The 70,603-nt window shown below is 41.1% G+C and overlaps 9 protein-coding genes across 10 annotated transcripts; 4 read left to right on the plus strand and 5 right to left on the minus strand.

The window, feature by feature from the left end:
* Positions 1–13,141: 13,141 nt before the first annotated feature.
* L3040_008781 (uncharacterized protein) lies at positions 13,142–14,367 on the minus strand (the record flags this gene model as incomplete). Its single annotated transcript, XM_007295294.2, has 6 exons — positions 13,142–13,245; positions 13,424–13,523; positions 13,593–13,747; positions 13,798–13,908; positions 13,964–14,049; positions 14,102–14,367. The coding sequence occupies 6 exons, from the start codon at positions 14,365–14,367 to the stop codon at positions 13,142–13,144; spliced, it is 822 nt and encodes a 273-aa protein (XP_007295356.2).
* Positions 14,368–15,302: 935 nt separating this feature from the next.
* On the plus strand, positions 15,303–15,866 carry L3040_008782 (uncharacterized protein; the record flags this gene model as incomplete). The annotated part of the gene is made up of 2 exons (XM_007295295.2): positions 15,303–15,413; positions 15,534–15,866. 2 exons carry the CDS (start codon positions 15,303–15,305, stop codon positions 15,864–15,866), a joined length of 444 nt encoding a protein of 147 aa, XP_007295357.2.
* Positions 15,867–19,989: 4,123 nt separating this feature from the next.
* Positions 19,990–21,803, minus strand: L3040_008783 (uncharacterized protein; the record flags this gene model as incomplete). The annotated part of the gene is made up of 3 exons (XM_066155581.1): positions 19,990–21,011; positions 21,095–21,415; positions 21,473–21,803. 3 exons carry the CDS (start codon positions 21,801–21,803, stop codon positions 19,990–19,992), a joined length of 1,674 nt encoding a protein of 557 aa, XP_066010319.1.
* Positions 21,804–22,746: 943 nt separating this feature from the next.
* L3040_008784 (uncharacterized protein) lies at positions 22,747–23,352 on the plus strand (the record flags this gene model as incomplete). Its single annotated transcript, XM_066155584.1, has 2 exons — positions 22,747–22,806; positions 22,867–23,352. The coding sequence occupies 2 exons, from the start codon at positions 22,747–22,749 to the stop codon at positions 23,350–23,352; spliced, it is 546 nt and encodes a 181-aa protein (XP_066010320.1).
* Positions 23,353–27,682: 4,330 nt separating this feature from the next.
* L3040_008785 (uncharacterized protein) lies at positions 27,683–28,891 on the minus strand (the record flags this gene model as incomplete). The annotated part of the gene is made up of 1 exon (XM_007295298.2): positions 27,683–28,891. The coding sequence occupies one exon, from the start codon at positions 28,889–28,891 to the stop codon at positions 27,683–27,685; it is 1,209 nt and encodes a 402-aa protein (XP_007295360.1).
* Positions 28,892–38,934: 10,043 nt separating this feature from the next.
* Positions 38,935–39,288, minus strand: L3040_008786 (uncharacterized protein; the record flags this gene model as incomplete). The annotated part of the gene is made up of 1 exon (XM_066155588.1): positions 38,935–39,288. The coding sequence occupies one exon, from the start codon at positions 39,286–39,288 to the stop codon at positions 38,935–38,937; it is 354 nt and encodes a 117-aa protein (XP_066010321.1).
* On the plus strand, positions 38,966–39,307 carry L3040_008787 (uncharacterized protein; the record flags this gene model as incomplete). The annotated part of the gene is made up of 3 exons (XM_066155592.1): positions 38,966–39,057; positions 39,106–39,180; positions 39,229–39,307. 3 exons carry the CDS (start codon positions 38,966–38,968, stop codon positions 39,305–39,307), a joined length of 246 nt encoding a protein of 81 aa, XP_066010322.1.
* Positions 39,308–39,938: 631 nt separating this feature from the next.
* On the minus strand, positions 39,939–40,943 carry L3040_008788 (uncharacterized protein; the record flags this gene model as incomplete). 2 transcript variants are annotated; one of them, XM_007295302.2, is made up of 2 exons in its annotated part: positions 39,939–40,161; positions 40,240–40,943. In XM_007295302.2, 2 exons carry the CDS (start codon positions 40,941–40,943, stop codon positions 39,939–39,941), a joined length of 927 nt encoding a protein of 308 aa, XP_007295364.2. The 2 variants fall into 2 exon arrangements, with proteins under 2 accessions (XP_007295364.2, XP_066010323.1); XM_066155598.1 differs by having other exon boundaries at positions 40,240–40,400.
* A 25,823-nt stretch (positions 40,944–66,766) lies between these two features.
* L3040_008789 (uncharacterized protein) lies at positions 66,767–68,937 on the plus strand (the record flags this gene model as incomplete). Its single annotated transcript, XM_066155602.1, has 4 exons — positions 66,767–67,858; positions 68,126–68,745; positions 68,797–68,847; positions 68,922–68,937. 4 exons carry the CDS (start codon positions 66,767–66,769, stop codon positions 68,935–68,937), a joined length of 1,779 nt encoding a protein of 592 aa, XP_066010324.1.
* Between the last annotated feature and the right edge of the window lie 1,666 nt (positions 68,938–70,603).

Here is a 70,603-nt window from a genome sequence, read left to right on the forward strand (position 1 = left end):
TTATCGTAAGCTTTAAAGACGATATAAAGTCTTAGCTACTTGTAATCTAGCTTAGTATCCGCGGACATGTCGATGCTGCGTTTAACGTCGTAAAACAATATTAAGTCTTTCTTTTTAATAAGTTCCGATTTTAAGACTTTAACTCGTTCTTAAGTAGCTTTAACGGTAAGTCGATAGCGTTTCTTTTTTAAGATGATCTCGTCGATATCTTCGTTTCGAAGTTTTAATTATTTAAACTTTATAGCAAGCAAGTTAGCGCGAGATCGAACCTTTTATTATAATAGTAACTTTTAAACTAGTTATCGTGATTTTAAAAGTAGCTTAGCTTTTTGTTCGTAGTTTAAAAAGAAAAGAGTAACTTTAATAAGTGCGTATATCGATATCCGGATCGCAAAGAGCATTTTATTAAATTTGCGAACTTAATCTTTAAATCTTTTATTTATAACTTTCGATAAGCTATTTAAGATGTCTTTGTTTCTTTTTTTAATTATTCTATTTGTTTTTAAATTGTAACTCGAGATTTAAACCTTTTTAATTTCGTATTTAACGGCGAAAGCTTTAGTAATTGCTTTGTTTTCGAGTCTTTTATCGATAATCAGTCTTTCGAATAGTTTATAGCGGTAAACGATATCTTTTTAAAAGAACTTAGTAATAGATTCGGCGTTAGCTAATCGGGGTGGTCGCTTTTTTAGCTATTTAAATAGATCTTCTTTAGTTAGTACGAAGCAAATTATCTTTTTATCGATAATAAATACTCGTAATACGTTTAAGCTAACTTTTAATTATATTTAAGTAAGCTAGGTCGAGTACAAAAGGTTTTCTGTTCGTTTAGCTTTGCGTTTTTAATAAAGCTTATAGCTTTAAACGAAAGCTTTGCAATCTTCGTAGTATTTATTTTAAAAAAAGAGTTTTGATATGCGGTAATAAGTTGATTCGGCTCTTTTATATCCGGATTTTCGGTAAGCGTCGGAAATAGCAGTATAACGTTTTTAAGTTCCGTCGATAACTAGCTTGATCGAGTAAGAATTGTTTACTCGCTTATAAAAGTAATTATCTTTAATTAAGTAGTTAAGTGCTTTGTTTTTAAACTTTTAAAAGTCGTAAGTCTTGATCGAAAGAAAGCGTTTAAGAATAATAAGGAATTGAGCAATAAGCTTAAATTCGAGCGAGTAATCGTGCTTTAAAATTTTCTTTTTAGCTCGTAAATTATAATTCACGAGTCGTTTAATCGAAAATATTAAAAAAATGCTTAGCTCGTTGATAACTTAATCGTTAATATTTTTTTTTTTTTTTTTAAATATTTAAAAGATGCTCTTTTTTTTTCTTAAAAAGACCGTCCGCCGCTGTGTTTTTAATCTTAAAGATATGCTTGATTTTAAAGTCTATTAATCTTATTTACGCAATTCAATTCGTAACGAAGGTTTTAAGTAAATCGCTCGTTGATCCGTTAAGTTGATTAACTAGTACTTTAGCGTTAGTTTTTAAGATAAAGTGAACTTCGTATAGTTCGTTCTTTATCTTTTTCATAGCTTTTAAAGCATCGCGGCATTTTCGCTTAATCGCGTCGTACTTACTCTTCGTAAAGTTCTAAAGACTACTTTCGAACTTAACAAAATATCGCTTCTTATCGAAGTCTTTTTACTATAATATTGCTTTTTATCTTTTAAGATTAGCGTTTACCGTTAAATAGATTTTCTTTTTTTCTTTGTTATTGTCACCAACGGTGACCCAAGATAAATTCCAGGGGTTGTAGTGGTTAGTCATCCAATCACGTGAGACTATTCTATACCGTTCTGGCAAGATTTCTGAGCGTGCCAAGACTTTTATTCCATGTTAATCTATTGAACTTTTTTCGGAACGGGTCGGCCCGAATTAAATATGAAACACAGCTAAGCTAAATTCAGCTACCGCCATCAATTCTGCCGTACGTAACGCACGTCGCTGCCATATGTAACTTACGTAAGGCTGCCACACGTAACTTACGTCAAGCTGCTACACGTAACTTACGTAAGGCTGCCATACGTAACGCACGTCGCTGCCACACCTAACTTACGTCGCTGCAATACGTAACTTACGTAAGGCTGCCACAGCTAACTTACGTAAGGCTGCCACACCTAACTTACGTCGCTGCAATACGTAACTTACGTAAGGCTGCCACACGTAACTTACGTAATGCTGCCACACGTAACGCACGTCGGTGCAATACGTAACTTACGTAAGGCTGCCACACGTAACTTACGTAAGGCTGCCACACGTAACTTACGTAAGGCTGCCACACGTAACTTACGTAATGCTGCTACACGTAACGCACGTCGGTGCAATACGTAACTTACGTAAGGCTGCCACACGTAACTTACGTAAGGCTACCACAGCTAACTTACGTAAGGCTGCCACACCTAACTTACGTCGCTGCAATACGTAACTTGGGTAAGGCTGCCACACGTAACTTACGTAAGGCTGCCACACGTAACTTACGTAATGCTGCCACACGTAACGCACGTCGGTGCAATACGTAACGCACGTCGCTAGCACTGCCTTACGTAATACGTAAAGCATTGCAGCTAGGCTGCTATACGTAGCTTACGTAAGGCTGCCACACGTAACCTACGTAAGGCTGCCATACGTAACGCACGTCCGACGTCGCTGCCTTACGTAACGCACGTCGCTGCCTTACGTAACGTACGCTGCTGCCTTAAATATAAATAATTTGCAAATGGGTTTGAGGTTTCTTTAATAAACAGGGGGGTTTAAGGGGGTCCCCCCCTTATATTAAATTATTAGGTATAAGTAATTCGCAAAAGGGGCTGAGGTTTGCTTAGTAAAAAAGGGGGGGTTTAAGGGGGTCTCCCCCTTATATTAAATTATTAAATATAAGCAATTCGCAAAAGAGTCTGGGGTTTCCGTAGTAAAAACGGGGGTTTAAAGGGGTCCCCCCCTTATAATAAATTATTAAAATATAAGTAATTCGTAAAAGGGTCTAAGGTCTCCTTTATAAAAAGAAGTATTTAAAAGGGTTTCTTTTTTATAATAAATAATTAGATAAATTATTTCTTGCGCCAAATACCTTTAGATTTATTCAGTTTCTATTATTATTTATTTTATAATTTACTTAAATATATAAAGATTTTTATAAATCGAATAATTAGCTCGTTGGTGACACTACAAAGAACTTGGTCCTTTGCCCTGGTAATCGATCTTAATAAGAGCGAAAGCAGAAAGCAAAGCTTTTTTAAGCAGCTTTATCGCTTTTTATTAAGGCTTTAACTATTCGAATTCGATCTTTTTTCTTATAATCGCGTAGATTAAGACAGCAATCGTAAAGAAGTTTTTAATTTAGATTTTATAATAAACTACGATCTTAATAAAGGCTCGAGCTTCCGATATATCTTCGCACTTGATTTATTTTAATATCTTTTTAATTTTAGCGGTCTAAAAGTAGCGTTTTTCGCTATCCGTAACGAATCTAACGATATTAAAGTTAAGCATATAATATTAAGACTTCGTTCCGACGGTCGTCTTAGCTCTTTTAAACTTTACGAACACTTTATCGATATTTTAAATGTGTTTTAAGACGAATGTGACGACCTTAAGCGATTACCTGAAGGAACTCACGGGAGCGCGGGGGTTCACATGGGAGCTCAAGAGAATCTCAAAGTAATGACTTAGAATCAACAACTACCGAGTGTAGAGGTCGAAGGTAGCTGAGGTCTATATACACGAAGGTAGAAGCGCCAAGGACTCGTGAACCATGGTTCATGGGTCAAAAGCGGGGAATGAGTGAATACGAAGAATACGAAGGAAAAAAGGAGGGAAGTAGCTTGGCGCATGTGAGGGCGTCCAGGAGACCTGGCGTGTCGTCACAACGAATCGTTATATTCCGAGTAAAACTTCTTTATAATTATAAAAAGATCGCGATCTTTTAACTTTTACGTTATTTATATAAAGCAAGCAAACGTTAAGAATGCAATCTATAAGGATTTTATAAATAACTTTAACGAATTGAACGATCGAATTAATAGCTTTTATAAGTATCCGAGTCATTCGAAACAATCCGATAAGCGTTTAAATAGCTATCATGTCTTTAGACTTAACGTTAAAAAAGAATTGATTGTATTTAAAGAAAAAGTCTAAGAGTGTAATTATCGTAAGACCGGCAAATTCGTTCGAAAATTAATTTACGTTCGAAGCAATATTAGCGTCTTTAATCGTAATACGGTTCATTTTAATTACGATAATAATCAGCTTATATTTTCTTTTCTTTTTCTTTATTATAATAAATTATTTGTTTTAATAAAAGCTTTAGCATAATTCGAAGACCTTTTGCTTTATCGTTCTTTTAATATAATAATGATTATCTTTTGCAAAGCTTTCGGTATCGTAAACGTTTTCTTTTGTTAAGCTTCGTAAAGCACCGTTTTAATCTTTTAAAGTGGCATAACTTCTTTTCGGACTTAGCTAAAATAAGTAAAGTCTTAAGCTATCGCTTCTTTTCGATTTAAAAAGCATTAATAAAGCAGCTCTTTTTTTTTAAAGTGACTTGAAAGCTAATCGTAAGTACTTTAAATCGTTCTTTTGTTAATCTTAATCTAACTTTTAAGTTTGAAAACTTGTTAATAAAGTATTTCGAAAAAAGTCTTTTAAGCTTAAAAAGTTTCGCTTTCTTATCTTGCTTAAACTAATCGTCGATCCTTTTAAATATCTTTTTATCCGACACTTTTAAATTTACCGGTTTGACTTTCTCCTCTTTTTTTTTATATATCGTATTAACTTTTATTATATTTGTTTTTAAAGGGTTTTTATCGTTATCGATAATAAATATAAAATTTTTCGATTTGTCGAGTTTAATTATAAATATTTTTAATGTTTTTAATTTTAATAAGCTTTGCTTAATATTAAGTTATATTGTTTTTTTATGATTTTATTGTTTTTATACTGATCTACTCGTGAATTATAATTCACAGGCGGAATTTCTTTTTAAGCTTCTTTTTAGCTTAGCATCTATCTTAGCTTGTATATTAATTATTAATTTCTCGAGTTTTCGACTAAATCCGATTTGTTTCTTGCAATAATAATTTATCTTTAAGTAAATCGATCGTAGTTTTAAAAAAAGGCTTTTATCGTATTATTATCGAAGTAAGAAAAAGAAAGTTAAGATTTTAAAAAGAAAAGTATATTTAAGATAACTTCGTGATTGCTATTATTAATAATAAAGAAATCGGCGTAGTTAATAATTCCGTTAATAATAACTTCGACGTCGTTTATTTACTTATCGAAATTATAAAGATCTTCGAATACGATTATATAAATTAAAGCTCGATCCGTTATAATAAGTAGTTTAGTTATCTTAATTACCTTTTTGTTTATAACATTGACTTTAGATCTATTATCGAAAAAAGATCTGCTTTTAATTATATCGTCGATATTAATAAAAACTTTTAAAGTCTTTATCGCTACTTCGAAGCAATTGCGAGCGATAAGTTGTTTGCGAATTTAAATCGTTAAGAAGTTTAGCTTGCCTTCTTCATTCCGACTTAAACGTCTAATAGTTAAAGCGATTATAAGAATAAGCTTACTTTAAAAGACTTTTACGTTTTTTTTAGTATTAAAAACTATTAAAATATAATGGCTTAATAGCTTGTCGAAGCGAAAGCTGAGTTCGAACAGATCTTCAATTTAAACTTCGATTCTCGATTTTATAATCGCCGCTATTGCTTTTTTTTAAGCTTTAATAGTAACGTAAAAGTTAATAAACTTCTTTCGTTTATAAGTCCTTTTCTTCTTTCTTTTTAACACTCGCTAAGTAATCTTAACTTCTTTTTTTATATCTTTTATAGCTTCGTCGGCTTTAACTAGTTTAAAAGGTTTAAAAGACTTTTTTTCAATTACATTATCGAACAACTTATCTTTTAAGTTTATCTTTATAGCAATACTCGATTCTTAAAAAGCACGAACTTTAAAAGTGCCGTAGTTCTTTTCTTTTTGTTATCGAATATTTTTCTTGATTTTAATAAGCTTAGATCTTTTCGAAAGCGAAAAAAGCTTCTTAGCTTTGTCTTTTGCAATAGCGTTGATTTCGACCGAAGCAACTTTTATATTAGATAAATAATTAAGCGTATTAATCTATCTTATAATATTAATATTTTTAATATCGACTAATCTTTTAAAGATAATAGTAAGCTCTTTTGGCTAATTGGTTGATTGCTAAGCATTTTGATCGAGCTGATACTAAGCTAATTGTTAAATTGGTTGTTAATAAAAGAGCAAGTGTTTATAAGTCTTAAGTCCGCTAGTAAGTCGATTTTCTAAGATATTGTTTTATTCCGTCTTATAAACGTCTAGCACGATAAATTTAAATTAAGTCTTTCTTTATTTCTTTTAAATAATAAAAGCATTAATCTTCTTAAGTCTTAAGCAAAAGCGTTCGTAATTATTAATATAAATACATCTTTTATTAACTATGTTTTTAAAAGCTTTATATTCATTTCGGTATTAATAAAAAGCTTAAGTTGTATCTTTAAAGTTCTCGCAAAAGTTATAATCTTGTATTTAGTTTTCGTATCTTTTACTTCTTTTTCTTTTTCGTTTTTATAGTCCGTAGCCGATAATAATAATATAAACTCTACTTTCGAAGCTGACTTTACTTCGAGTATTTTAAGCGGTATACTTAATAAAAGCTTCGTCGTAGTCTTCGAATCGAACTTAAAGCTAAGATTAAATAAAGCGTCGGAAAGTTAAGTTAGCGATTTGGTTTTCGAAATAATCAATTCGATTATAGATCGCATTAATTTGCAAATTAAAAAACTTTTTAATTATAAAACTTACTTTATCAATTTCTTTTTTTTTATTCGTAAACCGTAGTTCACGAATAAACGGCACTATTATTAAAGCTTTTTTAATAGACTCAAGTACGCTAGCTAGCTCGGTATGCTTTTTAATTAAAGTCCGAATATCTTTAATAAAATTGATTAAAAAAGACTTTTTTCGATTTATAACTTCGATAGTCTTAGCATTTTAATCGATTTTAAAAGCGAATGCAACGAAGTCGTCGAAAGCGGCATAAAAATCTAAATCGAATTCGTCGACTTTATAATGCTTAATCGTTTTGTTTCGGATTTCGACGAGTAATCCGAGAAAGAATAAGCGGCTTTGTTCGGTCTTGCTTAAGAAGTGCATTAAAGTAAGCTTTTCGGAGACTCGAAAGAAAGTGCGATAATAGTTTTTCAAGTTATTAATATTTCGTTTTTGTATAATAAATTCTCGTAAGAAAGCGATCGAGTCTTTAATCTATTAAGTATCGTTTTTACGAAACTCAGCTTTTAAAGCTTTAATAAAAGCAGCTTAATCTTTCTTAGCTTTTTATTCGAGCAAGCTTTTAATAACCTTTTTGCGAAAGTTATCGTAATAACGAAGAAGCTTAACGAACCGATCGTCTTTAAAGATATTAAAGTTATTATAAGTCTTTTCGTACTTCTCGATAAAGTCGGTGATATTAGCACTATTAAATCAAAGAGCTTTTAAAGCACTTAGCAATAATATGCGAGTAGTTATAAAAGCGTAAAGGATAGCAAAGTCGATTATAACTAGCGCAAGGCTTAGTAAAAGAGCAAAAGGAAAAAGAGTAGTATAGATCTTAAAACTGATGTTGATTTTAAAAAGCATTTCCGAAGCAAGTGTTTTCGATAAAAGTAAAGGTTCCGGTTAAAAGTCGAAGTAAGATGAAGATAATTTAAAGCTTATAAAAATACGATTAAAAGATTTAATAAATTTAAAAGATTCTAACGAAAAAAGAGGTGACTCGGCGCCGACTTCGATATTAGAAATCTTAGAAAAGTTTTCAGTATTTTAAAGATCAGATATATATATGTATTAAAAATGATCGAGTTGATAAAAAGTTTTTAAATTGTTTGATTTTGATTCGTGAACCGGGTTTACAAGTTAAATAAATAACTTTCGCAAGATATTCTCGATCCGAAATTAAAAAAAATAAACTTTTTGCAAAAGTAAATTAATAATCAAGATTAAAATTATAAAAAACTTAAGAATCAATTGATTAGCTTCGCTAATAACTCCGGATTATGTTAATTGCTTTAATTCAAAATAAAAGCTAAAGTATAAAAAGGTATTTTTATTAATAAATGAAAATTCTTTCTTATTAATAATAAAAAAGAGTTTTTGTTAAAGAGCCGAAATATTACACTTCGGCTATTGCGGCGTTTCGGTATCCGAACTTATCGAGAATAAGGTTTTGATTGTTTTGAAATTGTAATTATAAAATGTAAAAAAGGCTAAATAATAAACGAAAGTCAACTTGACTGCGAATTAAGCGATTATAATAAGTTGTATAAAAATAAAGACTAAAGGTTTAAATCCTTGCGTAAGTCATTAATATAAAAGCATTCAAAAAGATATGCCGTATAAAAGCCTGGCTTTGAAGCTAGACTTTATAATCTTACAAAAGAAATGCCGAAAAAGATAAGTGGAAAGCTCGTTGATTGTTTTAGCTAAGAGATGTGTGCCCTTTTATAGAAGATAGGTCCGTTTAATATGGCCTTAATGGCCATGGCAGGTACCCTATCAGGCAGGGTGTTTACAGTGTCGGTATACTTATATCGACCTTAACTAGCTAGTAGTTGTTACCAACGGTGACCTAAGATAAATTCTAGTGGTTGTGGTGATTAGTCATCCAATAGTTGTGGTAGTTAGTTATCTAATCACGTAAGACTATTCTATACCGATCTGACAGGATTTCTGAGCGTGCTAAGACTTTTATTCTATATTAATCTATTGAACTTTTTTCGGAAAAGGTCGGCTCGAATTAAATATGAAACACAGCTAAGCTTAATTTAGCTACCGCTATCAATTCTGCCGTACGTAAGGCTGCTACACGTAATCTAAGTAAAGCTGCTATACGTAACCTACGTAAAGCTGCTACACGTAACGCACGTCGCTGCTTTACGTAACGCACGTCGCTAGCACTGCTTTACGTAATACGTAAATCACTGCAGCTAAGCTGCTATACGTAACTTACGTAAGGCTGCTATACGTAACCTACGTAAGACTGCTACACGTAACCTACGTAAAGCTGCTATACGTAACGCACGTCGCTAGCACTGCCTTACGTAATACGTAAAGCACTGCAGCTAAGCTGCTACAGATAGCTTACGTAAAGCTGCCTCACGTAACCTACGTAAGGCTGCTATACGTAAACTACGTAAAGCTGCTACACGTTATTTACGTAAGGCTGCTACACGTAACGCACGTCGCTAGCATTGCCTTACGTAATACGTAAAGCATTGCAGCTAAGCTGCTACATATAGCTTACGTAAGGCTGCTACACGTAACTTACGTAAGGCTGCTATACGTAAACCACGTAAGGCTGCTATACGTTACTTACGTAAGGCTGCTATACGTAACGCACGTCGCTGGCACTGCTTTACGTAATACGTAAAGCACTGCAGCTAAGCTGCTATATGTAGCTTACGTAAGGCTGCCATACGTAACCTACGTAAGGCTGCTATACGTAACCTACGTAAAGCTGCTATACGTAACCTACGTAAGGCTGCTACACGTAACCTACGTAAAGCTGCCTTACGTTACTTACGTAAGGCTACCACACGTAACGCACGTCGCTAGCACTGCCTTACGTAATACGTAAAGCACTGCAGCTAAGCTGCTATATATAGCTTACGTAAGGCTGCCATACGTAACCTACGTAAAGCTGCTATACGTAACGCACGTCGCTAGCATTGCTTTACGTAATACTTAAAGCATTGCAGCTAAGATGCTATACGTAGCTTACGTAAAGCTGCTATACGTAACGCACGTCGCTGCCTTACGTAACGCACGCTGCTGCTTTAAATATAAGTGATTCGCAAAAGAGTTTAAGATTTCTTTATTAAAAAAGAGGGTTTAAAAGGGTCTCCTCTTTATATTAAATTATTAAATATAAGTAATTCGCAAAAAGGTATAAGATTTTTTAGTAAAAAAAAGGGTTTAAGAAGGTCTCCCCCTTATATAAAATTATCAAATATAAGCAATTCGTAAAGTGGTCTAGAGTTTCTTTAGAAAAGGGGGTTCAAACGGATTCCCTTTTTATAATAAATTATTAAATATAATTAATTCGCAAAAGGGTATAAGATTTCTTAGTAAGAAGGGGGGTTTAAGAGGGTCCCCCTTTTATATAAAATTATTAAATATAAGTAATTTGCAAAAGGGTCTGGGACTTCCTTAATAAAAAAGCGGGTTTAAGGGAGTCCCCCCCTTATATTAAATTATTAAATATAAGTAATTTGCAAATGGGTCTGAAGTTTCCTCAATAAAAGGGGGGGTTTAAGGGGGTCCCCCCCTTATATTAAATTATTAAGTATAAGTAATTCGCAAAAGAGGTTGAGGTTTCCTTGGTAAAAAGGGGGGGTTTAAAGGGGTCTCCCCCTTATATTAAATTATTGAATATAAGCAATTTGCAAAAGAGTCTAAGGTTTCCTTAGTAAAAAAGGGGGTTTAAAGGGGTCCCCCCCTTATAATAAATTATAAAATATAAGTAATTCGCAAAAGGGTCTGAGGTTTTCTTAGTAAAAAGGGGGGTTCAAGGGGGTCCTCGTCTTATATTAAATTATTAAAATATGAGTAATTCGTCAAAAGGTCTAAGGTATCCCTTATAAAAAGAAGTATTTAAAGAGGTTTCTTTTTTATAATAAATAATTAGATAAATTATTTCTTGCGCCAATTACTTTTGGATTTATTTAGTTTCTATTATTATTTATTTTATAATTTACTTAAATATATAAAGATTTTTATAAATCGAATAATTAGCTCGTTGGTGACACTACAAAGAACTTGGTCCTTTGCCCTGGTAATAGTTAAAGAAGCTCACTCGTGAACTATAGTTCACGGGTTACTTAGCATGCTTCGCTTAGCATATCACTAGTCAAAGGACCCCCAACTTGACAAGTAAACCTATTAGTTAGCTAATACACGTGATCCCTTTTAATTATATAGAAAGGATCAGCTCCTTTAGGTCTTAAGGAGCAACCAGAATTCAGATACCTTTCAAACCGAGTGTTTTGCAATTGCAAGTACTTTGACGACCGTTACGACCCTTACGAATATATATTCCCCAATCGCTTGGAAGCAATCCAATATTATACGTTACCTCGTGACCTTAAGCTCTCGTCTTGGCAAGACTACTTATGAGACCTTTTCTCCCGCACTCATTCTTTTCTTTTCCTTTTCATCTTTCTTTCTTATTATAGAGCGTACTCTTAGGTAGCAATACAATCATACTGCCTTCGACAGCCGTAACACTATCCTTACCCATATTCTATATATTCAAATAGCCCTAATTAAGAGCGTTAAGCTTCTTTGATCTTAGTTCATTTTTCTGAAAGCTGGCCTCTTTTTAGGAAGCTATTCTTAGCTGCTTCCGATCAAGAAGCTTGCTAGCTAGCTCTTATTATATTAATCAAAGCTCAAGGGCGCTTGTCAGCCAAAACTCATAATTTCACATTTTTTCTTCTTTCCTAAGCAATCGAGTTTAAAGGTAAACCCATCCATTATGAATTATTGTTTCTTTTATCCTTATTATTGAGTTTGCTTAACACAGCTCACTATCACTCTTCTACGATACGGAATGTCTACAATCCAGCGCCTCCGACCTCTAAGCGCTTCTCCCTCCTTCCGAAACGGCTCAGTCAGTTCAGACGATCTGCTTTCCTCTCTCTTAAAACTCTAAGGCGCTCAGCGTTTCCTCCTCTCGCTGTTCAGATACAGAGTACATGGCATACGGCCCACACTTGCATACGCTGTGTTATCAGTCAGCACGATACACGCCAAGCTCTTCCTGAAAGACTCTGTCAGAGCTTCTTTACTTTTCTCGGTGCTTCCGATATTACAGCACTAACCGTATCCCCTACTCTTGAGCTTTTTTAATCAGTCCGAATATCCACTCCTTTGTTCCTTTCTCTCGGACCGCCATTCTTTTCCCTTCGCTATGGGTTTCCTCCGGCGATCTTGCTCTTAGCAATGAATTAATGATTTGGAACTTCAATCTTCAACTTTCAGTAATCTCGCTCGCTACGAATAATCAGTTCAAGCTATCGACCGTTGTGCTACTTCAGATCCATTTCTAAGATCTTGTCGGGATTTTTTAGCTTCTCCGTCACCTTCGGCACCGCCGCCTATATCGGCTTTGACATCTTGCACGCCCAGCTCTTTTAGCGCTGTCAGAACACGCCGCATTGACAAAAGTGAGTCACCTTCTCTCGATCTCTTTGATTTCCGGCTCGCTTATCTTCCGTTGGTTCACTCGATCCCCTCAATCTTCTTTCCCCTTGATCTTTTCTCGGTCTTTTATTGATCTCTTCGGTTCGCCTGATCCCTTTAGCGCGGTTGCCGGCCTTTCCGACTTTCACTGATCACAGCTAATCTTCCATCGCTAGATCCTCGGCTCTCGCTCAGCCCGCTGTCAGATACGGTCAACGTTTCCGTCCCATTTTTTCTGTTCTCTCGAGCTTCATCGATCAGCTTTATTCAATCTTTGGCGCTGCCGATAATACACCCAGACACTTTCGGACGCATCTGCCAGATCCCTAGCTCTCGCTTAGCTATCTATCAAGTCTCTCTCCTAGATGCTCCCACTTTGTAACTATTGTTTCGCTACCGACCTTACCTCGTGCTCTCGAGCGTAACACATGTCGGTAAGCTAACTCCTGTATTCGGTTCCGTTTATCATCCATTCAAGACTTGAAGCTTGGTCTAGTATCATTGTTGCTAGTTCGAGATTGGTTTGGTGGTCTTGTTGTTTGTTTCCCTGTTCGTTCATTCGTTAGCTTTGCTTACCAGTCGATCGATCAATTGTAGTTGGAAACTGTTTTTTCTTTTCCTTATTCTACTTGGGTACTTGTGAGAGAGCTTGGAGAGCTCTCTAAGGGGGCAGTATGACAGCCTGCCATGTTGCTTGCAGTCAGCTGCTCACTCATTTAAGCCTAGCGCTTGTGTCTATGTATGTATATCCTTTGTGCTCTCCCGAGCTTCCTGCTTCTTTTCTTCTCACTTCACTTGTATTCCAAGGTGGAATGTATACTCAATTCGTCACACGTCTAGCAATATCCTTGACATTTTATCTATACTGCTCCCCCTCCAACTATAATGCTTCTAGCTGTGTCCCTTGAATTTTCTTCGCGCTGCTTCCTTCTCCAACGTTGATGCCTCCAGCTGTGTCTCTGGTGCCCTTGGTGCTGCGCTCAGCTGTATCCCTAGTGTTCTCTGCGTACTGCTTCCCTCTCCAACGATGATGTTTCTAGCTGTGTCCCTGCTGTGTCCCTGATGTCACTGGTAATGCGCCGAGCTGGTCCTTAGCATTTTTATCGAACTGCTTCCCTTCCCAACGATAATGCCAGTTATGTCCTTAGCATTCTCTCCGTACCCATGGTGTCCCTGGTGTCCTTGGTAATACCCCTAGATTTGTTCTTGGCATTCTTTTCGTACTGCATCCCCTCCCAAATGCGATGCGTCCAGCTGTATCCCTAGCATTCTCTCCGTACCCATAGTGTCCCTGGTGTCCTTAGTAATACACCTAGATGTGTCTTCCTAACATTGATACGTCCAGCTGTATGCCTGGTGTCCTTGGTGTCTCTGCTGTCCTTGCTGTCCTTATTGTCTTCGGTGTCCTTCGTGTCCTTCGTGTCCTTGATGTCCTTAATGTCCTTAATGTCCTTGATGTCCTTATTAATATGCCCAGCTGCCTTTACTGTCCTTGGTGTCCTTGGTCACTTAGATGTGTCTTCCTAATATTAATACGTCCAGCTGTATGCCTGATGTCCTTGGTGTCTCTGCTGTCCTTACTATCCTTGTTGTCCTCGGTGTCCTTCGTGTCCTTGATGTCCTTATTAATGTGCTCAGCTGCCTTTACTATCCTTGGTGTCCTTGGTATCTCTAGTATACCTGCTATCCTTGCTCTTCTTACTGTCCTTGATATCCTTGCTGTCCTTGCTGCCCCTTGTGCCCTTGGTGTCCTTGGTGTTCTTGGTGTCCTTGGTGTCCTTTATGTCACTAGTATCCTTTGTATCTTTGGTGATACGCTTAGCTGTCCTTACTATCTCACCTGTCCTTGTTGTGCCTAAAGTCCCTGATCTCCTTGATGAATCGCCCAGCTGTATCCCTCTCTAACGATGATGCTTCCAGCTGTGTCCCTGGTGTCTTTGGTATGCCTTTAGCTATGTCCCTGGTGATGAGTCTCGCTGCGTCCTTGGCATTCTCTGCGAACTGCTTCCCTCTTGATTGCGATGCGCCTGGCTGTGTGTCTGATATTCTTTCCGCGCCTTTTTCCTCCTTAGTCGTGATGCATCCAGCTGTTTCTTTAGCATTCATCCGAAAGATGTAGCGCGAGGTTGACGCATAGCTAGGGCGCCGACCCGATCTTTGGTGAGTTAAACGGCCCGAGTAATTTATCCGAGGGATCAAGTCATCTAATCTCTTGGCACTGTGACTAAGCTGCCGGGAGCTTTGAAAAAAAATCTCGTCACATGATTGGTTGTCCTATCATTACCACTACTACTATCACCACTCTACTTTCAAAGGGAAAAAAATGTTTGATCATCGTGAGTGATAATTATTCAAACAATCCATCGTTACTAACTACAACCTTTCTCGACAGCTATCAGAGTCATTTATCATTGCTAGGCATATTCACTTTCGTTCATTATTCAAGCAGTCCATCGCTACTGGCTATATTTATCCTCGCTTATTATCAAAACACTTATCGTTGCTGGCCATTTTCATCTTCGCTTAGAATCAAAACAGTCCATCGTTGCTGGCCATCTTTATTTTCGCTAGCCATCAGCGTATTCTATCGTTATTGCTCATTTTTATCTCGCTGGCTATGAGCGTATTCCATCGTTGCTGCTCATGTCCATCCTCGCTGGCTATCAGTGTATTCCATCGTTGCTGCTCATGTCCATCCTCGCTGGCTTTCAGTGTATTCCATCGTTGTTGCTCATGTCCATCCTCGCTGGCTTTCAGCGTATTCCATCACAGCTGGCCATCAAAGTGATCTGTCGTAGCTGGTTGTGCCCATCGTCGCTGGCTATCGTTGATCCTCCAGCGAGTGGCTGGATAAGCCATTCGCAACTACCCATTCGTCCTAGATCAACCATCCATCCACAGGTATAAAGCTGTCGCACCGGACATCTACAACCTCTGTTCTCCCAAGCTTTCAATCTACTAAGCACCACCACCCTCATCACAACACCGCCATCACTCCATCACCACACCACACCACACCACCACACCACTACACCACCATCATGACTCCTTCCACTCCAACGCGGAACCTTCGAACCAGAACCCCTGTCTCATACGCGCTGCCCAGCAGAAAGACTAAGCTGAGAAGAGGAGATCCCCAGTTTGGGGGGCCGGTACCGTAAGTCTCTATCCATATCATGTCTTTCCCTCTCTACTTCCCTGATTTCTTTGACTGCCTTGACCGCCTTGACTCCCTTGGCTGGCTAATGATCATGCTGATTAATTGATGCCAGGTTCCGGCTGGCACCCCGGCTGCTCGTATCGTCACCATCACTGCCGCCACCGTCGCCACCGTCTGCGCCATCACCAGCGCCATCACCAGCCCCATCACCAGCGCCATCACCAGCCCCTTCACCAGCCTCATCACCAGCCCCATCACCAGCCCCATCACCAGCCCCATCACCAGCCCCATCACCAGCGCCGGCACCAACACCCGAACCAGCACTAGCGCAAACACCAGAGCCGTCGTCATCATCACCTGCCAGCGGGGAGCCGTCTCCATCATCATTACTGAGCGGGGGGCTAGCGACTCCACCAGACCAATCACGGATCGATCAGAGGATTGAAATTTTGGATAGACTCGGACTTCGTCTCTGGGGGTGGGAGTCTAAAATGAAAGCATTTGAAGCCCTTCTAGAGGCAATCAATTGCTTAGATGATGAATATCATACCGAAAGAGAATGGGAAGTGGCGACGCGATTGGAGAGTCTTACTTTAAAATGTTTGGAAGAGCAAGCTCTTATAAAATGGCTTATTCTTAATTAGTCTTTTTTTTTTCTGGTTTGTAAAAGGAATTGGAGCTTTATAATAGTGTTATAGCTGGAGAGGAAGAAGGAAGGAAAGAAATCAATAGCGTTGCTTAGACCGATTTTTTAGTATTAGAACTCAACTTATCGAAAAAAAAAAACTCCTTTCTTTTCTACTTTATTACCCATCTTTTTATAGATTATGTTTAACCTTTTTGTATACACACCCCAAGATAAACGAAAGGATTTCGCTTATCTGTATGTGTATTTTTAGATTAGCTTGTATATAACCTCCACTTAAGACTGTGCACTGAGAATTTTTTCCTCTAAGTTTTTGTATCATATAGACTCTGCATTCTGCACTCGCTCTTTGGCCGCGGAAAACTCTTTAAAGAATTACATCGCAGTATCGCACCACTCATCCTTTGCAGCTTAAAACTAGCTGTCGCCGCTCGATGGGGCCGGCAAAGTCCAAATGATCGTCGACGATACGCGTGAACTGTATGCAGTGTAAAGTCTGGGTGTGTCCAGCACATAGCATGTATTAAACCCTTAAAGTCTGTACTCGGTGTATACGCTGCAGAAGAAGAAAGGCATATAAAATAAATCTAGAGAGAGCGACAATTATTAGCAGATATATAGGAGCTTTAGATTATGGATACGAGACTCTGCACTCGAGATTCTGCACCCGTGATTCAAAAAACTCGGCTCCGGCGTATCTTTTGAGGTATAAAGTATTATAAAATAGCTTTTCTTTTAATATTGAGTCATATGCATGATTCTTAATTCTTCTCTAGCTAATGATATACGTAGCTATCTATATAATTAGAAATATTTCCCATAACTTGTGATGAGGTCGTGTAATGAAGAAGTGGGTGCTCTTAAATACATGTGAATCAGGTCCAATCGCATAAGCGAGGCCAAAGGGAATGGCCTAAACAGAGCCATGCATTTCAAGCGTCATACCAATGTCCTGACAGTCAGTTCATAAATAAGGAACTGATACTCGATACTTTCGTACGTGTATCCGAAACATTATACCCGAGATTCTGCATTATAAGGCTGCACTCTAGGATTCCGCAATCTAGGATTCTGCACTTGCACTCTTTCATTCTATACTTGCACTCTGCACTTATATTTTTACACTTGCATTCTGTACGCGCACAGAGCATTCTGTGAGCAATTAAAGGTTCCGCATTCCTTTTTATTATCTTTCTTATTATAATATCAGCAATATAAATTGAAAAAGATTTCCCGATTGAGCCATCGAAGGCTCTATCGATTGCACGAGATACATCCGTAGCTGAAAAATTCTTCTCGCCGGTTTCAAAAGCTCCATCAACTACCAAAGCGGATCCCCGCGAGACACTAGCAGCTACAGATAAATTTTCGTTATAAGCTCCTTTAACGGCCAGATTACGGTCCCGAGACACGCTTGTATCACTACCTGTTGTTATCATTGTATTTATTTACGTCGGGCGGATCATGGATGGCAGATGGAATCTGCCGCTAGGGCCTTCTATAAGGTACAGCGACGTGCCAAGCTATAGAGTTACATAGAAGAAGGCCGTAGAAGCCTGTCAAGGTGTTACAGCCGTGCTGCTATCGATTGGGAATTTGGGCCCTTGCAGCACTTCTCCAAGAAAACGTCTCATATAGTATACTACTCATTATCTTCCCATTGCAACCAAGTCTCAGCTGAGTCGCCTTTTCTGCATATGATTCGACCGCTGCGGAAGTTGCAATATATATTGCAGAGTATCCAAGGCTTTCTTCTCTCCGACGGCTTTAAGCGAATGGGTCTGCATTAATGTAGCGGCGCAGGCAGCCGACACATAGATGAGTGCATCTGTATTGCTTTATACTTCTCTTTCTGTATCCTTTTGTCTCCTTCTTTTTATCTTCCTGGCCTGCTGGTTATGTGGCCTGCTGGCTATCTGGCCGCTGGCTTCCTCTGGGCCCTCGCCCTCTGGCCCTCTGGCCCTGGCCCTCCAGCCGTCCTTTAATTTTCAGCGACAGTTGGTGCAGCTATGAGGGCTGGCGCAGAGTTTTTTCGCCAATCTCGAATATTCTTTTTGATGTTCAAGCCCTCTGGCTCTCTGGCTCTCTGGCTCTCTGGCTCTCTGGCTCTCTGGCTCTCTGGCTCTCTGGCTCTCTGGCTCTCTGGCTCTCTGGCTCTCTGGCTTTCTGGCTCTCTGGCTCTCTGGCTTCCTTAAGGTCTTCGCGCTTCTGTTCCTCCGTTACTCTCCTCATTTTCCCGCCTTTCTTCTTTATCTCTTAATACAGTAAGTATATTTAGTCCGAGTGCAATGTCCTAATGCAATGTCCAAATGGAATGTTGTGATATACCCAGCGTCCGACTCGCTGATATCCTTTTTATCGGATACTTTAATCGGGGTTCTTGACGGGATTGACATGAAAAACTGAGATGACTTGACAGATGTTGACTTGTTGGATGCCGTAGTCTCGTCGATGGAGGACTAGACTTTGAAGTGCATGAAGCAATAGCACAGATTGTAAAAGGGAAAAAATGGCTTGCCAGATGTTGACTTGTTGGAAGCCGTAGTCTCGTCGATGGAGGACTAGACTTTGAAGTGCATGAAGCAATAGCAAAGATTATAAAAGGGAAATGGCTTGCCAGATGTTGACTTGTTGAATGCTATAATCTCGTCGGTGGTAGATTAGACTTTGAAGTGCATGAAGCAATAGTTTAGATTGTAAGAAGCGACAATTTTGTTCTGATGTTTGTTTATTCTCAAGCAAGCAAAAAAGAAAAAAATTAAGGGAAAAGGAAAGACAAAAAACACTTACGTTCAAGCACCCCCCTATGATATGGTGGGTTCTATTTAACCAAATCTTAGTAGAGAGGCTTTTCCCGATGGGATTTATCAGGCTGGATATTCTAATCCTCGGACAGTACTAACTCCCGGTATGTAACCACTGAGCTATATGTGCTATTTCGATGGAACGATGAATAGTGTGCAGGTATATAAAGAAATTACTGGCAATTCAGCCCGGCTCGGGCCGAGGGAAGGTTCGGGTTGGGCTGTGGGCAAAGTGAGATGAGGATGATGAAGAGGAAGGAACTCATTTTATGGCTGATGAGCGCATAGATCTATTGCTTCTTGCATTATTCTAGCCCGTTGATCAACATTAGTAAGGCTTGATTGTATGCCTGCGATTACGAGATCAGGGACTCGTGCGGCCAGCATATCTGTCTATCTCTATGCCGTAGATCATCCATGTTATCCGAAATTTAGCAATACTCCATGTGCGGCCCACCAAGCAGGCAGCGGCCCAGCCCCAACGCTTTTAGTGTAAGAGGATCTGCGGCATGGATAGAGATATGCTGGCCGCACGCACGAACGAGTATACAACTACAACTGGTAGTAGTTCTCTACATTGCTCCAACTGCGACGTGCAACAGAGTTTCAAGCGGGGGGGAACCATCCGTAACGAGCGTGGCGTAAGAGAATCACGACGTGCAACAAACTGGACTCTCGGTCCAATGTGGATATTCTGGCGCTGCTAAAAAAGAGAAAGAATTGCGACGTGCAACAGATCCTCAGCTTCGCCGTCATCTGGTTCCAGCGACCCGGTTTCTCGAAAACTGCGACGTGCAACAAACAATACATTTCGATAGCAAACGGGCCGTTCCGTAGCGTCGCCGCATTACAGCTAATATACCCCTCCTGGGAATTAAAAACAGGGCGTCAAGGATAGCACGGGTTGATCAATTCCTCGCTTAGCTAAAGGGGCGTTGGCGAGCTTGATGTGCCTCAGATACAACCAAGTGCAAATCGATAGAAGTGACCCGAAGCAGACACCTTCATTTGAACCTCCGTAATATTGCTACATGGATATTTGCTACTTGCTTTAACACTTAGCCAAGCTACCTCTCTTCAAGCCTCTTCTGTTGCACGCAAAGCACGGTTTATCAATACTAGTCAGTACTTGACTCGCGTCCTTTCGCCCCCCAAAGAGAATCGCTGACTCCTTGATGGCTCCTCCGCAGGCCCCCGGCAAGTAGAGAAGTTTTCGGATCGAATGCGGCCCCAGATATGGGCTTCTCTGAAGCAGCCGCATGAATGTCTTGGACCGAAGTATCCTTAGCCTGTACCTTGGGATCCGACGTGTTGGTGAATAGAGATTTGGCCGGCATTTTGTTTCGCAAAACAGTATTCGTTGAAAGAGCTGTTTTACGACGGCCGACATCTAAAATAGATGAGCCTCGGGAATGTGTTGTGCGAGTAGGGAAAGAGGTTTGCAGAAGAGGAACCGGATCCTGTCGATGAGGATGTGTTGCTTGAGTGGTGGCAGAAGGTGCCGTCTTATGCATCATAGTTATATCATCGGAACCATGCTGTTGCGAAGGAACACTTGCTGCTTGGATCCGGGTAGAAAGTACCGTTTTATGCATCATAGTCGTGTCATCGGAAACATGCTGTTGCGAAGGAATGCTTGCTGCTTGGGTCTTGGTAGAAGCTGCAGCCTGATGCAAACGAGCCGTATCAGTATGAAGAAGCTGTTGCGAAGAAACACTTGCTGCTTGGGTCCTGGCAGAAGGTGCTGCTCGGTGATGCAAAAGAGCCGCATTAGTGTGAACAGGCTGCTGCGACAAAAGACCTGATGCTTTGGTACTGGCAAAAGATGCTGCTTTATACAAAAGCGGCGGATGAGCATGAACAAGCTGCTGTGAAGAAAGAATTGTGGCTTGGGCGCTAGTAGAAGGGGTTTCGTTTGATAAAAGAACCGCAGGAGGCTCAATAGTTGTTCGCGGTCGAAGACTCGGTGTATACTGAGCTGGACTCGATAGTTCGGTATCGGTAAAGGAGGATACCTTCGAGAAAGGGATTTCGATAGGCGTCGTGTCTCGCCCAAGCCGCGAGTACCGACGTTGGATTGTATTTGGAGACTGGATCATGAATTCCTCGTTGATATCTATTGTCGTCTCCGAGTTTGTCCCTGCAAGAGTTAGCTGCTTTGTCATATGATGCTGCAATACGAACATCGTGGAGACGAGGGCATCAAGTCACTTGGATCTGTACCTGTATTTTTATTACCGACCACCTTCTGTTTTTTGTTGGCTCGCTCTACCACCACCCTCTTGTGTGTCTTGTGCCTTTTGTCGGCTTGTTCTACCACCACCCTCTTGCGAGTCTTGTGCTTTTTATTGGCTTGTCTTGTCACTTCCGTAGGCCGTCGAACGGGCGAGGTGATCATTTTCTCGAGCTCTGTATCGGGTTCTGTATCGGGCTCTGTGTCGGGCTCTATCTCTTCCTCCTCCACCCCCTCTCCCTCTGTCTCGAGATCTGTCTCGAGATCTGCCTCTTTAGCTCTCATCTCTTGTCCTTTCATTTCCTTAAGAACTATAGATGCGTCAGAAAGAATCCCTTCCCGAGTCGTACTCAAGCATAAAAGCTTACCGGACCACTTTTGATCCTGGACCTTGGATACCGCTTGAACCTTATGTGCCGCCTTCATCTTACTAGCATACATGCCGATATGCCTAGTCAAAGTCTGGATCTCTTCTTTCGTGAGATCTCCAGCTCCTCGAGCTTCTTGGATGCAGCTGAGCGTCTTCTGCGTAAACTCTTGCTTCAACGGCACGCCGACTTTCTTGCTATTGAAGTGGCGATCCTCGTATGGTGCTACGTAAAGGTTGTATAGCACCTTCATCTTTTCCTTGACGGTAGCATACTCTTCATCGTCGAGGCCGGTGAAGGACTGGAAATAGACCCAGGAAAACCCTCCCATTTGGGCCGCGATCTCGTAGAAAGTCGCTTGTTATCGGGGACGGTTTGTATAGATTGAGTTCTCGCGAGCGCAGACGGCGATAAACTGAATTGAAGAATCTGCGGATGAGCAGAGCTGTGGCAAGAGTCGGGATAGAAGTTCGTTTGGTCGTCTGGTCGTCTGGTCGTCTTTATTGGATATCGAGAGGCTATCGCAGGAGAATGATGGGACAGTCGTGGGAATACGGATCTCTAGCAGCAGGTTTCCAAAGGATAATAGGACGTCGTCGCCGCCCCCGTCCCCGTCCTCGTCCCCGTCCTCGTCTTCGTCCTCGTCGCCGTCGCTGAATCCCGTCGCTGAATCCCGTCGCTGAATCCCGCCGCTGAATCCCGTCGTTGAATGCTATAGCGGTGGCGGTAGAATTGTGCGCGCGGAGAGTTGGGATCGCGAGAGATGGTGAAAGTGTTGGTGTTACGAAGAGAATAGGTAAAGACAGAGAGACAGAGACGAGAGATCGGAAGCAGGCGGCCCTTCTTTCCTTCATAGCTACATGAAGGCGGAGATTTCTTCGTACCGCTTACATTTCTCCATGATCTCAATCTTCGCACCTTTTTCTTAATCCTCCTATCTCCTATCACTCAACCCCCGTCCTTGTCCCTTCTTTTCTATTTTGCCAGCCAGGACATTTTCACCTTCGACCTTCGCTCCTTCCACTTCTACGTTTCTTCTCCTTCCTTCTTTAGTGAATCTTTGTTCCTACTTTTTGCTTCATTTCTTTACCCGTTTTACTCGATTCTCCGTCTTCGATTCTCCGTTCCGGTTTCTCCATCTTAACCTCTCCATTCCAACTCTTCTATCGCAGTCAGAAATTTTCGCATTTACACCTTTACAATTACGAAGGTCCATCACCACCGTCGCCCCTTTTTCTACAACCCCGCCGGCTGCTTAGCCCCAGATTCAAAGGATGGCGAGCCCGACGGGCGATCCGGAGGTCGATGCACTGGTTCAGAAAACCGACGAAATAGTAGATGGATCCGCCCTTAACTATCTTCAAGCTTTGCACGCTGACCTGTTTCCGCGCCAGCACCAAGAGTTAGGACTCGCCTTCCAGAATTTCGCGCGCCTAAGATCCGAGGTCGTTCAAAAGGACGAACTCATCAAGCAGTTGACGATAGAGCGCGACGACGCGAAGGAGGATCAAAAGGCCAGCCAGTGGCAGACCAGCGTCTACACTTTCGCTGCAGAACTCGTTTGTTTCAGACCCGACCGGTCCGTGGCTGATGAGGATATTTCCAGCCTGTTTCTCGCCGTTACGGTTATGGCTGCAGGCGCGGAGAATTACTCGGAGATGGAGGAGAGGATGCGGGCGCCGGCGTTGCAAGGCAAATGGGTGTGTCTATACACAGTGACACGAACGAAGGGCGAAGAGGATCGGCATTTCGCATGTGGCGAGACTTGCGCGAAAGGAAACAACACAAGATGTATACTTATCAAGAGCAATCAGGATCAGGAAGATGTTGCGCAGAAGGCTGGATACGTCGCGGTCAAGTGGGCACCTGAGGCGATTTAAGCTAGCATCGGTGGCTGGATATAAGATGCGAGCTATGATTAGGGCAAAGGTGGATAGAAATTTGAGCAGATGGTTTATTCTGCATACTCATCCGCATTCTGCACTATCGTTTATGGTCTGCACCCGCATCCTCTTTCGCAATCTGCATTCGCGTTTTGCACTCGTAATTTGCAATCGTAATCTATACCTACCCGGATTCTATCTTTTCTGTATTCTGCAGTCGGGTTCTGCAGTCGGGTTCTGCAGTCGCGTTTTGCAATCGTAATTTGCAATCGTAATCTATGCCTATCCGAATTGTACCCTTTCTGTATTCTGCAATAGCGTTCTGCAGTCGGGTTCTGCAGTAGGGTTCTGCAGGGTTCTGCAGTCGCGTTCTGCAGTCGCGTTCTGCAGTCGCGTTCTGCAGGGTTTTGCTGCAGGGTTCTGCAGTCGCGTTCTGCAATCGTAATTTGCAATCGTAATCTATACCTATCCGGATTCTACCTTTTCTAAATTCTGCAGTCGCGTTCTGCAGTCGCGTTCTGCAATCGCGTTTTGCAATCGTAATTTGCAATCGTAATCTATGCTTATCCGAATTGTACCTTTTTTGTATTCTGCAATAGCGTTCTGCAGTCGGGTTCTGTAATAAGGTTTTGCAGGGTTCTGCAGTCGCGTTTTGCAATCGGGTTCTGCAATCGCGTTCTGCAGGGTTTTGCTACAGGGTTCTGCAATCGCGTTCTGCAATCGTAATTTGCAATCGTAATCTATGCCTATCCTGTAGTACTGACTGGCACTAGGATCAGGAGGAGATTTTGCAGATTGAATGAAGCTTGGTATATTCTATCTAGGAAGCTCGTCAGGATCTATGAATATGTACCTAAGAGCTCCAGTGCGCCAAGGGCGCTACTAGGCGAGGTCACATGAGATATAGCTTGGGTGGAACCTTAGGCATGCCTGTTCCGCACAACATATCCGAATTGTACCTTTTCTGTATTCTGCAATGGCGTTCTGCAATCGGGTTCTGCAATAGGATTCTGCAGGCTTCTGCAGTCGCGTTCTGCAGTCGCGTTCTGCAATCGTGTTCTGCAATTGCGTTCTGCAGTCGGGTTCTGCAGGGCTCTGCAGGGTTCTGCAATGGCATTCTGCAATGGCATTCTGCAATGGCATTCTGCAATGGCATTTTACAATGGCATTCTACAATGGCATTTTACAATGGCATGCAGTGGCATTTTGCAATGGCATTTTGCAATGGCATTTTGCAGTGGCATTCTGCAGTGGCATTCTGCAATGGCATTCTGCATTCGCATTCTGCACTCGCATTTTGAATTCTGCACTTCTATTTTGTATTCTATACTCGCATTCTGCATTCTGCATTCGCATCCTCTTTTGCATTCTGTAATAGCATTCTGCAATAGCATTCTGCAATAGCATTCTGCAATAGCATTCTGCAATAGCATTCTGCACTCGCATCTTCTTTCACATTTTGCATTCGGCATTCTGCATTCGCATTCTGCATTCGGCACTTTTCACTCGCATTTTGCATTTTGCATTCTTATTTTGTATTTTGCACTCGCATTTTGCATTCTGCATCCGCATCCTTTTTTGCATTCTGCATTCTGCATTCTGCATTCTGCACTCTGCACTCTGCACTCTGCACTCTGCACTCTGCACTCTGCACTCTGCACTTTGCACTCTGTACTCTGCACTCTGCATTCGGCATTCTGCACTTTGCACTCTGCACTCTGCACTTTGCACTTTGCACTTTGCACTTTGCACTTTGCATTTTGCACTTTGCATTCTGCATTCTGCATTCTGCATTCTGCATTCTGCATCCGCATACTCTTTTGCATTTTATACTCGCGTTTTGCACCGGCGTTCTTTTTTATATTTTGCATTCGGCATTCTGCACTCGCATTTTGTACTCGCATTCTGCATTCTGCACTCGCATTCTGTATTCTGCACTTCTATTTTATATTCTGCACTTGCATTTTGCATTCTGCACTCGCATTCTCTTTTGCATTTTGCACTCGGTATTCTGCATGCTATATTTTGCACTTGCATTTTGCATTCTGTACCCGCATATTCTTTCGTATTCTGCACTTGCGTTTTGCACCGGCGTCCTTTTTCATATTCTATACTCGCATTTTGTATTCGCATTCTGCATTCTGCACTCGCATTCTGTATTCTGCACTTTCATTTTGTATTCTGCACTTGCATTTTGCATTCGGCACTTTATACTCGCATTTTACATTCTGCACTCTTATTTTGTATTTTGCACTCGCATTTTGCATTCTGCATCCGCATCCTTTTTTATATTTTGCATTCGGCATTCTGCACTCGCATTTTGTACTCGCATTTTGCATTTTGCACTCGCATTTTGTATTCTGCACTTTTATTTTGTATTCTGCACTTGCATTTTGTATTCTGCACTCGCATTTTCTTTTGCATTTTGCACTCGGTATTCTGTATGCTGTATTTTGCACTCGCATTTTGCATTCTGCACCCGTATATTCTTTCGTATTTTGCACTTGCGTTTTACACCGGCGTCCTTTTTCATATTCTGCACTCGGCATTTTGCACTCGGCATTCTGCATTCTGCACTTCCATTTTGCATTCTGCACTTGCATTCTCTTTTGCATTTTACACTCGGTATTTTACATGCTGTATTTTGCACTTGCATTCTGCATTCTGCACCCGCATACTCTTTCGCATTTTGCATTTGCGTTTTACACCGGCGTCCTTTTTTATATTCTGCACTCGGCATTCTGCACTCGGCATTCTGCACTCGGCATTCTGCACTCGGCATTCTGAACCAGTATAGATCGCAAGCAAGTACAGAATATAAAATATAAGAAAGTATAAAATACAAAATATACGTTAGTGCAGAATATAAAATATAAAAAGGTATAGAATATAGAATATAAGCAAGTGCAGAATGCAGAATGCAAGCAAGTGCAGAATAAAGAATATTATAAAATACAGAATATAAGTAAGTACACAATGCAGAATGCACGCAAATATAAAATGCATAATACAGAATGCATAATATAAAATGCAAGCAAATGCAGAATACAGAATACAAGCAAATGCAGAATGCTAGCAAATACAAAATGCGAAGTGCAAAATACAGAATGCAAATTGCAAAGTGCAGAATGCAGAATACAGAATGCTAGCAAATTTGAAATGCAAAGGCAAAGTATAAAGCTAGTATATGTACGTAGCTAGTATTTATGTAACGGGTTTGCATTTAGCTGATATGTATATAGCTAGTTTATGTATATAGCTAGTATATATATAACGGGTCTGCATATAACTGATATATATGTAGCTAGTATATATATATAGCTAGTATGTGTATGTAGCTAGTATATATGTAACGGGTCTGCATATAACGGGTCTGCATATAAGGCAAAGTATAGAATATAAAGTGCTAAGTGCAAAATGCAGAATCCAAAGTATAAAATGCAAAGTGCAAAGTACAGAATGCTAACAATGCAAAGTGCTAAGTGCAAAATTCAGAATCTAAAGTATAAAATGCAAAGTGCAGAATACAAAGTGCTAGAAATGCAGAATACAAAATGCAGAATCCAAAGTATAAAATGCAAAGTGCAGAAGTACAGAATACTAGCAATGCAGAATGCAAAATTCAGAATGCAGATCCCAAAGTATAAAATGCAGAATGCAAAATATAAAATGCTAGCAATGCAGAATACTATATGCCAAATGCAGAACCCAAAGTATAAAATACAAAATGCAGAATCCAAAGTATAAAATGCGAAGTGCAGAATGCAGAATGCTAGCAATGCAAAGTGCTAAGTGCAGAATGCAGAATCCAAAGTATATAATGCAAAGTGCAGAATACAAAGTGCTAGCAATGCAAAATATAAAATGCAGAATGCAGAATCTAAAGTACAAAATGCAGAATGCAGAATGCAGAATAAAAAATGCAACGTGCAGAATGCAAAATGCTAGCAATACAAAATGCTAAGTGCAGAATGCAGAATCCAAAGTATATAATGCAGAGTGCATAATATAAAATGCTAATAATACAAAGTACAAATTGCAAAATGCAAAATCCAAAGTACAAAATGCAGAATGCAGAATTCAAAGTACAAAATGCAAAGTGTAGAGTGCAGAATGCTAGCAATGCAAAATACAGAGTGCAGAGTGCAGAATCCAAAGTATAGAATGCGGAGTGCAAGCAAGTGCAGAGTGCAAGTGTAGAATTTGCAGCCGCATTCTGCAGCCGTGAGAAGGAGAAAGGAAAATATACCTTCGAATCAGATTGAATCTTCAGTTTACATTCAAGACCAAGAGGAAGAAAGCATTTAATTCATCCTCAATAGCCGTTTCAGTTTCTATTCTTGATAACCATCTCGAGACCTTCTTTCGCCCGTTCTACTATCTCCCTCGCCTCTTCCACATCCCGCCTGACCTTTCTGACGAGCCACGCCAATTCCCGGATCCTCAGCCACCGGTCTCGATTATGATGGTCCCAGATCTCCCACCCTCCTGCGGTTCCTTTTCCATTCTGCCCTCCTCTTCTATCTTCTTTCCATATCCCCCCCTTCACCTCTTCCCTTTCCTCATCCTCTCCCTCCACCCTTTTTCCCTCCCTCGCCTTCAACCCTTTGACCCATTCCCCGACCCCATTCCCCCACGCTTTGACTGGTACGGTATAGGCCCCCTCCGCAAAGACCTTCCACTTCAATACCTTTTCTCTCAGCCTCGGACTGAGATGTAGCCACGGTATCTCCTCTCCGCCCTTCTCATCTCGTATCGCCCACCAATCGATCCACTCCGTCTCGACACGCTGATCCGGCGGCGGAACCGTTTGTACGACCAGCGCGTGCATCTCCGGCTCTAGGATCGCCAAGTCGGCGGCGATAGTCGCGAGTGTGACGTTCAAGTACGAAAGGCGGTACGCGTTTGCGAACAAGATGCGCGAGTATGTCGTGAAGAGGGATGAGGCGGAAGTGTACGACGCGGTCGTGAGAGGATAAAGCGGGAGAAAGGGCGGCAAGAAGCGCAACGGGAAGAAGCGGCGGCAATTGGTCGAGTTGCGGAACCACATCGTTACGAGCGGATTGGTATAGATCCATGCGCGTTTGAAGACGTAGATATTCAAGGCGCGATCCAATGTCTCGAGCTCGGTGCGATGCGCGGAGAAGATAGCATGGACATCATGCGGAAGGTCGAGAAGGGCTTGGTATAAATGGGCCGTCCGCGCGTGGAGATCCTTCTCGTGCTGGGTCGCGGGGGAGGTGTTGCGGTTGCGAGCGGGGCGGTGGCCGAAGTAGATATCGAAAGGGTAGTCGGTCCATAGGTTGGCAGAAGGATTAAGGTCGATGGTACGAAGCTCGGCCGCGAAAGAGGCGTCATGGCTGATGATAGCAATGAAGCGGCGGGCGGCGGTTGAGAGGTCGGTGGTGACGGCGGCAGGAGGATAGAGGGCGAGCGCGGTATTGTGGTCGGTCGCGGCACGGCAGGAGGTCGCGTTCAAGTAGTAATTAAACGCAGCCCCGACCGCGGCAAGCAAGCACGAAAGAAGCCAGAGCATAGCCAGGATATGGAATGAAGATGAGGATGAGAATTGGGGTATTAGAGAGAAGTAATAACAATACTAGTAGAAATAGCAGGAGCAGTAGCCACAAGAGAGAGGGCGGGCGGGTCAAGAGAGAGACGACGACGATGTTTGGCCATGATAAGGGCGGAAAGGAACAAGGAGAGGTCGGGCACAAGGGAATGAGGAATGTAGAATGAAAGATAAAGATGTGTCTGCTGTTTGTTTTGTTTGTTGGTCTTCGTGGTATTGGTCATTTTACCTGGAATGGGTGTGGTTAGGTTGCCCGCATGCGGCAGAGTCTGAGTGCAGAGTCTGAATGTAGAGTCTGAGTATGGAGTCTGGATGTGAAGTCGAGATATTGAGGTCTAATAGGTATAGATTTTGGGTGAAGAGTCTGGGTGCAAAGGCTGAGTGCAGAATCTGGGTATAGAATCTGAATATGGATTTTAAATGCAGAATTCAAGTGCAGATTCTAGTCGTGCGGCCATGAAGCTTGTCCGCCAAGGCAGGAAATCTTGGAGACGCACGGTGCGCTGGAGGGTCTTTGCAGTTGAGTCCTGCAACCTGCAACCCAGTTTTAAGTGATTTTGCCTTGGCGGACAGACTTCACGGCTGCACGATTAGGTGCAGAATCTGAATGTATTCTGCAATTTTCGCATTCGCCTCTTTTATAAACCCTCATATAGGATCCAACGATTAGAATCTGAGTACAAAGTTTGTGTGCAGAATGAGGATTCAAGATCTAGAGACAATGTCTAGATAGTATAGAGTCTGGGTACAGAATCTGGATGTAGTCATCGTATCCACCTCCCCCCATATAATCGTCGGCTCACAAAGGATGTAAGGAGGCCCACCTGAGCGAGCCAACGATTGATCGTCGGTTGCTTTGAAAACTATTGTGTCCCACGCTACCCATTGTGCCCTCCCCACCCGGGCCCCAACCCCACCCCTACCCCCACTTCCCTCCACCTCTTCTCTCTCAATCGAGGGATCAATCAATCGAGAGATCAACCAACCCAGAGATCACTTGACCGGGAGATCACTCAACCGAGAAATCAATCAACTGAGAAATCAATCAACCGAGAGATCAATCAATCGAGAGATCAATCAACCGAGAGATCACTCAATCGAGAGATCAATCAATCGAGGGATCACTCAATCGAGAGATCAATCAACCGAGAGATCACTCAATCGAGGGATCACTCAATCGAGAGATCACTCAACCGAGAGATCACTCAACCGAGAGATCAATTAACCGAGAGATCAATCAATCGAAAGATCAATCAATCGAGGGATCACTCAATAGAAAGCCAAAAGTATAAGGGGCATCCTCCCCTTTAAACCCCCTGTGATCCTCCAGCTTATGATATCTTGTATATAGGGCATCCTCCCCCTTAGACCCCTTGTGCCTCGTCCAGCTGGTGAGGTGATGTCCGTGATGTCGATGGTATCGGAACGTAAGGAGGGAGAGGGAGCTTGAAGGTCAGCTCGTAAGGTGATATCAATGATTTCGGATCGTGAGGTTTGAATGAGAGGAGCCTGGAGGTTAGCGTGTGAAGGAGAGGGATGATTTCCGTGAGGTCGATGATGTCGGACCGTGAGGTTGGAGGGAGAGGGAGCCTGGAGATCTGCTTGTAAGGGAGAAGGAGAAGGAGCTTGAAAGTCAGCACGTCTGATCGATCACTTTGAGTAATAGATTCGCAGCAAAGGAAGAGAACGAGAGGTTTTTAGTGGTTGGGAGTTGGCGCGCGTGGTTAAAGGGAGAGGGAAGTCAGCTTACGAGGTTGGAGGGAGAGGAGCCTGGAAGTCAGGGAGCCTGGAAGTCAGCGCGTCTGATCACTTTAAACAATCGATCAATAATCGCATCAAATGAAGAGAACAAAGGGGGGGAGATAGAGGTTAGCACGCGTGGTTGTTGTGGTTGTTGTAGTTATGGTGATTGTGATGGTTGTAGTGATACTGGTTGTGGTGGTGGTGGTGTGGATTGAAAGAATCCCGAACTCAATGGTGCGCGGCAGAATCGAGTAGGGCTGCACTTGCTGGCAATTACAAGGGCGCTGCAGTTGTGCCGACTTTCCGTGGCGGGAGCGGCCGCTGGCGTGGGACGTAGGTAGCAGTACCGGTACGGTAGTCACGGCGGAAAACATAGCCAAGAACTGTCCTAAAAAATGACATTTGACTTGGCCGGATCAGATATCTTGACAATTACAACAAAAACGTTTTCTAGATCGGCAGGAAATAATCGAATCTATTGTATTGCAAAAGGAAATAATTATTGAATGAAAGTTTGTGGTGTAGAAAAGGTATTTTGAAAGGGTTTTGATGGATGTCTGATTTTCGAGATCCTCGCTTTTCCTAGAATCTACACTGCAATTCTGACATATACACAATTAATAATTATCGTAACCCATCGTACCTTCCCTCCTCATTTGACCCTCAACGCCATCATCAAGTTCAGAATCGGTATCATCAGAGGCCGCTGAGCCATTTTGGATCCTCTTCATCGCTCTCCTCTTCATCGCTCTCCTCTTCATCGTCTCCGGAGTCGAAATCAAAAGCCGTTTGAAGAGCTTTGGCGCATAGCTTTCGCTTAGTCAGCGCACGGACCATACTATGAAAAAGTACACCAAAAGTACCACTTTCACTACTTCAGCACAACACAATAATAGAATTAAAATATGTTATTAGCATAATATCAATTGATAACTATGAAAAATAATACGGTTCATCTTCTTATACAAAAGAATGTACGATATGATCTGTGGTTCATTTTATATCGATTATATAAGAACAAAAGTAAGGATCCCGGGTCCCTGAGTGTCCCGGGTGGGTGTCCCGGGTGGGTGTCCCGGGTCTCTGATGCCAACTTGGCTGCGCCAAGTCGCGGTTTCTTTACAAATGAAGTTCAAGGTAACCGACGGTTACGCCCTACCCACTTACAAACCCTTCACATGGAATCCGACGATAGGAATCTCACTGCAGATTTTGGATGCAGAGTCTGGGTATAGATCTGGGTGTAGAATTTAAGTGGGGTGAAAAACGTAAGGTGAGTGAGGTAAGTGAAGAAGAATTGAGACGAGCAGGAACCCGGGAGACGTAACTGTAGGGTACGAGTATTCCTTCCTTCTCTCTAAAACACTATAAAATAACAGGAGTTCCTGCATACGAGGGGTGTTGATGGAAGGGCGGCTCAAGCAATAAACTGTTACTGTTATATTTACTAACATCGGGCGGGTGGCAAGCGGAGCCTGCCGCCCTGGGACCTACCATGGGGTACGGCGACGTGCCAATTTAAGGAGTTATATATAAGACAGCCCCAGAAAGCAGTTCAAAGTGGTATAGTAAAGGCTGCTATCAACTGCGCTCTTTCCTTATAAATAAGATGAATCACAGTAAGAGAAAGAATTCTTGTTAAAGAAAGAAAACCAAAAAGCAAGGCAGAGACTGCCGTCGCTAGCTAAGAAGCGTAGCTATGTCACAGTCGCAGAACAACCGGTGTCAGCCGTGATCAGCCGTGATTGCATACGGTGGTACACAACAAAGAAAGGAAGAACGCCCCAAAAGAATCCATATTTAAAACTCCCAGTTGAAAAGCAGCCTATTCTTTCAACATTGTCGACGTGAGTTCCCCTTGGACAATACCAAACTGCTTACAAGAACCCAACCGTAGCGTATATAATGCTGACTTCTATGGTCCACGTAAGGCGGGGCGGACCTCGTTCTCCTGACGGGAACAATAAGAGAGAGTATCCAGGATAGCACTCAGCAAGTGCAACGCTTTAAATAGAACTCCATGGTCGTGAATCCTTAGGCCGGGAGAAGGATCGCTATCGGGTATAATGGCTGAAGGTAAGATGTAGAAGGGATTTGCGCTTGCCGCAAGCACATCTCAGATTGGCGTCGAGGTCCTCCGTACATATAGGCCTTGAGAATCCCAAGACTTCCCACGTGATAGGCCTTAAGCGAACTTCTGGAATTTTTCTCACCAAAACACTCCGAGAGTTCCACGTCATAGGCCTTAAGCGAACTTCTGGAATTTTTCTCACCAAAACACTCCGAGAGTTCCACGTCATATGCCTTAAGCGAACTTCTGGAATTTTTCTCACCAAAACACTCCGAGAGTTTCCACGTCATAGGCCTCAGGAATTCCAAGACTTCTTAGGTAATATGCCTCAAGCGAACTTTCGGAATTTTCCTCACCAAAAAATTCCAGGAGTTCGAACGTCTATCTTTTCAGGAAAGTACGACCTGCATCCTCCGTACTCCGCATCCTACTTCCTGTGCAGATTTCAAATCCCCCAGTACTTTGTTTCCTCTCAATATTCTGTATCCTCTTAGTACTCCTCTTAGTACTCTGCATTAGGCCTCAGGAATTGCAAGAGTTCTCAGGTAACATGCGACTCATTGTGGCATATGTTATCTGCATCCGTGGCAACGATGGACTATCTGACTTCTCATACGGAAGAGTTCGTTGGCCTTAGGCGGGATAACCTCTCTGGCAAAGTCAAGAATGGGCGTGGTACCGACGGCGTATGGTTCGAACTTCTGGAATTTTTCTTACTAAAAAACTCCGAGAGTTTCTACGTGATAGGCCCCAGGAATTCCAAGATTTCTTAAGTAATATGCCTTAGGCGAACTTCTGGAATTTACCTTACCAAAAAATTCCAAGAGTTCGAATTTCTGTAATTTTAGGAAAGTGCGCCCTGCATCCTCCGTCATCTGCATACCGGTATAGCTTTGGGAATTTCTAGAGTTCTTAGGTAATATGCCTTAAGCGAACTTCTGGAATTTTTCTTACCAAAAAATTCCAGGAGTTCGAACATCTGTAATTTCAGGAAAGTGCGCCCTGTATCCTCCGTCATCTGCATTAGGCTTTGGGAATTTCGAGAGTTCTTAGGTAATATGCCTTAAGCGAACTTCTGGAATTTTTCTTACCAAAAAATTCCAGGAGTTCGAACATCTGTAATTTCAGGAAAGTGCGCCCTGCATCCTCCGTCATCTGCATGTAGCTTTAGGAATTACGAGAGTTCTTAGGTAATATGCCTTAAGCGAACTTCTGGAATTTTTCTTACTAAAAAATTCCAGGAGTTCGAACATCTATAATTTCAGGAAAGTGCGCTTTGCATCCCTTCATCCTCCGTCATTTGCATATGGCTTTGGGAATTTCGAGAGTTCTTAAGTAATATGCCTTAAGCGAACTTTCGGAATTTTCCCTACCAAAAAATTCCAGGAGTTCGAACACCTGTCATTTCAAGAAAGTGCGCCCTGCATCCTCCGTCTTGTGCATGCTCTCCGTATCTTACATCCTGTCCGCATCCTAGATCCTCTCAGTACTCTGCATCCTTTCAATATCCTCTCAGTACTCTGTATCTTCTCGATATCTTCTCAGTACTTTATATCTTCTCGATATCTTTTCAGTACTCTATATCCTCTCAATATCCTCTCAGTACTCTGCATCCTCTCGATATCCTCTCAGTATCCTCTCAGTACTCTGCATCCTCTCAATATCCTTTCAGTACTCTGCATCCTCTCAGTATCCTCTCAGTACTCTGCATCCTCTCAATATCCTTTCAGTACTCTGCATCCTCTTAGTATCATCTCAGTACTCTGCATCTTAATATCCTTTCAGTACTTTGCATTTTCTTCAAATTCTTTGCTCACGGCTGATTTCCCTTCACTTCCGACTGGGAGCGTGACCAAGAAGGAAGCTGCTGTCGTGTTTAAGTCGTGGTGGAAGGAGCTCCTCCCGGATGACATCACTATCTTCTCTACGGATCGGAAGAGTAGAATCAAAGGATACTGCGTGTAAGATATGCCTCTGGTTTCTTTCGAGCTGACAAGGAAATGGCTCACGACTTCGGTTCCATTAAGGACCGCCCACACGTCAGCTCATTCCGCATCTTCTGCATCCTCCGCATCCTGCATTCGGTGAGGTGGTTGATACGAGCATGTTGATGCTTCCGGCGTAGAAGCCTTGAACTACTATTGGTTAGTACAGCTAGGAGATTATGAATCGATATGAAAGCTGCAGTGTATACCTACGAGATCGTGCATTGCAACCGTGTTTTACAGCCGCATTTAGCATCGCATTCTCCATCTTCCGTATTCTCCGTCGCATTTTGCATTGTATTTTATAGCCTCCAGGACTACTCGAGAGTCCCGGTCGTTCCGCAGTACCAGGAGCAGGAGCAACAGCCTCATATCTCATATCTGCACTCGCCCATGGCGAGTAGGTAGATGCAAACGGCCGAGTCATACGACTGCGTTCGCTGAGCTTGCGCCGGCTCATTTTTCATATTCTCCAAATTCTACATCTTCTTCGTATTCTGTATCTTTTCCGAATTCTGCAGCCTCCAAGCCCACTCGAAAGTCTGGGTCGTCCCGCAGCAGCAAGAGAGCAGCAGGAACAAGAGCCGGCGGACGCCGCCCTCCATCTAGGAAAACGCTAAGATTTCATGTCCCTTATCTGTACTGCAACTTTCTTCATATCCGCCGTCATCGTAAGACCTCTTACTCGTACTCGATCATAACGAGTTGGCAAGCGCAAACGGCTGCCTTCCCGCAATCAACTCATACGATCACGCCCGCTAAGTCTGCGCCCAGCGCATTCTACATCCTCGGCATTCCGCATCCTCTACATTCTGCATCGCATTCTACATCTTCCGCACTTTCCAGCTTCCACATTCTGCAGCCTCCAAGTCCACTCGAGAGTACCGGTGGTCCCGCAGCAGCAGTAGCAGCGGATGCGAAATGGCGCCGGCGCCGGCACAGGCTCAGCGAGCGTAATCGTATGAGTCGGCTGCCAATTTTCCGTGGTCGAGTGCGGATACCGTATTGACTGGTTTGAATGAGTGCATGGCAAGCCGTGCCCGGTGAGACCAGCAAGGTAGAGAATCGAGAAAACATATGACCGAGCCAGCAGAATCCGTAGGACGGAAGCGAGCATTTTAACTGCTCGAGGCTGAAGATTCTGATACTTAATTGTCCTTTCTTTCCAAACAGCAACCCATTGTTACAGTACAGCCCTACTAATAATTACCGCCTGAATGCGGCCCGGTAGTTTAAATCTCCACTTTCACCCCCCTGGTTTTGGGGGGCTACGACTCTTTACCTGAACGAGGTGCCTCCTACGAACCTTCAGCTCTCTTTCTCTTTTTTTCTTGCGGTAAAAAGAGAGATAAAGAGTTTGGAGAGCTGAAATTGAATCATCGACATGCGACGTCTCTTCGAAGAGATCTTCTTTTACCGGCGGTTCCAAACCTCCTTCCTTCTTCTCGAACATCACGCCGATTACGATCTATACGTGACGAGCATACCGACTGAAAAGAACAGGAGGATTTGCGATAGAAGGGGACACGGTATTGCGCCTTCGAAAAAGCGTTCTGCAAACACACCGCCTCTATCCAAGGGCTACGAACGCGAGCCTTTTTAGGTCTACGAGGAAGGAGCACGATGTTTCTATTATACGGATCGAGGCCGCCCGTAGGGCCACACGTATTCGACAGTTGTCGAGAGAAAACTCGACGCACAGCACTATAAATTGCTTTTAAGGGGTTATTTATAATTCCTCTACTTAGCACGTCGCCGTACCCCATGGGAGGTCCCCAGGGTCCAAGCATTGCGTTTTGGATACCCGCCCGACGTTGATAAATACAACAACAACAACAACAACAACAACAACAACCCCCCTGGTTTCCCAGCCCTCAGCCGGTACCGTCTGAACTGGTTTAAATTAGCGTATGGCAAGCCGTGCGCGGATCCGCGGTAAGGACGAATGATAGCGAGAAGTGGCCGATTAGTAAGAAATGATGACTAAGTACCAGAATTTTCAGCTTCGAGCGGCCAAAATGCTCGCCGCCTTCATCCCTGCTCTGTATAACAGAATCGATGGCAGAATATTTTACTACCAACAATCACCCTGCCCGACACCCTCGCTAACGAAGGCGATAGTCCTATCCCAACTGGTAATCGAGTTCCAAGCGCTCCAAAGGATTCAGCTCCACCTTCAAGTACCGACCATCTACTTTCAGTCAACCAGCTATAGCTTCCGTACAGCTTCCGCCAGCGCCTGAACGCCCCCGCTGATCTCTACAGCTGTCAACTTTGCTTAGCCTTCCTTTCTCCGGCTTTCCCTGCTTCTGAGCACCTCCCGCTGATCACCCTCCCCGTCACACTCCCTGCCAATTCTCTTAAAGAATCAGCTTCTCCTTGATGTCCTCTCCCAGCTGGGAGTCGAGTTCCAAGCTCTCTCGAGGAATCCAATTGTCCTTGATGTCCTCCTCCCTCAGCTAAGAGTCGAGTTCTAAGGGCTCTCGAGGAATCAACTTCTCCTTGATGTCCTCCTCTAGCTGGGTGTCTCCAAGCGCTCTCGAGGAATCGACTTTTTTTTATGTCCTCTTCTAGCTGGAGTCGAGTCCCAATCGCTCCTAAAGAATCAGCATCTCTTTGATGTCTTCCCCCGGTTGAGAGTCCTCCCTCAGCTGGGATCCGAGTTCCAAGCGCTTTTGATGTCCTCTCCCAGCTGGAGTCGAGTCCCAATCGCTCCTGAGGAATCAGCTTCTCCTCAATGTCCTCCTCTCCTAGCTGGGAGTTGGGTTCCAATCGCTCCTGAAGAATTAGAATCTTCTTGATGTCCTCTTCCAGCTGAGAATCGAGTTCCGAGCGCCCCCGAGGAATCAGCTTCTCCTCGCTATCCTCCATCAGCTGGGTATCGGGTTCCAAGTGCTCATCGATGTCACTGGCCGTATCATCATCACCGTCATCAGTTGGGGCCTTTGGCGAAAAGAAGACTTGGTAAGCGTCATCTCCTTACAACTCGGGTCTGCCTAATGTCTCGGGATATATTAATTACTATATAGAGCAGATGGCTTGGGAAATTCTTACTCTTTTCACGCTGTCTGCTTCATGCTCTCGATTCGTTCGGTCAAGTCTTTGCCAGCCTTCCACTTCATCATGTCGCCCTGGGCATATTCGCAGATCCGGCAGTCAGCGGCACTGAGTAGCCGCTCGTGTAGCAGACAGAGTATGTACACCTTCATTCCGTTGGCCGTGTGCACGAGAGGTCTTTCGCAAGAAGGGATGTCGGTAACGGCTACGACAAAATATATACAGGTGAGAGTTAAAATGAAGAGCGAACTTTGCAAGAGATACTTTCCGCCCGTCTGAGTCGCGCCTTCCAAGAACATGAGAGTGGAGCAACTTCTTCCGTTAAAAGAGATTGAAATCTGGTCAATCAGCTTTGATCTGGACCATGAACGTCTTATCCACTCACTTGTTTCGATCCGACTCGATTGCCTCTATAACCACCTTGACGGTTCTCTCTTCCCTGGCCGTTGGTCCCGTACTTTGGCATCTGCTTCACGCATGCACATCATCTCGATGTAGCTGGTCTTTCGTCCTCCATCTTCTTGGGCCGCGTGCAAATCGTGTTTGCAAGTTGGTTTATACAACCACGGTCGTGTTCGTACATCTCTTGCTTGATTATAGCGTGCTTTTGATTCGCAAGTACTAACCAACTCCGCCTCCAACATCAAACCTCGTACTGACTACTGCGCCGACCAGGAGATCGGAAACATATGCTATATGCCGAACAACACGTTTGCGGCGAGTGCAAGAGGACCATGTCCATGGAAGCGAGTGATGTGCCCCAACATAAGGACAGCGAGCTGATATTGTGCTGGGACGAAGTTAGAGGAAGTCTTATCGAGGTACGAGGAGATCTACAACCTGGCCAACAAGTGCTTGTCAACAGGTGCTGGCCCACAGGTGCTGATCCAACCTCTAGACACCACCTCGTAACGAGAGGACGCATGTGTTCGTGTGGATTATAGTCTCCGAAGACTGCGGCATAAAACACAACATGATCAATTGTGACGGATCGAAGCCTAACACGCTCATACATTTCTAGTCGATCATGGACAAAATAAGATCAAGACCGCCAATCCACATAAAGAGAAGAAGGCCACCGAGCTATTCGTCGTCGGGCATTACAGCACGGCGTAATACGGACATAGATCTATATACAGGCTCGTGTTCCATCACGCTATCAAAGCAGACTCTAGCTGGATCATGTCGACCGAGACCGATGCCGATTCGGATAAGGTGTCCTTGGTTATCGACTTGTCGGACAATTCATCAACATCCACTACTCCTGCCATCCGGTGAGGGACTACAGACTTCAGCTGGATAATCAAGTTGACTAAAGCTAGCACCGAGTTGCGTTGGATGTCCCTGGTCATCGACTTGTCGGACATTTCATCAACATCCACTACTCCTGCCATCCGGTGAGGGACTTCAGACTTCAGCTGGATAATCACGTTAACCAAAGCTAGGACCGAGTTGCATTGGATGTCCCTGGTCATCGACTTGTCGGACATTTCATCAAAATCCATTACTCCTGCCATCCGGTGAAGGACTTCAGACTTCAGCTGGATAATCACGTCGATCAAGGCCAGCACCCATTCGTATTGGGCGTGCCTGGTCACCCAATTTATTAGACATTTCATCAATATCCACCGCCCTGCCCTCCGGTGAGCCTTCCGGTGGGGGACTTTTAAATGAGCCCGTAAGTCTGTCACACGAAGATCACCTATTACCTGTACTGCTACAAGCCCACGCAGAACGCCTTATCTGTAGGGGAAGGGCGCATGCGACAGTAGCCCTCGCTACAGCACTTTGAATTGCTTTCTGGGGCCTTCTTGTATGTAACTCCTTAGCTTAGCACGTCGCCGTACCCTATGGGAGGTCCCAGGGCGGCAGGCTTCGCCTGCTACCCGCCCGACGTAAATAAATACAACAACAACAACAACACGCAGAACGCCTCGCACCATGAAATGAAGATGGTCTAAGACCCGTCAACGGTTTTCGCTCCTAAGTCGGCGTGCAGTTCCCGGTTGTAAAAAGCAATTTGTAACATTCCTTCTACCTCGTTATCAATTTTCACTTCCTATCTTTCATATCGCGTCGTTCTCCTGCACACTTTCTCATTTCTTTTTCCTTCTCTTCTTACCATTCTGAATCTTCCCTCTCCCTTGAATCTCTTCTACTCCTCTACTTCAGCTGTTCCCGCCCGTCTGATGAACCGATCGGCAACTCCCATCTTCATCTTCGCAATCTCGTCTTGTTCAGCACGCAGAGCTTGGATCATATCCCTCAGATCTTGGGACGTCAGATGGAACTCGGAGTGCTTGGTGGTTTCCAAGATGCGCTCAGTTGTGGGCAGGACGATGTCATTGCCTCGGTTGAAGAAGCTCTTGGGTTGCGCACTGGGTATTTAGTTAGTAAGGATAAGTAATGAGGTAAGTCAGACGGGACGGGGAAAGAGAATGTTTTGATTTACTTACACACCCATGTTAGTTGCGTCTTCGCGCTCAAAGAGGCCGGTCTCGTCACCTTGGGAGTTTGCAATGCCGTGGCTGTTGGAGTTGCCCTTGTTGGTATTGGTGTTGTCGTTCTCGGTCGCCGACCAAACACCGCCATTACCATTGCTATGAGCAACCGCCATCGTCGATGGCGTATTCAATGCATAGATGGCATTGATGGCATTCTTTGCATTCACGGCATTGACCGCAAACTCCAAGGCACCATCACGACCATTCGTCTTAGCCACAGGCAACACACCTCGCTTCTTCGCTGCGAGTGTACCGGCTCTAGTAACAATCTCCTCCTTCTTTCCACCGTCTCCCTCCTTCTCATTCTTCTCTTCCGCCTCCAAGACGCGCTTTAGCTTCGAGTAAACCTTCTCCTTCAAGATAGGGAGCACGAAGCGGCCGTCCGAAGTGCGCGTGTCGGCGGTGACGGTGCAGCCGAACATGGCGAGCAGGCCGCGGATATCGAAGCTGGCGGCACGGAGGTGGGTGATGGTTGGGCGGCCGTAGAGATCAAGGAAGGCGAGGAAGGCGGCGTCGGTTCGCACGAAGAGGCCGAGCTTGGCGTTGTCGGCTTGGGTGTAGCGGGCGCGGGTGGAGGACTCCACGGTGGAGAGGTTGAGACCGAAGATTGTTTGGGAAGGAGGAGGAGAAGGTGGGGGGAGAGGAAGGGAAGACATGTTGTTGATGGTAGTGGTGATGGTAGTTATGGTGGTATGAATGAAGATGAAAGTGAAAGGTGAATGTTGAAGATGAAGGTAGAAGAAACTGAATGGGCGTTGGGCTTGTTGATATACTTTTCGATTAGACCGATGCTGAGATTGATGCTGACACTCATGCTAGTACTAATGCCCATGCCAATGCTGATACTCATACCGGTATTGATACTGATGCTAATACTCATACTGATGCGGATGCTGACATTGATGTTGATACTAATGCTGTTACCCGTGCTGGTGCCCATGCTAGTACTGGTACTTATGCCGATACTGATGCTGGTTCTGAGACATTGACACGAACATCAACATCAACATCAACATCAACACCAACACCAACATCAACATAAAAATCAACATTAAACAAAAATAGACATTAAAATTAATATCAGCACCTATATGGAACATAATTAATTCGCGAAAGTCTGGAATCATGATAGCAGTTTCAAAGAATCTATTCATGAATGAATGTGTTTAATACGTCCTATTTCTGTTCCTTTGGTTCTCGTATATGGGATTTCCGACCTCTGCTTGTTTTATCTGTGCCTATTCCTTCTTCCTCTCCTTAGGCTACTGCAATATTACAGAAAAAAATTCTTTTCGGAAAACCTGGGGAAGGGACGCTTGGGAGGAGTGGAGCAGAGCTTGGAAGAAGGATGCCCGATGAAGGTGGAGCAGAGCCTGGTAAAGAGATGCCTGGAGAAGATGAGTCCGGCAAGGAAATGCCTAGTACAGTATTGATTTTCCGGTAACAGACGTCAAACGAATGAAGCTCCTTTTGTGTATCTCAACAAGTATAAGGGTCACAAAATAGATCTCTCTCAATGTTGATTCGTATGCAGGATTCTTGATTACTCTCTAGCTAATGGAATATGTAGCTATATAATTGATAAGAGGAATTGCTCGTACTGAGCGTCATGAACGTGCAACGAGGAAGTGGGTGCTTTTAAACGCAGGTAAGTTGAACTCGTAATCTCGACGCCTTCGTTCCATCCCTCATCTCGCAACTTTAACATACATGATGAGAATATCAGCATATCCATTGTACCGGGAGAAGGAGGTTGAAGGGAGAGAGTAAAGGAACTTGGAAGCTGGCAGACAGAAGCTAGGTCGCGGTATTATTTGTTCTTGATAATGCGCGAGCGTGGAAGATATTCGAAGGAAGAAGGTATTGTAGAAGCACCCAAAAAGACGTGTCATACAGAAGCCTGACACTGAGGCTAGACCTTATGGTCTTACAAAGAAGTGTCAGAAAAGGTGGGTGGAAAGCTCGTTGATTATTCTAGCTAAGAGATATGTGCCCTTTTATAAAAGATGGGTCCGTCTAGTGTAGCTTTAGTGGCTATAGCAGGTACTTTATCAAGTAAAGTATTTACATCCGTCCTTTTATAGAATAAGTAAGCGCTTTCGCTTATTATCAAGCAAAAAGAAAAAAAGAGGATGTAAAAGAAAAAGAAAAATCTAGTGTATAATAAAAGGGTATCTTGTCTTTAAACTTTAAATATTTAAATTATGCTTCGGCAGCTTCTTTATAGTTTCTTTCCGTGCTTACGTCTTTAACTCTTTTATTTTCTTTAAGCTAAGAGGGTCTTCGTCTTTTAACTAAGTTAGCATTAGATGATAACGTGTTAGCAGCAGCATCTTTAAGAGTAAAAGAGCGCGTGTCGTTTTTGCGCTTGTTAATAGCATCGTTGATAAGTATGAACTTAACCGACGAAGAGTTAGCGAAGCTAAAGTAAAGTCTAAAGCTATTAAAGTCGTTTTCGTTTTCGAGCAAGTTACTTAAAGCTTTTATAGCTTTATCGAATGCGCGGTTTAAGGATTCCGATTAAAAAGATAATGCTTTAAGATCGTCGATTTAGCTCGTAAACCGTAGTTTACGAGTGGATTTTACACTTTTTAAAGTAATCTTTACACTTAAATCGGAGTCGTTAAAAGACAACTTAATCGGTCGCAAGCTCTTTTTAAAATCTTTTAACTTATCGGCGTTTATAAGGTCGTCAACTCGACGGCTTTTGCTTTTGAAAAAGGATTTAGCTTCGTAAGTCTTGGCTTTAGCATTTAAAATAATAGCAAATTCTTTTTTGAATATCGAAAACAACTTTTTTTTATGCTTGATAAAGTGTTCTTAAAATTAAGTCCGGGATATAGTAAAGATAGCGGTCAATTCTTTTATTACTCGAGGTTCGTTTTAGTTTATTCTTTCGATTAAAGCTTTTAATACGAAACTAACGTAGTTTAGCTAGATTGTGGCGGCGAAAGGTTAGCTTGATTTATTAATAACTTTTTACCGAAAGGTTAGCGGCATACGTCTTAAAACGATAGTGCAAGCGTGCTTTGTAAAGCTGATTTTATTTTCTAAAGTGCTATCGTTTAGCAAAGCGGTGTAGTTATTAAAGAAGATAGCTTATTCGCAAAAGGAATTTTAAAAAGCGTTTATATTTAAAAAAACACTTTGTTTTATAATAACGAATATAAAAGTAGCGAGATTATTAATTATAGCGAGAGGTTAACGTAGCGTAATATTCTTAAAAGCATTTAAAGTCTTCGACTTGGGTTTAAAAGCTTTTTATTTAGCGGTCTTTTTAAAGGTAGTGTTGTAAGTATAGCTTTTAAGCTAAATACTTAAGCTTTCGATTTAATTTTTCACGCCGTAAAGCATTAAGTGATAATCTAAAACTTTGTCTTTTACTCGTGAATTACGATTTATAAGTCGTTTAATATTAGCGTCGTGTTTGGTCGCAATTACTCGAGCATTATTATTGCATTTAAAGAGCTGAAAGGGTTCCGGGTAAACGATAAGCTTATAGTTTTCGTCTCGACGATTAAGTAAGGTAGCAAGGTATAGCTTATAATAGCTTCGAAGGACTTGCTAAGTTAAAGAGTGCATTATATTAAAAAGTGTATTAATCGAGGCTCCTTTTGAGTTATTAGTTCGAAAGTGATAAAGGTATATCTAGATCTTTTTGTTTATAATAGTAAAGAAAGTCTAATTGCTGTGCTTATCGTTTAAGAAAAAAGCTTTTAATATAAGTTAAATTTTCGTATAGCTATTCGCATTTAAAGTGTTGAAAAAGCTATTCTTTTAAGCGGTGCCTATCAAGCTAATGCTTTAATTCAGCTTATTAAAAGACATCGGCTTAGCTTTAAACTTAAAAAAGCTTAAGCTAGATATTCTTTTAGCTAAAGTATTGCTTTTAGTTTTAATAGCGAATATCGATTAGTTGCTTAAGTAAAGCATAAAGTTATTAAAAGCGTTAATTTAAAAGGCTTCGATGAATCGATACAAGTTGGAACGGATTATTATTATTATAAAGCTTTTCGTAGCTAACTTAAGGTATTTAGCGTATTCGAAAGTATAAACTTCGTAAAAGATTCTTTTTAATAGGTCGGTAGCGGACGGTAAGACTTTGCGGTTAAAGCGGAGCTTCGTTTAAACGTTTAAATTAAAGAGTTTTTTAAATTTATCTTTAAATTCTAATACGTTTTTTACTTTTTAAAAGACTTTTATATAATCGCAATCGTCGTTATTAAAGCTTAAATTAAAGATCTCGAATAGCAAGAAGTAATTTACTACTTTGCTTTCTTTTTTATTTACTTTTACTTAGCTACGACGGTCGAAAAGTCGTAAGATCGCGTTATTAAAAAATTCGTTTTTTAAAAGCTTGCGGATCTAATTGATAGCTTTCTTAATTGATTCCGCGGCAACTTAAAAAGCATTATCGATGTTCTCGTTTAAGTTTAAGCGGTCGAAAGCTAATTAGTAGAAGTTTTAGCAAAAGTTGATAAAGGTTACGTTTATACTTATAAAGTCTTTAATTTCGACGAGCTTTAAGTAGCGGTTCGATATAGCCTTAGCTAGTTCGTATTCAAGGCTGTCTTCTTTTTTAACGAGTGGTGCTAATAGCAGCTGATTCTCGGAAAGGTCGCGTTATACTTTAAGTTTAAAAGCTAGAAAGGAGCTCGCGTCGATAGACTTGCGTAAAATAGATATAATCGAAGCAACTAGTTTAACGTTCGAAAGCCTATTAGTAAAAGATGACGTCGATCTTTAAGATAAAGCTAGTAATAGCGAAAGGCGCGCAATAAATGATTTAAGCAAAAGGGTTTTAAGCGTAAAAGGTTGACTTAGTTCCGCTTCGATTATTAAGTCATTTTTTATTCGTGAATTATAATTTACGAGTAAAGTTTCGGATCCGAGCTCTTTTTGCAAAACGAAATTTTAAGTTTGATTTTCGTCGGCAAACTTTATTCGTTTTTTAAGCTCGTCGTATTCGCTTTTAATATTATCGAGAGCTAAAATCAATAAGCTATATAATAAGACTTTTAATCTTAGCTTTTTTAAAAGTCTTTCGTTAAGAATAGCGATTTTATCTTTTTATTTAGTATTGTTTTTATCTTTTACGATCTAGCAAGTAAGGTTGATTACCGTAGCATTAAGCTTAATAAACTTGCGTTTTCGAGCTATATTAGCTATAGTCTTTTAAAAGGCGACGTAAGCAATAATATAATAGTTGATAACTTAAATAGCGTAAGCGTTAAGGGTGCAGTTCTTTAGAATAACGCTTAATTAGCGAGCGCTGCGGATTAAAGTGCATATAGCTTTAAAGTAGTCGTTATATAGCAATTAGCTTCGAGCGCTATCGAAAGCTCTTTTAATTCGTTTATATCTTTCGGCGTTTTTGTTACGTAAGAAGTAGATAGCGGTGACTTTAATAATAAACTAGTCGTAAGCCGAAAAGAAATCTTTAGCGTTTATATTCTTTCTTGCGTATTCGGCTCGTAAAAACTAGTCGTATTGCAAAATCAAGTCGTTTTCTTTATTTAATTTGTTATTAAGGTCGGAGATCGCTACTTTAAGTATAGCTAATTGATTAGAGTTGCTTATTTAACGGTAAGTCTAAAAGAACTTATCGAAGGTCTTAATAACTCGTCTTTCGAACTTTAACTCGAAACTCGATTATCGGGCTAAAGCGGCTTGCTTTTCGCTTATTAGTAAGCTAGAAAGTATATTACGGATAAAGGCTTTTCTTTTAACGGCGGCTAACTTAAAAAACATATCTAACTCGTAAACTACGATTCACGGGCCAAATATAAGCTAGCGGAATAAAAGCTAATAGTAATAGTAATTGATTGAGTAATGATTAAGGTCGTTAGTGTTAATATAATATTATATAATTGTGAAAAAAAGGTAGTGGTAATATTATTATAGTTATTATTATATAAAGAAAGAAAATATTAAAAAAAAAAAAAAAAAAGCTTTCTTATATAAGTACATTTATAAAGAAGACTTACTTTTTCTAATAGCAGTTCACTTTCGAATACACGTGATTGAGCACGCTTAAAATAAGGAAATAGTCTTAAATAAGAAATAAGAAATAGCCGTGTAAGCTTAAATAGATAAAAAACAATTAAATAATAAGAATAATCTATATAAAACAAGTAAATAGCTAATAAAGTAAAAGGAACAAGGAAAGAATAAAGAATATAATAAAAGGCAAGTTTAAAAGTAAAAGAATAAACGTAAGAAATACCTTCTTTTATTAAAACAAAAAGAGTGATTATTAAAAGCACGTTTTTTTATAAAATAAGTGTAGAATAAAAAGAAGATAAGAAAGTAAGAAAAACAAAGTAAAAGAAACGGATTAGAAAATAATTTTGTAAGCTAGTTTTTGTTCTTTCGAAAATATTAAAAGAATAATTTGGAAGTTGATAGACTTAAGTTTAAAAGTCACTTTTAAGTTAAGTGGTTCACTTTTACCGTCGTCGAAAAGCTCGTATTTATTAAGGTCCGAGTTGTTTAAAAAACTCGAATCTTTTTTTTCTTTTCTTTCGTCGTTCTTATTAAAAGAAAAAAGGGTTTAATCGCGGCGGTAGAATCGTTTAAAGCGGTTGATTGCAAAAGTGCTTTTAAGCTTAATTCTATCGGTTTCTTAAAGCTTATAATATCTTTTATCGTAAGCTTTAAAGACGATATAAAGTCTTAGCTACTTATAATTCAGTTTAGTATCCGCGGATATATCGATATTGCGTTTAACGTCGTAAAGTAGTACTAAGTCTTTTTCTTTAATAGATTTCGATTTTAAGACTTTGATTCGTTTTTAAATAGCTTTAGCGGTAAATCGATAGCGTTTCTTTTTTAAGATGATTTCGTCGATATTTTCGTCTCGGAGTTTTAATTGTTTAAACTTTATAATAAGCAAGTTAGCGCGAGATCGAACCTTTTGCTATAGTAATAACTTTTAGATTAGCTATCGTGATTTTAAAAGTAGCTCGGCTTTTCGTCCGTAATTTAAAAAGAAAAAAGTAACTTTAATAAGTGCGTATATCGAAGTTCGAACCGCAAAGAGCATCTTATTAAATTTGCGAATTTAATTTTTAAATTTCTTATTTATGACTTTCGATAAGCTATTTAAAATATCTTTATGTTTTTTCTTAATTATTCCGTTTGCTTTTAAATTATAGCTTGAGATTTAGACTTTTTTGATCTCGTACTTAATAGCGAAAGCTTTAGTAATTGCTTTGTTTTCGGGTTCTTTATCGATAGTCAGTCTTTCGAATAGTCCGTAGCGGTAAACGATATCCTTTTAAAAGAACTTAGCAATAGATTCGGCGTTGGCTGATCGAAGTAATCGCTTTTTTAGCTATTTAAATAGATCTTCTTTAGCTAGTACGAAGCAGGTCATCCTTTTATCGATAATAAGTACTCGCGATACGTTTAAGCTGACTTTTAATTATATTTAAATAAGCTAAGTCGAATATAAAAGGTTTTTTGTTCGTTTAGCTTTGCGTTTTTAATAAAGCTTATAGCTTTAAACGAAGGCTTTGCAATTTTTATAGTATTTATTTTAAAAAAAGAGTTTTAATATGCGATAGTAAATTGATTCAGCTCTTTTATATCCGGATTTTCGATAAGCGTCGGAAATAGCAATATAACGTCTTTAAGTTCCGTCGATAACTAGCTTAATCGAGTAAGAATTATTTGCTCGCTTATAAAAGTAATTATTTCTAACTAAGTAATTAAGTGCTTTGTTTTTGAATTTTTAAAAGTCGTAAGTCTTGATCGAAAGAAAGCGTTTGAAAGTAATAAAGAATTAAACAATAAGCTTAAAGTCGAGCGAATAATCGTGCTTTAAAACTCTTTTTTTAATTCGTAAACTATAGTTTACGAGTCGTTTAATCGAGAATATTAAAACAATGCTTAGCTCGTTAGTAACTTAATCGTTAATATCTTCCTTTTCTTTTTTTTTAATATTTAAAAGATGCTTCTTTCTTTTTTTAAAAAGGCCGTCCGTTACCGTGTTTTTAATCTTAAAGATATGCTTGACTTTAAAGTTTATTAATCTTATTTACGCAATTCAGTTCGTAACGAAAGCTTTAAGCAAATCGCTCGTTAATTCGTTAAATTGATTAATTAATACTTTAGCGTCGGTTTTTAAGATGAAGTGAACTTCGTATAGTTTGCTTTTTATTTTTTTTATAGCTTTTAAAGCACCGCGGCATTCTCGCTTGATCGCGTCGTATTTGCTTTCCGCAAAGTTTTAAAGACTATTCTCGAACTTAGCAAGATATCGCTTTTTATCGAAGTCCTTTTGCTATAATACTGCTTTTTATCTTTTAAGATTAGCATCTATCGTTAAATAGATTTTCTTTTTTTCTTTGCTATAATCGATCTTAATAAAAGCGAGAGCAAAGAGCAAGGCTTTTTTAAGCAGCTTTATCGCTTTTTGCTAAAGCTTTAACTATTCGAATTCGATCTTCTTTTTTATAATCGCGTAAATTAAAGCAGCAATTATAAAGAAGTTTTTAATTTAGATTTTATAATAAATTACGATCTTAATAAAAGCTCGGGCTTTCGATACATTTTCGCACTTGATTTATTTTAATATCTTTTTAATTTTAGCGATTTAAAAGTAGCGTCTTTCGCTATTCGTAACGAATCTAACGATATTAAAGCCGAGCATGCAATATTAAGATTTAGTTTCGACGGTCGTCTTAGCTCTTTTAAACTTTACGAGCACTTTATTAATATTTTAAATATGTTTTAAAACGAATCGTCGTATTTCGAATAAAACTTTTTCGTAATTATAAAAAAATCGCGATCTTTTAACTTTTACGTTATTTATATAAAGCAAGCAAACGTTAAGAATGCAATCTATAAAGATCTTATAGATGATTTTAACGAATTAAGCGATCGAATTAATAGCTTTTATAAGTATTCGAGTCATTCGAAGCAGTTCGATAAGCGTTTAAATAGCTATTATGTTTTTAAACTTAACGTCGAAAAGGAATTGATCGTATTTAAAAAAAAAGTTTAAAAGTATAGCTATCGTAAGACCGGCAAATTCGTTCGAGAATTAGTTTACGTTCGAAGCAATATTAGCGTCTTTAACCGTTATACAGTTCATCTTAATTATAATAATAATTAGCTTATATTTTCTTTTTTTTTTCTTTATTATAATAAATCACTTGTTTCGATAAAAGCTTTAATATAGTTCGAAGACCTTTTGCTTTAATCGTTCTTTTAATATAAAGATGATTATCTTTTATAAAGCTTTCGATACCGTAAACGTCTTCTTTTGTTAAGCTTCGTAAAGCACCGTTTTAATCTTTTAAAGTGATATAACTTTTTTTCGGACTTAGTTAAAATAAGTAAAATCTTAAGCTATCGCTTCTTTTCGATTTAAAAAGCATTAGTAAAGCAGCTTTCTCTTTTTTAAAGTGATTTAAAAGCTAATCGTAAGTACTTCAAATCGTTTTTTCGTTAATCTTAATTTAACTTTTAAGTTTGAAAACCTATTAATAAAGTATTTCGAAAAAAGTCTTTTAAGTTTAAAAGGTTTCGCTTTCTTATTTTGCTTAAACTAATCGTCGATCTTTCTAAGTATCTTTTTATCCGATACTTTTAAATCTACCGGTTTAACTTTTTCCGCTTTCTTTTTATATATCGTATTAACTTTTATTACATTTCCTTTTAAAAAGTCTTTGTCGTTATCGATAATAAATATAAAATTTTTCGATTTATCGAATTTGATTGCAAATATTTTTAATATTTTTGATTTTAATAAGCTTTGCTTAATATTAAGTTGAATTGTTTTTTTATAATTTTATTATTTTTATACTAATCTACTCGTAAACTATAATTTATAAGCGGAATTTCTTTTTAAGCTTCTTTTTAACTTAGCATCTATTTTAGCTTGCATGCTAGCTATTAGTTTCTCGAATCTTCGATTAAATTCGATTTGTCTTTTGCAATAATAATTTAGTTTTAAGTAGATCGATCGTAGTTTTAAAAAAAGGCTTTTATCGTGCTATTATCGAAGTAAGAAAAAGAGAGTTAGGATTCTAAAAAGAAAGGTATGCTTAAGATGACTTCGTGATTGCTATTATTAATAATAAAAAAATCGGCGTAGTTAATGATTCCGCCGATAATAACTTCGACGTCGTTTATTTACTTATCGAAGTTATAAAGATCTTCGAACACGATAATATAAATTAAAGCTCGATCCGTTATAATAAATAGTTTAGCTATCTTAACTACTTTTTTGTTTATAATATTGACCTTAAATCTATTATCGAAGAAGGATTTGCTTTTGATTATATTATCGATATTAATGAAAACCTTTAAAGTCTTTATCGCTACTTCGAAGCAATTGCAAGCGATAAGTTGTTTGCGAATTTACGTCGCTAAGAAGTCTAGCTTGCTTTCTTTATTCCGACTTAGACGTCTAATAGTTAAAGCGTTTATAAGAATAGGCTTACTTTAAAGAACTTCTACGTTTTTTTTAGCATCGAGAACTATTAGAATATAATAGCTTAATAGCTTGTCGAAGCGAGAGCTGAGTCCGAATAGGTTTTTAATCTAGACTTCGATTCTTGATTTTATAATCGCCGCTATTGCTTTTTCTTAAGCTTTAATAGTAACGTAAAGGTTAATTGTTGAATTGCTTCCAAGCGATTGGGAATATATTCGTAACTTCGTAAGGTCGTCAAAGTACTTGCAATTGCAAAACACTCGGTTGATAAAGTATCTGAATTCTGTCTGCTCCTTAAGACTCAAGGGAGCTGATTCCTTTTATATGATTAAAAGGAATTACGTGCATTAGCTAATTAATAGGTTTACTTATCAAGTTAAGAGGTCCTTTAACTGTTAGCATGCTAAGCGAAGCATGCTAAGTGGCCCGTGAACTATAGTTCACGGGTGGGCTTCTTTAACTATTATTACTATTACTACTAGCTAACTAAGGTCGATATAAATATACCGACACCAGCAACTCTCTTTTTAGCAAGCAGTGCTTTGCTAACTACTATATCGATCGAAAAAAAAAAAAGGTAATTAAACAAAAGAAAATCAATTTTATTCTATTAAACCTTACTCTCTTTTCTTTTACAGCGGCTTTTCTACTTATCCGTCTACTTGCACCTTTAAGGTATTGGTCAGAACTAGCTCTTGCAAAAAGGTATTAGCTTCGACTTTGGTTATAGCGTCAATAAGGTTAGATTTGCCTTCGATCTAGCGTACCTTAAAGAGCTCTTGCTTCTCGTATAACTCTCGAATAGCTATAATATCGATCATTAAGCGCTTCTCTTTAGTAGTCCTTAGCTTTACTATGCACTCGTAAAGCGAGTAAAAATCAATGCACACGATTACGAAAAAGTTAAAGATTCTTAGCTAAGCTATGATTTAAGCAAAAGTAATCGACATAGCAATAGCTATATCGATACTTAAGAACATAGCGTATAGCTTAAAAGCTAATACCGCCCTTATCACTCTTTTATACTTTTATAATACTCAATAAAAGATATTACTCGTTAAAGTAAATTCGTTCTTACTTACGTAAGCCTTATTGCTAAAGATAGCTACGAAACCGATTTAAGAGTTAAAGTTAGCGTTGTTAACAAACGCTTTATTTACGAACATAAAGAGCTTCGTAATCCTTAAGTCTAAAAGCACGTAATAGATCTTTCGTATTAAGTGATCGATCAGCTACTAGATCACTTTATTAAGGGCCTTATAGTCTTCGTCCTTCGGTTCTTAATGCTAAGCAGCTATCGATAGAGCGCAAGATGCTTTTAAGTAGCAAATAGTAGCTAAATACGCCTTTCGAGCACGTTGCTTTAAGTACTCTTTAGCTCGTGTGGCTAAATCGAGCTTGATTACGGCAAGCCTTTTACTTTGTCCTTTCTGCTTAATTAACAGCCCGAACCCGTCTTTATCTAAAGATAGCTTGCATTTATTAAAAATCATCGGTTCGGCGTGTATAAAGGTCTCTATTTCTTTGCTCTTTAGCTTAGATTTGATTAGCTCTCTCTTTTCCTTTGCCTTTATAGCTAGATTGACAACTATAAGAACATCATTCGTTTATAAAGCAGCTATTCTTAACTGATCTTTATTAATTGACACAAAAAAGCAAAAGTCAAAGCTCGATTGCTTTATACCGAAGTTGTTTATAAAATGCTCGGAAAAACGCTTATACTAATGCGTTCTTGCTTCGGAAATGCTATATAAAAGGCTAGTCATAAAGAACAAAGTGCCGAAAAGGAATCGATAAGTGATCTTTTTAAATAGTCGTACGACGATTATTCGTATAAGCTTCGTGCTTAACTAAGTATAAGCTTAAATAATATTTTTGCTATAAACTTAACACTCGTAGTCTTTTATTAGCGAAAGAGCTAGAGCACAATAAAGTCTTTAGCTCGCTCGCTATACCGTAAAAGACTCGGTGAATACCTTCGTCTTGCTTTTATCTTAAAAAGCTTAAACTATTATACGAGACTTCTCGTATAGCGTAAGTGTTCCTTTGCTTTTAATCTTATTAACAAACTTAAATCCGAAGATCTTAGCGCTTTTAACGCGTAGGTCGGTGCTCGAGATCACTTAAAGGATGCTTTAAGCTATCAATCTAGCTAATTCCTTTGCTTTAGACTCTTAAAATAATGCCTCGAGGCTTTTGATGATTCCTTCGGCTCGTAGCTTAATTAAAAGCTCATAATCTCGGCGTTCTTTATCGGTAATCAACACTTCGGAGTCTTTAATAAATAAAACGTAAGAATCGTCTTCTTCTTCGTCGAGCACGGTCGAGATACTAAGATCGTACTTTTAATAAGGTATCTAGACTATTAATATTATTAATCTTTAAGAATTAATAAATTGAGAGTTAAGAAAGCTGTTTGTTAATCTTAGCGAAGTTGTCGGATTACGCAGCTTCGATAGAAGATTAAGCGAATGTTAAGGTTTAAGCGAATTCCTTGACTCTAGCTCTTTTTCGCTTTCGCTTTTATCTTTTTCCTCCGCTTCTACCTTAAGTATCTATAACTTTTTTAACAGCTTTTCAACTTCAAAGTAGTAAGGTTTTATTAAGGTTGACTTGAATTCCGTAAGTCTCGGATATACTATTATGCACGTATGCTCTTGCTTGTTAAGCAGTTGAAAAGGGCCTTTTTACTTTTAATTTTCTCGCCACACGAGTACTCGTGAACTAATAAAAAGGTTTAAAATATGCTCCGTGATTAAGCTATTTCTTTTCTTAAGCGCGTCTTTAACTTGCTTCGCAGCGTAGCATTTTCGTACTTTCTTTATAGCTTTATTAATAGCAGCAGCACGCTCTTAAGTAAACGCGACAAATCGATTTTGTTCCGTCAGCTTTAATAAGGTCTTAAAAACGAAGAGTGTAAGAACTAAGTTATTAAGTCTAGTTGTGTCGTTAATAGCTTTTATAGCTATTTAAAGCCGGTCTTTCTTTAAAGCTTTTAAAAGCTCTTTTATGACGATCTTAAAAGCGCGTCGTACAAAGACGTAATAGCGTTCTATTAGCCCGACGCTATAATAAGCTTCTATAAGTATCTGTTTTAAAGTGCTGCTAATACTTTTAAAGTAGCTTCGGAACGTTGCCGAATTGAAGTTAGTTTCGAAGTCGTGCACGACGTTTATAAGAAGTCCGACGTAAGTATTGACTTAATATCGATTGAATCCTTTAAGTAAGTGCTATGCGGATATGCTTTTAAAGAAAATAACGGCTTAAAAATTAATAAAATCGCAGACGACGTGCAATACGTTTTTGCTATTAAAATGCATCACATCGACGTATACCGTGTCATTAAAGTCAATATCATCTTTAAGTCTAATACTAAATCTCTTCGAAGAGCGTCCGAATACTTAGCAATAGTAGCAAAACTTTTAAATGTTATAAAGCAAATCTCGTTTGAATTCGTACTCGGCCCTTTTAAGAACAGCAGCAAATCGACTTACTAAAGAGTAGCTAAAACGCTTATAGATAGTCTTTAATTGCTCTTTCGTAAAGTGGCAGTAAACGGTCTCGCCTTCGCCTTCGGTATTGTAATAAGCAGCAGCGTGCTCTTTACTTAATAGCATCTATATATGCTTAAACATCTTTACTATTAATATTTCTTTTTTCTTTTAGACTAGCACGTTTCGCAAGTTATCTAAAATCACTTTATGCTTATTTATATTAGCTAATAAGAATAAAAAAGGTACGTCGCTTTCTACAACGTAAAACTCCACTTGACTTAAGAGTGTTTGTAAAGTAACTGCTTTAATAAAAGTAGCAGAGCCGATGCCGTATTTAACGGACTTCTCTTTTGCTTAAGATATATCTAATTAAACTTCGAAGTACTTCTTTTAAAGTGCTCGTAGCTAAAGCAAGCTAGCGGTAAAGAAATTAGCTGCTCCGCTATCGATTATAAAGCTTATAAAGACGTTTTCCGAGTACTTAAAAGCTATATAAGTCTTTGTTTTGCTCGCGAGCACGTTTTAAGTTTCGATTTAGCTAATAAGGGCGTAGAATGCCGTCTGAATCTCTAGTTGTTTATATACTTCGTTAATATCGAAAGTGTTATAAGTAATTACAAAACCTTCGGACATGTTAGCGTAGCTGCTCGATTCGAGCGGCTCGTTTAGTAAGCTTGCGATAAACTAATCGAATTCTTCCGTAGATACAAATAGCAAGCTTTTAATCGATGCTACGTATTAAAAGAATTTGCTTTTCGTTACTTTTTTTGCGTCTTTAAAGCTTTAGAACTTAGCGATAAAAGCTTTGCGCTCGTCGAAAGTATAGTTAGTGCTTTAGCAGCTTGGCTTTTTACAAACAAAACACCTTTTCTTACTCTTAATAGCTTTAACAGCTTTCTTACTTTCGAAGTACTAGCGGTCTTAAATAAAGCATTCGTATTCTTCGTTTAAATCGAAGTTAACTTTTAAAGTGTTATATTAAAAGCAAGTGTAATCGTGTAGTTCGCTAAAGCTCGCGTAAGCTTTAACTTTAACGAAAGGTCGAAAGGTCTTAGTTGCAAATGCAATTGCTTAGCGGATATCGGCAACTGCGGCGGTAAAAGTAAACGCAAGATTCATTCGTGCAATCGTAATCTTTAATACGTTTTTACAAGCTAAATACAACTTATTAGCAAGATTTCGATCATCTTTTAAACTTGGTCGTAAAAAGCTTTAAATGCTTTTAAGCTCTTTAACGAGCTTCTTAAAGCATTCGCTAAGCGAGGTCCTTGAATTCTCTTTCTTAACCAAATCTAACGAAATTTCTTTTTAATAGTCGTATTTTGCTTGCCGCCGGTAATTAATCTCGAAGTAGTCTTTTATAGCAATAGCGTTCGCTTTAAACGTAAGAAGCTTGGCTTTGATTATATAATTATAATAAAAGGTTATAGCCTTTTTCGTAAGCATAATTAAAAACGCTATTAAATAATCGTCGGATATTAAGCCGTACCGACTTGCTTAGTTAACGAAAATACTTAATTAAGTTTTAAAGTTATCGTCGGGTCTCGAATACTTTAGTTCTTTAAAAAAGCTTCTTATAAACAAAGCTAACTCTTTTGCCTTTAAGTAAGGGTCCGTTGCTCTTAGCTTAAAGAAATCGTTTCTATTATCGTTAAGAGCGTTTAAAATGCCGTACGCAAGCGTATTATGCTTAGCTAATAGTCGGATCGATAAAAGGTTACCGATATAATTGCCGGTGGTCTATCTTCTTTTAAAGTCCTTAAAAAGCTTATTTCCGAATCCGAAGTCCTTTAAAGGTCTGTTTCCGAATCCCTTTAATAGTCTAAAAGGCTTATTTCTACCCTTTCCGTACCCGTAGCTTCGATCTCCTTGCTAATCTCTTTCGTTTCCTTTTCGTCGGTTATCGTTAAGATCGCTAAAGCTATTTAAGTCATTAGCTAAGGCTTTAGCTTAATGATATCCGTACCTTTAAGCGCGTTCTTAGCGATTCTTATACCTTTAGTCTTTCTTTTATTGATACGTAGCTTTTTGAAAGATATAAGTAGCTTGCCGGTACGTCCGAAAGTGCTAGATCCTTCTTTTAAATTGCTAAGGTTAAGCACGGAAATCTATACGCTATCTTTAATAAGAGCTGATTTTATCCGATATGCTTTTAGGTTTTGGCGGGTCTTCTTTTAGCGTATAGCTCTCGTAGCTTCGAGTATTATCTAGTCCGCTAATGATCTTAAGACCCTTATTATTATTGCTATTAAGCTTAAGCTTTTTAAAAAACTAAGTGTAGCTCTTAAGAAAAAGGTTTAAGGGCCGTTAAAGTGATTTTGGCTTTTGTATGATTAGCGTATTGCGTAGCGATTAATAAATTAAAAGCGTCGAATACGTTAAAGTGCTTCGTCGTAGCTCTTCGTTAGATTGTATAGCGTAAGTTCGTAATTCCGCTATTTGCTTCGCTATAATCTTTATATTTCGTTTTATATCGCTCTTTTTTTTTAAAAACTCTTCGCGTAACTTTTGAATCTTTTCCTTTTCTTTTCTTTTGCTTAAAGCCTCTTTTTCTTTTTCTTTTAAATTGCGCGGAAATAAAGGTAGTTGAGGTATAATATCTTCGTCGTTCGTAAGATTCTCGGCGGTCTACTTTGAATCGAGGCTTAAAAGTGTTGCTTGTTGCTCTTTTATTTTTTAAAAGGTCTATTAGTATTGCTGCTCGTCGTTCAAAAGCTTGACCATCTTATTAGCGTAACCTTTTTGCTTTAAAAAGCACTATACGCTTTTAGATAGCAAGTGTTCTTTAAAGTTAATAAAAGTAGCATACTTAAGGCTTCGTCTCGTATTGTCTTTCGTTATCGTAAAACTCGTTTAATCTTAGCGTAAGAAAGCGTGCTGGAATAAGCTTTACAAGTCGTAATCTTTTAGCTTTTTACACTTCGCATTTAAAAAGTCTTTTATTATCGCTCGGGCCGTGATCTTATTGTCTAGCTTTGCGTATAGCAGCTCGTTTAAGTCAAATAAGATGCTCGATATTTCGTTATCTAGCCCTTCCGAGAGGCTTAAGAGTCTTAAGTATAAGGTTTGTTTTAGCTAAATAGCTAAGGGTTCCGTAAGTAGTAATAAGACTCGAAAGGTATAATACTTTATTGCTCTTTGTCGGTTAGACTCTTTACTCGAAGGTCCAGTTGCTCGATCGGCTATAGTTGCTATTTGCTCGTACGTAGATCGATCTTGTTAGTTAGGTTTGCTATATGTAGTAAGCGCGGCTCTTATAGCGTTAAAAGTTATTGTTTTTGAAAGTGACTTAGTTCGGAATTCTTTTCCGTAAGAATAAAGAAAATCGGTAATATAAAAAGCGACTTAATACGGAATCGCTCTTCCGTTGTAAGAGAAAGGTATCGTAATGAAAGATATCCTCGCTATAAAGTCTTAGCTTCTTTATGATTGATTACTTAATAATAAATCAACTATTAATCAATGTTAGATTGCTTTTAAGCGATTAAGAATATATTCGTAACTTCGTAAAGTCGTTAAAGTACTTGTAATTGCAAAACACTCGGTTGATAAAGTATCTGAATTCTATCTGCTCTTTAAAACTCAAAAGAGCTAATTCTTTTTATATAATTAAAAGGAATCACGTGCACTAGTTAACTAATAGGTTTACTTGTCAAGTTAAGGGGTCCTTTGACTGTTGGCATGCTAAGCGAGGCATGCTAAGTGGCCCGTAAACCATGGTTCACGGGTGGGCTTCCCCAACTACTACTATTACTACTATTAGCTAGCTAAGGTCGATATGGATATACCGACATTAATGAACTTCTTTCGTTTATAAGTCTTTTTTTTCCTTTTTTTTAGTATTCGCTAAATGATCTCGACCTTTCTTTCCGCATCTTTTATAGCTTCGTCGGCTTTAATTAGTCTAAAAAGTCTAAAAGACTTTTTTTTAATTATATTATCGAATAACTTATCTTTTAAGTTTATTTTTATAATAGTATCCGATTCTTAAAAGGCACGAGCCTTAAAGGTGCCGTAGTTCTTTTCCTTTTGTTATCGGATATTCTTTTTGATCTTAATAAATTTAGATCTTTTTAAAAGCGAGAAAAGCTTTTTAGCTTTATCTCTTGCGACGGCGTTGATTTCGATCGAAGCGACTTTTATGCTAGATAAGTAGTTAAGCGTATTGATCTACTTTATAGCATTGATATTCTTAATATCGATTGGTCTTTTAAAAATAATAATAAGCTCTTTTAGCTAGTTAATTATTTGCTAAGCATTTTAATCGAGCTGATACTAAGCTAGCTATTAGATTGGTTGTTAATGCGAAAGCAAATGTCTATAAGTCTTAGGTCCGCTAATAAGTCGATTTTTTAAGATGTTATTGTATTCCGTCTTACGAACGTTTAATACGATAGATTTAAACTAAGTCTTTCTTTACTTTTTTTAAATAATAAAAGCACCGATCTTCTTAAGTCTTAAGCAAAAGCGTTCGTAATTATTAATATAAATATATCTTTTATTAATTATATCTTTGAAAGCTTTATACTCATCTCGGTATTAATAAAAAGCTTAAGTTGTGTCTTTAAAGTTTTCGCAAAAGCTATAGTCTTGCATTTAGCTCTCGTATCTTTTACCTTTTTTTCTTTTTCGTCTTTATAGTTCGTAGCCGATAATAGCAATTTGAACTCTACTTTCGAAGCTGACCTTATTTCGAGCATCTTAAGCGGTATATTTAATAAAGGCTTTATCGCGGTCTTCGAATCGAGCTTAAAGTTAAGATTAGACAAAGCGTCGAAAAGTTAAGTTAATGACTTGGTTTTCGAAGTAATCAATTCGATTATAAATCGCATTAATTTATAAGTTAAAAAACTTTTTAATAATAGAACTTACTTTATTAATTTCTTTTTTTTTATTCGTAAACCGTAGTTCACGAGTAAACGGCATTACTACTAAAGCTTTTTTAACGGACTTAAAAACGCTAGCTAGCTCGGTATGCTTTTTAATTAAAGTTCGAATATCTTTAATAAAGTTGGCTAAAAAAGACTTTTCTCGATTTATAGCTTCGATAGTCTTAGCACTTTAGTCGGTCTTAAAAGCGAATGCAGCGAAGTCGTCGAAAGCGGCATAAGAGTTTAAATCGAGTTCGTCGATTTTGCAATGCTTGATTATTTTGTTTCGGATTTTAACGAGCAATCCGAAAAAGAATAAGCGGCTTTATTCGGTTTTGCTTAAAAAGTGCATTAAAGTAAGTCTTTTAAAGACTCGAAAGAAAGTGCGATAATAGTTTTTTAAATCATTGATATCTCGTTCTTGCATAGCAAATTCTCGCAAAAAAGCGACCGAGTCTTTGATTTATTAAATATCGTTTTTACGAAACTCGGCTTTTAAAGCCTTGACGAAAGCAGCTTAATCTTTCTTAGCTTTTTATTCGAGCAAGCTTTTAATAACCTCTTTGCGAAAGTTATCGCAATAACGAAAGAGTTTAATAAACCGATCGTTTTTAAAGATATTAAAATCATTATAAGTCTTCTTGTACTTTTCGATAAAGTCGATAATATTAACACTATTAAAGCAAAGAGCTTTTAAGGCACTTAATAATAATATGCGAATAGTTATAAAAGCGTAAAAGATAGCAAGGTCGATTATAACTAGCGCAAAGCTTAATAAAAGAATAAGAAGAGCAGAAAAAAGAAGAATAATATAGATCTTAAAACCGGTATTCATTTTAAGAGGCATTTCTAAAGCAAGTGTTTCCGATAAAAATAAAGGTTTTAATTAAAGGTCGAAGTAAGATAAGGATGGTCCGAAGCTTATAAGAATACGATTAAAGGATTTAATAAATTTAAAAGATTTTAACGAAAAAAGAAGTGATTTTACGCCGACTTTAATATTAGAAATCTTAAAAAGGTTTTCGGTATTTTAAGAATCAAATATATATATATATTAAAAATAATCGAGTTGATAAAAGGTTTTTAAATTGTTTGATTTTGATTCGTGAACCGGGTTTACGAATAAAATAAACGATTTTCGCAAAGTATTCTCGATCCGAGATTAAAAAAAATAAACTTCTTATAAAAATAAACTAATAAATAAAATTAAAACTATAAAAAACTTAAAAATCAATTGATTAGCTTCGCTAATAACTTCGGACTATATTAATTGCTTTAATTCAAGATGAGAGCTAGAGTATAAAAAGATATTTTTATTAATAAGTAAAAATTCTTTTTTATTAATAATAAAAAAGAGTTTTTGCCAAGGAGCCGAAATATTGCATTTCGGCCATTTCGGTATTTCGGTGTCCGAATCTATCGGGAATAAGATTTTGATTATTTTAAAGTTGTAATAGTAAAAGGAAGTGCTAAATAATAAACGAAGATCAACTTGATTGCGAATCAAGCGATTGTAATAGATTGTATGAAGATAGAGACTAAAGGTTTAAATCTTTACGTAAGTCATTAATGTAAAAGCACTTAAAAAGACGTGTTATATAAAAGCTTAATACTAAGGCTAGACCTTATGGTCTTATAAAAAAGTGTTAGAAAAGGTGGGTGGAAAGCTCGTTGATTGTTCTAGTTAAAAGATGTGTGCCCTTTTATAAAAGATGGGTCCGTCTAATGTGGCCTTAATGGCCATAGCAGGTACCCCATCAGGTAGGGTGTTTATAGTATTTTGAAGCAAGCAAAACTTTAAGAAGATGATTTGCTTAATGTTTTTAAGTCACTGATCAGTGAGGTAACGCTCAGAAGAGATATGCAACTTGGGCACAGAGGTCGAGCATTCTTAACATAGGAGTCTTGCTTTACTTCTTAAGTACTTTTGTTCTAGAACGAATCAGACCATCTTCCATTCGCGATACACGAATTCAAGACCGCTGCTCATTCAACTGCGTCCATCAGGCTACCTGAAACATTTAGACTTTCTTCGCGAACCGCCGAATTAGCTCTAAGAAAGGTGACAAGATATCAATCAGACGGACGTACAGCCAAGCATTACAATGTCGCCTATCTTAGAATACAATGGCTGCAGAATAGATGAAGGTGCATGGGAGAGAAAGTTCGACCTGAAGGGCAAGGGTAATATAACCGATATTTTTAATGGGTATATCTTTCTCATGCTTACAAGCTATTAGAAACGCTTCTACTATACAGGTACCGATCTGAATGAGCTGTTCCAAGAAGACCACGAGGACTGGACTTCGGATACCTCCGCATTGGCTTCGAGGCCTTGTTGCAGAGAACTTTGGCGTCACCTGCTATTAAATGGGGTGCTAATCAAGCCTGCTGCCAATGGCATTCTACACCAGAAAGTACTCATAGACGTCTTGATGAACCTGGATCCTATCAAATGGACTCTAGTACTAGATATCCACGAAGAACCCTCGATGAAGAAGATCGAGAAGGAGAAAAACGATAAGGACAATGTGGTTACTCAAACACCCCCTCCCCTTGATCCTAATGGTCAGCGATAGCAAGATGCTCAAGGCATCCAGTAAATACTCTTGACTATATACGGCACGTTACACTAACTTGGTCAATACGGCAATGGCGGAGGCTACATCAGCCGATGGAATCCCCCAAATCCCTCCGGTGGTGCTGCAGGACTTTACGCTCCACTCGGAGGTAATAATGGAGGCAATAATGGTGGCAATGGCCCTGCTGGCACTTTTGGCCCTCCCCCAGGACCGCCTCCCAACGCCCCCCCCCCTCCCTCGTGGTGGTGGTGGTAGTGGCGGTGGCCCAACTGAACCCCCTCCTGGAACCCTTCCTGCCCCCTCCTCCCCTTGTGTGGCAGCAAGTGTCCAGTCTAAAAGAGGTAACAGCAAGCCTCTGAGCGATCTGTTCAAGATCTATTCGAATAAAAATAACAAGTACGGAAAATGGAAAAGGAGAAAAGGACGTGCTATGCTACAAATTCTCAATAAACATTGCCAAATGCTACGACTGCCTGACGACACGCTGGCTGAAGCGGTTTCAATCATGCAAAAACCACTGAAGACACCTACACAACTGGGTACGTATTCAACTTGCATCGCACACCCTTGTGATATCAACACTAAAACCTTCTAAAATCAATTCGTGTATTGCTGCTGTGAAGAAGATCTCGGTGTTGCAAGTAAAAAGCGTGATGAAGGCACGCAGCTGAACCTGATCGAGTCTCTAAACTTGTTTGTGTATTGTGAAGACGAAGGAGAAGATCTGATTCGGTCAGCATACAGTTAAATATTTGATAAGTGAGGGGGAGATTCCCGTTCTGTATCGGGAGGTTCACTCGGCCTTTGTTTCCACGGAGTATGTCTCGTTTGAAAATATTACCTTCCTGTTCTGTGGTTTATGCGTGAAGAGGAGGAAGGCTCGCGCCGAGGTGAAGAGAAGGGGGGGTATCTTTTTCGTCTCATTGCGTAATGGACGTAAAGATTGCTTTCCTGCTTGGAATAGAAGAAAACCCTAAGCTTGAAGGCCAAGGCGAATGCTGTATGTATGTATGTATGTATGTAGGTATGTATGTAGGTATGTATGTATGTATGTATATATGTATGTATGTATGTATGTATGTATGTATGTATGTATGTATGTAGTCAGGTTGTTGAGTGCTAAGAAACCGAAGGAAGAAGGGGCCAGGTTGCCTTTGAAGTGTTGTTGTTGTTATGGTTGTATTTATTTACGTCGGGCGGGTAGCATGCGAAGCCTGCCGCACTGGGATCTCCCACAAGATACGGCGATGTGCTAAGCTAAAGGGCTACTTAGAAAGTATTTCAAAGTGAGAGCAGCGAAGCTACCATCAACTGCGCCCTTCTCTTATAGATAAGATGGATCACTGAAAGAGAAGAAAGACCTTAAAACGAGGCAGAAACCACGAGAACAAGTCAAAGTGTGCCTTCGCAAGCTTAGAAGCTCCGCGAAGTCAAGTTGCAAGACAACAGAAATCGAGGCCGGACCGAGGTCAGCCGAGTTATAAGTCCAAGCCGAGTTGTAGGTCCAAATCTCAGTAAAGAGCGACATAGAAAAAGAGACCCGCCAACGCCGCAAACAGATACAAATACAAGTCGTCGAGATCGTATACCACCGCGAGCGTCGTTCCCTTCGTGTGAGCACCACGCTGACCCAAATAGAATTCCGTTCGGAGTGGAAGGCCAAAGCCCGCACTTACAGCCCACGTAAAGGGACGCCCTTCATTTAATAAAGTAAAATGGACCGCAGAAAGAGAAATCTCTCGGTCGAGGTAGATACCGAAGGGGCAAGGCAAGGTATGTCGGATGTGATCAGGTGATAGACCGATCACGTGTCAAGACCTCTCCAGATGTATAAGTAGAGGGCTACTCCCCAAGTTCATCAGACAACAATTAAGAATCATTCTATTCATCTTTGTTCCCCGTGTTACCGTTCAACAAGGTATGCCATCGCGAACTTAAAAGCCTAGCAGATGTCAGAGTCGCGTGGCAATGTGGATTGAGGACGGACCGAGGTCAGCCATGGTAGTACATAATGGTTATTCTTTTACTTATCCACGTCGGGCGCATGTCAGGCGTCGCGTGCCGCCCTGGAACCTCTATAGGCTAAGGAGTTACATACAAGGAGGCCTCAGAAAGCAACTTAAGATAGTGCAGCGTAGCTGCTATCGACCGCGCCTTTCTTTTACAGACAAGATGGATCATAGAAAAAGAAAGCTTTAGGTCGAGATAGAACCAAAAGAGCTGGGCAAAGTATGCCATCGCGGGCTTACAAGCCTGGCGGCTTTTGAAGTCGCGTGGCGACATGGATCGAGGCCGGACCGAGGTCAGCCAGATGTAAGCCCGCAGACCGCCTTCTTTTATAGAGATAAGATGGATGGATTATGATGAGAAGAAGCTTTAGGTAAGGAAAGAAAACCAAAGGAGCAAGACATAGTATGCTCTCGCGGGCATAGAAGCTTAGCAGATGTCAAGGTCGCCTTGCGATATGGACCGAGGCCGGACCAAGGTCAGCCAGATGTAGGTCCGAAGACCGCCTTCCTTTGCAGAGATAAGATGGATGGATCATGATGAGAAAAAGCTTTCGTTGAGGAAAGAGAGCTAAAGAAGCAAAGCAGAGTATGCCATCGCGGGCTTAAAAGCCTAGCGGATGCCAGAGTCGCGTGGTGAGATGGATCGAGGCCGGATCGAAGTCAGCTAGGTACGCTGAAGTAAAGAAAATGGGCAAATCTGTTTGTCTGATTGCGCAGTAAAGGCAAAGATCGTTTTCCTATCTGGAATAGGAGAAACCACAAGCTTGAAGGCCCATGCTGTATGTATGTATGTAGTCAAGTTGACTCTGAAGAGGTGTTGTGAAACCGAAAGAAGGAGAGGCAAAAAACGAAGAAGGCTATAATCAGTTTTCCTTTGAAGGGCTGTTATCATTGTTGTATTGATTTGCGTTTGGCGGGTGGCAAGCTTTGCCTGCCGCCCTGGGACCGCACATGGGGTACGGCGACGTTGCATACAAAATAGCCCTAGAGTGCATTTCAAGATGGAGCAGCGCAGCTGCTGCCGGCTGCGCCCTTCCCTTGCAGATCAGATGGATTATAGAAACAGAAAAGCTTCAGTTGAAGGTGGAAACCATGGAAACAAGGTAGAGTATGCCATAGCAAGCTTAGAAGCTTAGCAATTGCGACTCGTAGAACGATATAAATCGAGGCCGGACCAAGGTCAGCCAGATATAGGTCCAAGACCGAAAAGGGGAAAACAAAAGCAAAACAGAAAGCAAGCAAGCAAACAGGTTCCAACTATACGCCAAAGATCGTATACACCCATCGTACACCACTTCTAAAGCGTTGTTCCCTTATGTGAGCACCACACTCACTCGAGAATTGAGCGCCCGGATGAAAGAGGGCCAGTGCTGGTCCATTCGTGTAGAATATAACGTTAGCCCTCTTTCTAGAAACAACTGGCAGCTAGCAGCAGCGGTAGCGCTAGCGTGTGCAGTACTGAGAGAAGAACTCCGTAGCCGTCAGGAAAGCCTAGAAATCCGATAGCGAGTCGAGGGGCATCTTGACGAAATCAAGAGCCTCGGGCAAGGTACTCGGAGGAGTACTTGGTCGCATGTCCTTTGGCCAAGGGAAGAAGCGTCGTTTCATTGCCTAGCGGAAGAAAAGATTGCTTTCTTATCTGGAATGGAAGGAAACCATAAGCTCGAAGGCGAACGCGAAGGCTGTATGTATGTATGTAGTCAGGTTTCCTTTGAGGTGTCCAGAAACCGAAGAAAACCGAGGAAAAACGAAAAGAAAAAGACGAAGAAAATTGTAGTCAGACATCTTTTGAGGAGGTGCCGAGGAACCGAAAAAAGAAGAAAATAAACGAAGAGGACTGTAGTCAGATTGCCTTTCTTTTTGAAATTCAGATGCGCGCCGCGAGCCGGCGAAGAAGAAGGGTGAGAAAGACGAAGGACGAATATTTGGAGAAAACATGTATGTTCGTGAAGCCTAAAAGCCTAGATGATTATGTTCTAACACTTGTGCAGTTGTATCTTGTAGAGAAAGGGGAAGAAAGCGAGAAAAGGGATATGCAGAAAAGGAGACGGAGAAGAGATGAAGATAAAAAAAAAAGGAGATAGAAAGAAGAAGGAGATAGAGAGGAGAAGAGGAGAAGGAGGATATAAAGAGAAAAAAGAAATAGAAAGAAGGAGGAGATAGAGAGAAGAAGGAAAAGAAAAAAGATGGAAATGGAAAAAAAGAAGATAGAAAAGAAAAAAGAAAAAAGGAGATAGAAATGTAAATAAACAAGCGAAAAGAAAAAATGAGAGATAGAAGAGATGAGGAGATAAAGGAAATAGAGATAAAGAAAAAAGAAATAAGAAAGACGAAAGAAATGAATAGAAGATAGACATAGAAAAAAGGAGATGGCGAGAAGGAGATGGCGAGAAGGAAATGGCGAGAAGGAGATGGCGAGAAGGAGATGGCGAGAAGGAGATGGCGAGAAGGAGATGGCGAGAAGGAGACGGAAAGGAGATGGAGAGAAAGAGAAGGAGATGGAGATGGAGATATAAATAAACAAGCGAGAAGAAAGAAGGAGAGATGAAGGAGAAGGAGAGAGAAGGAGAGAGAAAGAGAGAAGGAGAGGAGAGAAGGGAGACGAAAGGAAGACAAGGAAAGAAAGGAAGATAGTAATAATACTTGCTTGGTCAAATTCAATAGAAAGAAGAGAAAGAAAGAAGGACGGTGTCGGATTGAACTGATTCAGGGAGATGGATGGTACCTGCTCGCCTGCTTGGATGCGACAAGAAAGCATGAAAGAAAAGGGAAGAGGATGGTAGAGTATAGTATTGATCCAGGCAGAAGAGAGACGATCATGATGAAACTTGATGAGTTGGTTCTTTGTATGTGTATATCGATCCATCTGTGATAGACGTGCCTAGAAATCGAGTACATAGCCACTTCTCCGGTGCCTGCCTACCCGCCGTCGAAGACCCAACTTGTATACCGAGCATTGAGCTATTAATCAAGTACTTGCTTGCCCGTCGAAAAAGACTTACCTGCCTATCAAGTATCTACCCGCCCAGCGCCAGCCACCTCAGACATATCATCGATCGACTATAATATCGCCGGAATGAGCGACGAGGATACGATCGCTCGTCTCGAGAGGGTGCTGCAAGAAGCTGAGCAGCGCCAGTCCACCGAAGCTGCGCGATCTTCGCACGCGAGGAAGATTCGCAAAGCAATGAACGTGCCACCCCTCGAAAGAGAAAGAGGATCTGCGCGGCCACCGCCGGTTGTTCCCGCCACCAGGCCCCGACCCCGAGCCCGACGTCAGCCTGTGGTTATGAGGGTCAACCACTTCGCGCGAGCGAGGGCGTACGTCAACGGCGCGAAGGGCAGCCTGGGCCGGCTCGGGCCGTACTGTCTTCGCGGGCTGGCCTCCGTCGCCGGCTTTGCCATCTGGCTGTTCCTCTTCTGCATCCGCGGCTTCATGCGCTGGTACATCCACTGTTGGCCCACGGTCTCGACGATCTCCTTCGGGCTCGTGCTGGTCGGGGTGTGGTATGTGATCATGTGTGGGCTGATGGCGCTCGACCAAAGCGAGATGGGCATCGTGACGAGCACTATGTATCTCGTCGGTGGGCTCTGTCGGTTCAAGCAAGGCGATTTTACGGCTCTGGTCCACGAGAATGTGTGTCCGTGGTGGCCGACGCGGAATGCGCGAATCTGTACGAACGCTGACAAGACGATTAACGAAGCCCGGCTCAAGAGAGAGTTTCACGACGGCAAAGGGAGAGGGAGAGGCCGAGGGGGGATGGGCATGGGAGGGGCGTGGGATGCGACGGGCAAGTCTGGCTTTGATGGCCAGGATCAGGACCAAGGCGGATGGCCAGAAGAGCTGCCCAAGGCCTTTGGATCGCAGATGACCTGGGAGAGCGTGGTGGAGAGCGCCTTGGAATTGCAGGACGAGACGCGCGCCATGGTCGAGATCGCGGATGCGTGGGAAGAAGCCGAGTTCTTCTGGCGGTCGTGGGGGATTGGGCTGGAAGAGCTGAATGGGGACGGGGACGAGGACGGGCTGGCCGTCGAGGATGGGAGTCGTGCTGGTGGTGACAGTGATTACGCTCACGATCCGCAACGAGCTCAAGATAAAGCGAAGCAGGGTGATGGTGGTCGTGGTGGTAATGCGGAGGATGAAGATGAAGATGAAGAAGTCTGGCACGTCTGCAGAAAGTCGGCAGCGAAACCGAAACCGAATCCCAACCCGAATCCTCAGCCTTATCCTCAGCCTCGGCCCCGGCATCCATCTCGCTCCGACTCGACATGGGCATCTTCAGAGCAACGAAAGAAGACCGACCGACGCGACTCTCCTCCTTCTAATCCTTATCCTTACGCCTATCCCAAACCCGAACCCGAACCCAAACCCAAACCCACACCCAAATCCAAATCCAAATCCAAACCCTCACCTCTCTCAACCTCCCATCTCCAGCCTTTCGACCCTCGACTGGACCTCGTCCGCGCCATCCACGCCGTATCGACGCCACTCCGCCGCTGCACCAGCCTCCTCCCCGAAATCCCCGGCTATACCGTCTCGCTGCTCAGCAAGATCGGCGTCACGATCTTGCACACTAAAGCCCATATCGCTGAGCTCGACCCGCGCCGTCCCGCCGATACGAAAGAGCTGGTGCGCGAGTACGTATTCCAGACGAATGTGATCTTGCGCTACCTCGAGCGGTTGATTGCCGTCGTCAATGAGACGATCGCCGCCGACCAGCGTGCGAAAGTCGAGATGATCTACGTATCGTGCTGGCTACGTGTCGTCGAGTCCTACCTGGAGCAGCAGTGGCTCACACGCTTGCGGGCTCGCCCCTTCTGGGCGCGCAGCTTCAGTGACCCGGAGCGCGATGCGGTCGAGCTGCCGCAGTGGGCGAATGTCCAATCTGCGCAGGCCATTCGAGAGGTGACGATGACGGGCTTGATGGAACTGTTGACGGCGCTGCGGGAGATTGACGGGAGTCTGAAGGCCTTTCAGCTGAGTATTGAAGACGGAGGGCTGGCCATCCAAGGGAGGTGGAGCGTCGAGAGTCACGTCGCCGTCTTGCACGACCAGTGGCTCTTTTTCAGCAAGTGTGGACGGAAGATTCAACCGGACAAGTGAAGGGGAAGCGAGAAGAGTCGGAGGGTGAGAAGGATAGGGCGGTATACATTCAGGTAAGGATGTTCTGATGTTGATAGACTTGCTATTAATGTCGCGAATTCAGCTTGGCCGTCCTGACAGTGTATAGACTCACGAGCATCTGACTCTCAGCATCCAGGATTCACTTTCTAGTTGTCCCTTTACTCATACTCGCGTCCGCGTCCGTATTACCACTAGCAAATCCCTGCTCATCGATCTCTGCCTTCCGATCCGCAGCTGCGCGCTCTCGCATGACCCTCGACGACCATATCCGCGAATCGGTCTCCTGCGCTGCGCCCCTTTACAGCGAGTTGGAGGGTGGGACCGGGAGATACACGGATATTGCTGTTGATGGGCGGGGCTAGGCTTGGTTGGGGAACGGGATGAATGGGTATGAGCGATAGTCACAATTCCGATTTGGCGGCGGATGTATCTAACAAGATTTAATCTATGCATCAAAACTGCACGCACACTTTCATCGGCTCGCCTAGTCAATGGATTGGATCTGTTCGGGTTTGGGGAGGGACAGGATGGGATAGGCATGGCCATGCCATAGGCCACAGCCCAAACCGAATTGACGGCGGATACAACAGCGACATCTACGCCGATGTATCAAGACTACGCCCACACTCTGAACAAAGAACGAGGATCAATGGGTTGGGCATGGGCATGAGATGAAGGACTTGGGATTCAGATGGAAGGACCACATCGACGTCTGTTGGTGGGCATGGGCATAGGCATAGGCATAGGCATAGGCGTAGGCCAAAGCCAATTACCAATTGATGGCGGATGTGATAGCGACATCTACACCAATGCATCAGGTCTACGGACACCGTCTGAACCCAGAACTTAGGACCGATAAGTTGGATTACTTGAGATGAGGTTTGTTTGGGCATGGGCATGGGCAAGGGCACGATGGACTTGAGATTCGACTCGAAAGATTACGACGACGTGCTTGGTGACGATCAGGCTCAGCAGGCGCTGTGAGCAGGCGCTGTGAGCAGGCGCTGTGAGCAGGCGCTGTGAGCAGGCGCTGTGAGCAGGCGCTGTGAGCAGGCGCTGTGAGCTGGCGCTGAGAGCTGACGCTGAGAGCTGACGCTGAGAGCTGACGCTGAGAGCTGACGCTGAGAGCTGACGCTGAGAGCTGACGCTGAGAGCTGACGCTGAGAGCTGACGCTGAGAGCTGACGCTGAGAGCTGACGCTGAGAGCTGACGCTGAGAGCTGACGCTGAGAGCTGACGCTGAGAGCTGACGCTGAGAGCTGACGCTGAGAGCTGACGCTGAGAGCTGACGCTGAGAGCTGACGCTGAGAGCTGACGCTGAGAGCTGACGCTGAGAGCTGACGCTGAGAGCTGACGCTGAGAGCTGACGCTGAGAGCTGACGCTGAGAGCTGACGCTGAGAGCTGACGCTGAGAGCTGACGCTGAGAGCTGACGCTGAGAGCTGACGCTGAGAGCTGACGCTGAGAGCTGACGCTGAGAGCTGACGCTGAGAGCTGACGCTGAGAGCTGACGCTGAGAGCTGACGCTGAGAGCTGACGCTGAGAGCTGACGCTGAGAGCTGACGCTGAGAGCTGACGCTGAGAGCTGACGCTGAGAGCTGACGCTGAGAGCTGACGCTGAGAGCTGACGCTGAGAGCTGACGCTGAGAGCTGACGCTGAGAGCTGACGCTGAGAGCTGACGCTGAGAGCTGACGCTGAGAGCTGACGCTGAGAGCTGACGCTGAGAGCTGACGCTGAGAGCTGACGCTGAGAGCTGACGCTGAGAGCTGACGCTGAGAGCTGACGCTGA

The sequence above is a fragment of the Drepanopeziza brunnea genome (assembly GCF_022702325.1).
Source record: "Drepanopeziza brunnea f. sp. 'multigermtubi' strain 214-2 chromosome Unknown ctg17, whole genome shotgun sequence".
Lineage (NCBI taxonomy): Eukaryota > Fungi > Ascomycota > Leotiomycetes > Helotiales > Drepanopezizaceae > Drepanopeziza > Drepanopeziza brunnea.